This window comes from Ursus americanus, chromosome 29, assembly GCF_024610735.1.
Source record: "Ursus americanus isolate L20-20 chromosome 29, mUrsAme1.1.p, whole genome shotgun sequence".
Classification (NCBI taxonomy): domain Eukaryota; kingdom Metazoa; phylum Chordata; class Mammalia; order Carnivora; family Ursidae; genus Ursus; species Ursus americanus.
Window position 1 is genome coordinate 26571999 of NC_142155.1, and position 72089 is coordinate 26644087.

Below are 72089 nucleotides of genomic sequence, written 5' to 3' on the forward strand. Positions count from 1 at the left end.
GGCCAACAGCCTGGATTGTGGAGGAAACAATATGATACTGGAGCTAGTGGTTCAACGAGCCACTTTCTGATCACCCAGGGTTCGGTTAACAGGGAAAGCAGCTGCCTTACTAGGGCCATTCTTCTGTGGTGTTCTGGGAATCATTTCTAAAGACTTGAGACTTCGTCTGGCTTCTTCAGCTCCTCCAATGATTTTGTAAGCACCCTGCACTAAAAGCCTTTCTGCTTAAGCTGTCTAGAGCAGTTTCTGTTGTCTGCGTCTGAATCAGTGCCCTGCTATATTCTAAGTGCCTAGAACAATAACTGGCATGTTGTATATAAACAAAAATTATTCATTACCTGGCTGATATTTCCCCCAGATACGTCTACCCCCAAATTTCTTGTTTTTTATTGAGTGAAATTAGTCCCGATAAGATACCAGTTATAGACTGATTAGGACCAGGGTGTTGGGCTACACTGAACAATGGAATTGAGGGTGGAGTATAGTAAATCATATGGCTGAAACTGAAGGAACAAAAATTCCCTAAAACAATCTAGTTATTTTTGGAGAGCAGGAAATAGCACCTGGGGAGGAAAACAATGAATATGTAGTAGAGAGGCCTACTTTTAAAGAATTATGTGCATTCTGGAATATGATGCTTATTTATTGCAGCTAATTTTTTAAAAAAGATTTTATTCATTTGAGAGAGAGACAAAGACAGAGACAGCACAAGCAGGGGGAGAGGCAGAGGGAGAGGGAGAAGCAGACTCCCCTCTGAGCTGGGAACCCAACATGGGGCTTGATCCCAGTACTTGGAGATCATGACCTGAGCCATAGACAGATGCTCAACCATCTGAGCCACCCAGGTGCCCCTATTGCAGCTAATTTTATCTGTGGAACAAAGATACCACATATGGGATACTGGGAGCAAGAGTAAAAAGGAAATGTTTGAGACAATGCTATATATACCCTCTCTTTTCCCATTAGCCACTTGCCCCTTCCTCGGTAGTATCAGAATCTCAATTTTTAGTCTGGGGATATTGCTGTCCAAGTTAAAGATATATTTTCTAACTCTCTAGCAGCTAGGTATAAATAGGTGACTAAGTTATAGCCAATGAAGTATAAGCAAGTCTTGTGTGTGACTTCTAAGAGAGTTCCTTACCAGGAAAGAGGCAAATATCATTCTGGCCCTTCCACTTTTTCACTTTGCTGGCCTATAACACAGATGTGATGGTTGGAGTTCTGGCAGCTACTTTGGACCATGAGGTGACCTTGATGGTGTAATGAAAGAAGAGGGTCTTGATCTCATTATAACTAATGAGCCAGCATAGCAATTTTGGGTAGCTGATTTCCAAAATCATTTTGTGAGGGATAGGAAAACTATTTTGTTGAAACCAGTGCTGTTTTAAAGGCTTTCTGTCTTACACAGATGAATCTAATCATATCTAATACAGATATAGTCAAGTCGTAAGGGATAGGGATGTGACTTTAAATTCTGTAAGACATGGCACCTTATAGACTTATTAAAGAAAATAGAAAAGGAAAAATTGGACAAAATCAGACAATAAGAGGCAAAGAATGCAGGGCAGTTTTATCACAGTGTCAAACATTAATATCATCTTGTTGCTAATATTTATCTTCAAAACATTCTATACAGCATCTGAATATTCTTCCATTTTGTGAATGTAATATATTGTGATCTAGGCTACTAGAACAATCAGACCACTCAGTAATCAGACCACTCACTTTGGATCTTAAATCAAAAGCAAATGATGCCAAGCAGGGAGAGCAGTAGAAACTCCTGGAATGGGGGGCTCCGGGTGGCTCAGTTGTTTAAGCGCCTACCTTCAGCTCCAGTCATAAGCCTCTACCTTCAGCTGTGGTTATGATCTTGGAATCCTGGAATCGAGCCCTATGTGGGGCTCCTTGCTCGTCTGCGAGTGTGCTTCTCCCTCTCCCTCTGCCCCTCTTTCCTCCTTGTGTGAGCACGCATGCTCTCTCTTTCTCAAATAAATAAAATCTTAAACAAAAACAAAAACAAAACCCCTCCTTGGATGTGTGAGTGAAAAGTGGTGTCACACAGCATCCAGTGTCTACAATGTGGGAGAGTGAAATGTGGGACTGAGAAATTAGTGGTGGCAGCAACAGTGTTCCTTTTTTGCAGAAGTTCTCTGGTTGGGTTTTGGCTGTAGCTCTGCGAACATGAACAAAAAGAAACCTCATTTAAAATGCAGTTGGGAGGTCAGCAGGGGGCGCTCTCGTGCCCCACCACTTTGTGGTCAATTGCAGATGCGACAGAAAGAGACCATACCTTGCTAGTTGAGAATACTTCAGCTACCACTTTACTTTTCCAGCAGGAGGAAGAAGTTTTCTCTTTCCCTGGCAACAGCCCAGCCAGTAAGAAACTATCGCAACTCAGCAAAAAACCAGTTTACTCCAACGGACTTTTTGTTTTAACAGCTTCCCCACTCTCCGCCCCTTTCCTCTTTAGAAGAGCCTTCCTCTCCTTTGTTCTCTGAACTTGCCTGTTGGTCTGCCTTAGCTTGGTTTTCCCATGCTGCAATTCTTTGGTCTTCCCACTAAACCCATTTTTTTGCTGGTAATTTAGCTGGGGGTTTTACTTTTCAGATTAACAGTTCTGGCTATGTTGTTGGTACTTGATTCTTTGTCTTCTCCAGTCTTCCCTGCAGTTTGGCTTTCCATGGTTTCCGTTACCTGCAGTCAAGTGCAGGCTGGAAGCAGATGAAGGTCAGTTGTAGTCTAATGCTGTGTCACAATGCCTAGGTCACTCACCTCACTTCATCTCATCATGTGGGGATTTTATTTGTTTATTTAATTTTGTTTTTTAAAGATTTTATTTATTCATTAGAGAGAGAGAGCGGGGAGAGGGACAGAGGGACAAGCCAACTCCCGGCTGGGCAGGGAGCCTGATGCGAGGCTCAATCCCAGGACCCCCTGATCATGACTTGAGCCAAAGTGAGATGCTCAACTGACTGAGCCACCCAGGCGCCCCTCATATGGGCATTTTATCATCTCACATCAACATAAGAAGAAGGGTGAGTACAGTCCAATAAGATATTTTCAGAGACAGAGACTGCATTCTCATAACTTTTACTGATTATATGTAACCGTTGTCCTATTTTATTATTCATTATTGTCATTGATCTCTTCATTAATCTCTTACTGTGTCTAATTTATAAGTTAAACTTTATCATAGGCATGTATGTGTAGGAAAACACAGTATATACAGAGTCCAGTACTATCTGCAGTTTCAGGCATCCACTGGGGGTCTGGGACGTATCCCCCATGGATAAGGGGAGACTATTGTAATTCAAATCTGGGAGCTCCCCAACATTGTTTTAAAAATCCTTTTATTTGCTTACATTAGCCCGAGTCACTTTGTGTTGATTGCTAAAGTGAACTCCATCTGATACTCATCTTCTAATAATCATGCAGTGTGTAATATTGCAAAGACAAGCTTTGATTTAAATAAGAAATTTCAACCTGTCTTTTTTCTGAATTGATTTTAAATAACATCCATATGTTTCTCCAGGGGCGAGAAGTCTTAGGAGCCTCTTTGATTAGTCTTTTTGCCTTTCTAAATTCATGTTTCAAAACCAATTCATTTAAACTTGAAAAAGATGAATTTGGATTGAAATAATGAACCCATATGTTTCAAATGGATTTTGAATTTACCAAGAATACGACTCCTTAAACCCACACTTGATAAATACTCATCTGAACCTGTTACAAATGTGATTTTATTTAATGCGTGTTAAAGTAACGCAGAATGAATGGGACATAGTTTCTGTGTTCAGTGAGGTCAATCTTTCCAAGATTTTGTCCGTTTTTCAAGGAAGCTTCTATTAAGTGCCTGGCTCTTAGTAGGTCCTTAATAAACATATTAATAATTGAATTTGGTAAGAATAGGTTGACTTTCATGGGATTCTGTTTATGTAAGATTCTTGCACCTTAGAAAGATAGAAATAATTTAGCAGCAGGAGGGTTGATAGTAGTGGAAAATGATATATGAGCTTTATAATTTTATTATGCTGATTCAATGAGGGCTAGTAGATACTTTAAACAAAGCACAATTCTGCTTTCTATTTGCACTTTATTTAACTTCTCAGTGTTCGTTTCCAAGCACACCACAGTTTCTTTTCACTGCTGTAATCAATGAGCATTTTCTTTTTCTTTTTTTTTTTTTTTAAAGATTTTATTTATTTATTCGACAGAGATAGAGACAGCCAGCGAGAGAGGGAACACAAGCAGGGGGAGTGGGAGAGGAAGAAGCAGGCTCACAGCGGAGGAGCCTGATGTGGGGCTCGATCCCACAACGCCGGGATCACGCCCTGAGCCAAAGGCAGACGCCTAACCGCCGTGCCACCCAGGTGCCCCCAATGAGCATTTTCTAAATAGGCATATGGACAAATTACCTTCTCAGATGTGCATTCAAAATTAGTACCAAACATACTGTATTTCATCCCTTGAAGTACAATGCTTCCTGACAGGGTAACAGAGGAGATATCATTATTTATTGAATTTTATGCTTAATATCCCTCTGCCACTGATGGTTTGCTCTGTGGATTAAAATTTGTCTTTCTTTTCTTTGAGAGATGCAGGTTGTCCATGGGTATAATAAAATGTCCTAAGATATAACAAAATAAAATTGGGGAATTACTGGCTTCAGAGTTTTGTTACTGAGCAATCACCTTCTTTTTACATGTTTTTGTTTTACCTTTTATTCTTTTCAACAAAACTTCCTTCATTCCCTCCTCTCCCCCATTGTCGAGGAAAAATCTGCAGTTTTTGCTGTGTTTACTTGTTTACTTGTCCATGTTAGACTGGGAGCTTCTCAAGGTCAGGGCTGATGGCATTTCTTTCTTTCAGTAACACTATCACCTTGTCTGGGGTATATGTGTAACATAATAGCCACTCAATGAAAGTCTACTGTGAAACTATAACAGACGGAGATGGACTTGAAGTTTTTTACTTCAAGTGTGAGATAGTGCACTTAAGTGGAAAAAGCACAAACTTTGGGGTCAGAAGCATAGTTTCAAATTATTCCTCTATTCCTTATGCAATAAATTATACTACTTTATCACTTGCGAAATGAGTAATGTTACTGGTTCTTACACTTTCTGTGTCCCCAGAAAGAAAAAGATGGGTTATTGAGAAGATTAAGAGGAGTAATTGTATAACTGATTTCATTCAGTGCCACCTGTATGATAGGGCAGAAGTAATGTTGCCCCCCCTCCCTTTTTTTTTTTTACTGGCATTGATACTAGGGAGTGTAAAGCATATCACTTTACTTTAGTAGTGAAAGCACTGGGTAAATAGTTGTGAAAACTGAGTTCTGGTGTTCATTTTGATTTTGAGGAAGTTTGTATAAGATCCCTAAACTCTCTGGGTCTTAGTTTCTTCCATCTTAAAATGAAAATAACCTCTATCAAAGGATAGAAGGTAATAAACCAGAAAAAAGCCCTTAAAATTTTAAATAAATATACACTCAATGTTGCTACTAGTTTTTGTTTCTTATAATTGTACATAGTACAATATATTGTCATTTGTTACAATTAAAAAAATATATTTGTTATTAGGTACAGGTACCTCTTCTGAGGCTAAGATGATGTTAATAGAATGTCCCCAATGGCTCACAGCAAATGTTGACTTAGACATAACGATTACATTGAAAAGTAATCTGAAGAAAGTACTGTGATTAAAGAAGAAATTTTAAAGATGATTTGAACTAGAAGAATTTGGACAGATTGAAAAGAGAGCGAAGACAGGTGGTGAGGAATGGGTTTTGGAATATCAGATGTGAAATGACAAGGACAGGAACAGAGATTTAACTGTTGGGGGAAAAAGTACTAGAAACATATAACTAATTTTCCAAAGGAAAACTGTTCAACTCGTCTTTGTGTGCAGAATTTTGCAATATGGTCTTTTATACTCAGCTAACCCCTGACTAATAAAGCAGGGAGCAACTTGTTTATTATTTTTTCTTCATCTGGTAAGAAACCTGCTGTCTTATTTTGCTCCATTGCAGTCAAGCTCTCAAAGTTCTCCCAATTCTTCAGTGCCACTCTGCAAGAAATTTTTTTTACTTGTGTTTTTTATTTGTGTTTCAAACAAGAAAAAAATACGTAAATGTTTGAAGAGGAATTTTATCTGCAAGAAGATTATTAGCAACCCTTCGTTAGATTTTACATTTAGAAATAAAATTTCAGGCAGAGAAACATTCAAGGCTAACTACAAGTTCCAATTTGTGGGGTCTACACCCTCAGCACATAAAAATCTGCCATCCGCATTGCCTTTTTTTTTTAGAGGAAAATGCAGGCTATTAGGATTTTTAGTAAGCATTCTCGTTAAATCATGTGGATCATTTTGAAAAATGGACGGTAGCTTCTTGGTTTCTACACTGGGAACTCCTTCTGCCCACCTCTTCCTGGTTGGACTTGTCAGGGGTTTTTCTAAAACCCTGAATTTCCTGGTCATGATCTCTCTGAGACATACTGGCCATTCTTACTCCCCTAAGCTTTACTGAAGACTGCCAAAACATTGATGTGAATCTGAACTTTTACAGTTTCATCTCCTATTCATCTGCCAGCTAGATATCTCTACCTGGATGCCTATGGGCACGTCAATCTCAGCATTCCTAAGTTGTTTCCCCTTAAAACCTTTCCGTCCACCTATAGGCTATCTTATTTGATAGTATTACTTTCTATCCACCAGCCAAACAGGAAATCAGGAAGATGCTACAGATCCCACCCTTCTTATATACCATACCATAGGTGTCATGAAATCTTACCAGTTTCCCCATCTGAACAGCTCTGGATAGGTTCTCTTCTCTTAATCTTTATAACGCTCTTTGGGTTAACCCTCCTACTCTCGTCCAATAGATTCCTATCTCATCTGCCCATCTCCAGGCTAATCCTGCTGTGATTAATTCTTCATCCTGCCACCAGAGTGATCTCTTCAAAACTCCAATTTGACTGTGTCACCTACTAGTATATAACCCTTCAAAGGAGTCCCAACTCTTACCGGGTAAAATATCAAACTCTTTAATGTAGCATGTAAGCAACTCTGTAATTTCGCACCTGCCAACTTCACCCCCCATCTTTCTCCTATTGTCCCTTGTCTGGAATGCAATTACTACCCTCTTTTTTTAATGAATTATGTATATTTTTATTTTATTACTTATCTACACATTAGCAGCCAATCAACAGAATATCCAACTACTACCCTCTTACCCCACCTGCCTTTGAGGAATTCCTGCTAATGATAGGAGAGTCAGTTCAGGTCCCCTTCTTTAGGAAGTCTTTCTGGACTCTCCTACTTGCTCTCATTGTGATCCTCAGAGAGTGCCTTGCTCTGAGCTTTTGACATAGTTTTGTGTCTGTCCGTCGTTGTCCTTACTGTGTTGCATTTTGTTTTTGTTTTTTTAAAAGATTTTATTTATTTATTTGACAGGGAGAGAGACAGCCAGAGAGAGAGGGAACACAAGCAGGGGGAATGGGAGAAGAAGAAGCAGGCTCCTAGCGGAGAAGCCTGATGTGGGGCTCTATCCCAGGGTCCTGGGATCACGCCCTGACCCGAAGGCAGACCCTTAATGACTGCGCCACCCAGGCGCCCCACTGTGTTGCATTTTGATTCTCTCTCTGTAACAGCTTCTAGGCTATATTGTGGGTGACTTGAGGACAGGAACCATGGCTTTTTCTTCTTTGTATTCAACATGCTTAACACAGAGAGTTTGTACAGAATAGTAACAAAAAATATTTTTTTGATGAATGAATGAATGGATATATAGAAGTGCAATGACATTATAAAAAGAGGAATAGCATCTTTAAAAAAGATTTCATCTACATTTTACTATTTGTTCTTCCTCAGTTTTACTATTATTGTGACTGATAAATCACGGAACAAAATTATGGGCTAAAAGGGAAAGGAAAGCTACTGGGCCTTCTAAGTTGAAGAGTCATTTCCTCCCTTCCTTCATTTCTCTCTATTTCTAGATCTAAGATCCAGTTAGATCTCTAAAATTTAAGCCTAAATCAGAATAATTTGAAAGATAATGTATGTTTTTCTTAACTTTCCATTTTAATAATTTTACTACTATTTATTTTATTTTTTTAAGGATTTTATTTATTTATATGAGAGAGAGAGAGAGCACAAGCAGGGAGAGCAGTGGAGAGGGAGAAGAAGGCTCCCTGCTGAGCAGGGAGCCCTACTCTGGACTTGATCCCAGGACCCCAGGATCATGACCCCAGCTGAAGGCAGCTGTTTAACCGACTGAGACCCCTGGAGCCCCATTTTACTACCATTTAAACATTCGAAATCACTGTAAAAATCTATATGAAAATATTTAGGTCATAATCATTTGAAGACCATTCTGATCTACTCTGTGGGTGTGAGGATGGATGGCCTTAGCCTTTCCATATTTTTTGCTTTGGTTTATTTATTTTTTTCCTCCAGAGAGTTAATTTGTTGTAATTAATCCCATGCTTAATAATAAAACTAAGTTTAAGTCCTCTAAGCATAATATATATATTTTTAAAGATTATTTATTTATTTATTTGACAGAGACAGCCAGCGAGAGAGGGAACACAAGCAGGGGAGTGGGAGAGGAAGAAGCAGGCTCCCATCAGAGGAGCCCGATGTGGGGCTCGATCCCAGAACGCTGGGATCACGCCCTGAGCCGAAGGCAGACGCTTAACGACTGCGCCACTCAGGCGCCCCTAAGCATAATATATTTTAATGAAATAAACTCAAATATGAAAATAAGTAGTCAGATGCCACCTTCTGGCTCTTGAAGAAAAGGAAAAAGAAAATGAATAGTTGTACACAAATTGGTATATTGAAGGTGACTGTCCGTTGCTTCAGGTTGCTTTGTTTCCCGCCCTTAAACACATATGGTGTATCAGGCTCTATCTTCGGGCTGTGTCGGCCACACAGAGTATAGCGATGGTAAGGAAGAAACACAAAATGCATGACTTTGATCTTCAAAGGTACCTAATTTCCCTTTGCTCAAAAGCAGTTGTTAGAGCTACAGAGTTAAAAAGTCTTCTAAAGAAATGTAAATGGCCGTCTGTGCAACTTCAGACTCAGGCACAAATCTAGAGACCCAGGAAATATTGTCGCCATAAATCCAAGTAGCAACAAAGTCCGCCGAGAGAGGAGAGAATCCTGTTCTTTTGGTGACTACCAATTAAGCTGGTGGATTCCCCCAACTTCCGAGGGGTGGAAAGACTCTTTTACTTTCCTTCTGCTTTTCTAACTCTGGGTTCCACAAGCCCCTAGCTTCCGGAGGGTGACCAAAAGTGAATCTATAAGGCAATAGAAGAGTTCCTCTTTTAAACTGTGCTTTATGTATTCTCATCAGATTGATAATATGGCTGAACCATTAATAGACTTTGTTAGTAAAATGGGTTTTTGATGATTGGGGAACAACTGTGATATCAGGGTTTTGTGTTTGTGTGTGTGTGTGTGTGTGTGTGTGTGTGTGTGTGTGTGTTTTATTGCCTGTGTCTGCAGTTGTTGTAAGTTGATTTTCTGGAAAAATAAAATAAAACTCAGGACACATAGGATCTTGCTAGAGACAGCTGGCGGGAACCTTCCTAAGAATTTGGAAACCGATTTCAAATAGCCCTCAGGTGCTAACTATTGAATGGTGGAAATATAAAGTCAACATCTCTTTGTTTAGCAAATCATCTTCATGAATTTCTGAGTATGCAGACCTGAGCCCAAACATTTTTTGGGGTGGGGGATGGAGAGCTGAACCGCTCTTCACAAGCACTGAACAGTGAGTTGGAGGCTATCTTGTAGAAATAGGAGAAGGACATAGAAAGTTACGTCCAAAGTGGGCCATGATCAGTGAGAAATTATTCATGGTAGCAAATGCCCAGTAGAGTGTAGAATTGTATCTGATAACTAATGTTAAGATTTTTAAAATATTGGGGCGCCTGGGTAGCGCAGTCGTTAGGCGTCTGCCTTTGGCTCAGGGCGTGATCCCGGCGTTATGGGATCGAGCCCCACATCAGGCTCCCCCACCAGGAGCCTGCTTCTTTCTCTCCCACTCCCCCTGCTTGTGTTCCCTCTCTGGCTGTCTGTCTCTCTGTCAAATAAATAAATAAAATCTTTTAAAAAAAAAGATTTTAAAAATATTGTTTCTGCAATTTTCACCTTAGTTGCCAAAAACCGTCACTAAATTAGGCTCTACAGGCACAGTCTTGTATTAGGCATACTTGAGAAAAATGAAAGAAACCAGGAGAATGTATGTGATTTGAAGTAATGCAGAAGAGTAAAGTGAAACTAAACTTCTGACTGACACAAGAAAAAGAAGCCAGTGGTAGCTAGAAAAAGGGAAATCAAGAATGCCCTTAGAAATTAGCAGGTTGGGTTAAAGTCTCTCTCTCTCTCTCTTTTTTTTTTAATTTAAGATTTTATTCATTTGTTTGACAGAGAGAGAAAGTCGAGCAGGGGGAGCGGCAGGCAGAGGGAGAGAGAGAAGAAGACTCACTGCTAAGCTGAGAGCCCAATGATCAGTGTGGGGCTTGATGCGGGACTCCATCCCAGGACCCTGGGATCATGACCTGAGCCAAAGGCAGACGCTTAACCTACTGAGCCACCCAGGCGTCCCTGGGTTAAAGTCTTTTTATTGAAAAGTTAAATGACAGGTTAAGCTCAGAAGGTGGGAGAACTTTCAGTTTTGGTTAACTTTATGTAAGCCTATTGTTTAAACAAATCCTTAAAAACATTTCATGTAATGAGTGAATTCTATGGCATTCGTAATAGTAACATTGATTGAAGCCTAGACAAATGAAAAATATTATCCACTTTGTAGTTTCTTCTGTGTAGTATAAATTCTTTGAGCATAATTATTTTACTTTTAAATTTTAAAATCCTGCATTTTTGTTTCTGACATTACTTTTGAATGGAATATAATGGGGTTATGCATCGATGCAAATCAACGGCTTACAAACATTTTCATTTGCAGAATTAGTTTTCTCACAGAACCTTAAAGGGAAAAAATAAGTTAAAAAATAAGATAAGCAAATAGAAATACAGGGGCGTCTGGGTGGCTCAGTCGTTAAGCATCTGCCTTTGGCTCAGGGCGTGATCCCGGCGTTCTGGGATCGAGCCCCACATCAGGCTCCTCCGCTATGAGCCTGCTTCTTCCTCTCCCATTCCCCCCGCTTGTGTTCCCTCTCTCGCTGGCTGTCTCAATCTCTGTCGAATAAATAAATAAAATCTTTTAAAAAATAAGATAAGCAAATAGAAATACGATAGCTGAAGTAAAGGGTAGGTGTCCAGTTATGGGTGAAATTGCATCAAGTAGTCCTGCAGGGTGAGAGGAAAGAATTACTGGTAACTTCTGGTGTGTCCTGGTCCTCTCCAAGCCCACGTTGTCATCCTATGGTTTTAAATGTGCTCAGGATAATAACCTCATCAGACAACTTTTGACATAATTAGCCATGATCTTGTATCTCTTTCACATTTGCTTTCTGGAATGTTAAATTATTTTGCCACTTGTTTGTCTTTCTCTTAACAGAATTTCTTTACTCAATTTACTTTGTACCCTTGGTCTTTATTGCTCCTGTCAGGGAGGAAGACCTTCTCCTGCCCTTCCAGGTCCTTCTAGCTGGGCTTAGAATCAAATTGTCATGAGACAGCTTAACAGGAGAAAATAAAATTTAATAGTGTATATATGGGGAATCCACACAGACATGAAAATTTAGACAATGAGGCAACATGAAGCTTATATGAGCTAAGGAGAGGAGGCGGGTCTAAGGATACAAAGGGGAGGAAGGCCATTGGTAGAAGGGGAAAGGAGATGTTTTGAAAAACAAAGGCTGCCCTATTGTGCAGTTAAATTTCTTAGTCAAAGGGAGTCTCTGTTAATAGCCCTCTTCCTGATACAGGCTCTCCTTTCCAATGGAAATTTAGGCAGTCGAGGACTGGGATGAGAGCTTTTCCTGCATCTGCTGGGTTCTGATTACTTTTAACTCAAAATAACATTCACGCCCAAGTAGCCCATCTTGCGGCAGCCTGCTCTTGGCCCCATACCTTCCACCCAACCTTTAATGGTTCCCAAGCTGTAACTGAACCAGCATTGTCTGTCTTCCCCTATTCTCTTTTGAATCTTCCCCTTGTTTCTTTCTGTATGTTCTTCAGTTTGTCTGTGCCATGTCCCCCATTCTCATTTTACTCTGCTTCCTCAATTCCTAGAACTTACTCAAAATTCCTTTGCCATTTGCTTCTCCTATAATGACAAACTAACCTCCCATCGCTGCTCCATGAAGGAACTTATTCATTTAATGAGCACTTTTGAAGAGCTTCTTAGGTGCTCAATCCAGTTTCAAGCAATGCAGAAGTTACCTGAAAAATCACGTCATGGAAATAAATGACATGAGTTAAATCTAAATATAGAAAAAGAAAATCAGAGTTACGTTTCCAACATAGAACCCTTCACTGAAGCCTATAGGTTGCAGAAATTCAAGGTAAACTACATGCCAGAGCAGACCAGAGTTAGATTAGGAAGGAATCACAGAGTTAGAAAGAAGAGTACTTGCCCAAGAATCAGCGTAATTTACCGCGAGCAAAATGTGGTAGTCGATCTCACTACAAGTTTTTGTCAGGGTTCTGGAATGAGGAGTCTAAAAAATAATGGAGGCATAGTTTACTTGGAATTTTGAAAGTATTTTATAAAATACCTGACAATTTTCGTATAGATTAGATAAAATATAAAATGTATATGATTACAACTAGGTGGACTTATTGAATGACAGAAGCCAAGGGATATGGATAATGGGTTTATATAACACAAAGGGAAAATTCCACGGCTAGACCCTAACATTCTCCCCTCTTCTCTTTTGTATTTAGCATTTTAGTTATTGACTCAGATGGACATATGTAAAGCAAGCTTATTAGATATGAAGATAATACAAAGCTAGGAAGGTCTCTCTACCCCAAAGGTATGAAAATCCTGGAGTAATGGGTCAGATGCAAAAAAAAAAAAGAAAAAAGAAAAAAAAAGAATATTGATTATTATAGTGGTCTACACTATTAACTTGAGGGCCACTGCCCAAATAAAGGATGAGAGTGAGGGGCTCAGCGGCAGCAAAGTGTAAAAAGACATGGGGCTTCCACATTCCTTTGAGTTCAGGATGAGTCAGCAGTGTAATGGGGCTGCCAAAACATAGTTAATTCTGCTTATTGCTATGGACTGAGTTGTGTCCCCTAAAATTCATATGATGAAACCCTAACTTCCAGTGTGATGATATTTGGAGATGTGACCTTTGGGAAATTAGGTTCAGATGAGGTCATGAGGGTGGGGCTCTCATGATAGGGTTAGTACCCTTATAAGAAGAGATACCAGAATGCTTGCTCTTTCTTTCTGCCTGCCACCTGAGGACAGAGAGAAGTGCCATCTGCAAGGCAGGAAGATAGCACTCACCAGAACCCGACTATTGTTGGCACCCTGATCTTGGCTTTCCAGCCTCCAGAACTATGAGAAAGTGAACTTCTGTTATTTCAGCCACCAGTCTGTGTTTTTTTTTTTTTTTTTTCATGGCACTCTGAACTGATAAATACATGTATCTTGCATGAATAGGATTCCTTGATCTTTTAAAAAATATATTTTCTGAAAGCCTCTGATTACATTCAATCCATTCATTTTATTTTAAATATAATTTCAGTTGTTCTTGGCACATAATGTCCTTTTGAGATTGAGCCCCTCAGAAGACTATAAGTGGTTACTAATTCTATGGCAAGCTTGCCCTCAAACTTACTCTTCAGAGAGGAGAACATATATTTTGAGGAGAACGTATATTTTTAAAGGGCCACAAGTCAAATCAAAAAAATTTGATCTATATAGACAGGTCTAATATGTCCTGGAAAACACAATTATGCTATTTATAATGAAACTTGTATTCTAAACCATGAAAATGAACATAGACATAATTTAAGAGCCACAATAAAATAGGTATTGGGAGCCGGAAGTTGAGGATAGAGTTGCATATGGAAACATTAGGGAGGTTTCCATGGATACAGAGTCAATAATGTGGTTCGAGTTTGGGACCTACATGTTAAAAATTCAAATTTTTTGTTTGATATACACACTTGGACTATGACTAATTTATAACACCCAGTGAACTAAATAAGTTGAAGAACTTCGTCTGAAATCTATTATCATATTCATTTCTTTAACACTTGTGAAAATGTCGCTGATGGCACTCCATGAATTTCTGTGAATTCCCTTTTTTAGTACTTTAGTAAGGAAGTGTGAAAGAAACCATGATCAAATTAACGCTAAAACATTTCCATAGGCTAGAAAAAAATCTGCCTAGAAACCAGGCCTGGAGGAGGAACAAGTAGTCCAATGTGAACTTTTGGTTACTGTTGAGTGTTTTTGTTTTTCTGAATGTGGGCCTGTGAAGGAGAGGTGAGAAACAGTGCTGAGCCGTGGTCTCTCAGGAAATCCTATGCCTCCCGCTATCTTGGAGCCGGAGTGTGGTAAATTGCTAGAGGTGATGTACAACATATGGAAGAGGAATGGATGTGATGAGACAGACATAATTTATCTGTCTTTCTCATTTCTCTGCTATTTTCCCACTCCTTCCTATTTATAAATATTGTCAAATTTCATCGACTTCCCTCTCTTTCCTTCTGTATTTGATAACATTGACTTCTAATCTTTATTAATTCTGATTTGATTTTCAAACTTAGTTTGCTTTTGTGGAAAGAGGAAAGGAAACCAACTGGCTCACTAAAACCCATGAAAATGGTATAAAGAGGAATGCAATGGACTGGTAGGATTTAGACGGCGCTTGAGTAAGCTGAAGAGAGCAACGGATAAATGGAAAGGAAAGGAAAAGCATCAAGGTGGTGGGCTTTCTCATCAGACTTAATCTCCAGCTGTGTTTTGCAGTTCCCATTCAAGATTCTAAAAGTAAATGTATAAGTGGGCATTTTATGGTATGTGAAGACATGCACAAAAAGGTATCTTTTGGCACATTCTCTGAAACCTCTATTTCACCATAGGGAATTTGATCCGAAGAGCATCTGACCCAAAGGATAGGGGACCTATCGGGATTTCTGCAAAGAATCAAGTAGAGAGTGGAGGTTAATATCCCCAGTACTTTAGAGAAACTCTGGTCATTGACCACATAAAACCAATAGTTTAGGCAATGTTGGATCTCCTTACCCTAAATTCAAAATATTTCTGTGCCTTACTCATTTTATACTTAAAAAACATGTGCCATATATTCTTTAAGGAAAGCCAAGAAATGAAAAACATTTAGTTTTTATGTAATAGGTACATGGGGCTAAATTCCTAAAGGATAGTTTTAGACTTGCAGAAAAATTGCAAAGAATTCCTAAATATGCTTTACTGAGATTTCCCAAATGAAAAAATTTTACCAGACATTTTACCACATTTGCTTATTTTCTTTCTCCCTACACACATGCGTGCATGCGCACAAACACACACACACACACACACACACACACACACACACACACACACACACCTTCCCTCAAGTGTTTAAGAGTATTTTTCAGACAGCTTACTGTCTGCAATGTGGGAGCCTCTTTACTTATTAGGATGTAACTTTTGCTCAGGTTTATTCACATGACAAGGTTATTTAACGTACATTGACAAATTGACAAATGGAAATTATAAGCAATTATTTTGTAAATAAGCTTTCAGGAACATTTCTATTGTGAAGTCCAAGTGTACTTTATGTTACGGTTTTATTCTAAATAAGCAAATACATCTAACTATGTTTGCATAGCAACTACGTGAAGAAATTTAGAAGGTATGAAATGTGATTTAATACCATTTCTTGAATGCTTAGCTAAGTGAGGCACTTTACAAGTGGTGCGTGTGTGTATCAACAATGTGTCTCGACAGTAAATGTCTTTTTTTTCTTAATGACAATGCCTTAAGGAAGGTATTATTATCCTCATTTTGCTTTTAAAGAAACTGTACCTCGAAAAAATTAAGTAACTTGCACATAGTTACACAATGAGTAAATGCTGGGACTGTAATTTCCAGAAACCATCCTTTTTCAATAAAGTAAATTTTTTAAAAAACAAAGCTAGTTTATTGTTAATCTTCATCTCCCAAAAAATGAAGCCAGCCAATAGCAAAATTCAACACAAGTCTCTTCTTGAAGATGGCTTGGGATGAACTTTAATTTCCATCAGTAATTCATTACTAAGTTATATCAACTGATGCTTGGAGAAGTTAAGTAAATGTCTCAAGGTCACACACTATCTGGGTGCTGGAGTTGGTAGAATATTCTGGAGAAATGGTCTTGGCTCATCATGTTTCTGGAGCAGTTAAAAAAATGGCTTTCTCATTTTGCATAATAAATGTGTATTCATGATTTTGAAATCACATTTTTTAAAATGATTTAATTTATTTGAGAGAGAGCCGAGAGCACGTGCATGCACAGAAAAGAAGAGGGAGGAGGTAGGAGGAGGGATGAAGGAGGAAGGAGGGAGGAGGGGCAGAGGGAGAGGGAAAAGCAGACTCCCTGCTAAGCAGGGAGCCTGACACAGGGCTCGATCCCAGGACCCTGAGATCATGACCTGAGCCAAAGACAGACACTTAGCCGATTGAACCACCCAGGCGCCCCATTAAAATCACATTTTGAGTCAGCTTTGAAAATTTGTATTTTTTTTTCTGGAAAATTTAACTGCGATTTTGGTTTTTTAAATTTCATTTAGCTTAATAGTTTTATATTTTATTAGAACAATTAGAGAAATTTAAATTATTTCTCTGGGTGTGTTGTATATTCTTTTCCTTCATTCCTTTTGTTTATGAACTTAGATCTTTTACTTTAAAAACAATCTATGTTGTTGGTCTTTTCTAAGAAACATCTCTTGAATTTATTTATCACTCTACATTTTTTCTTTTCCTAATTAATTTTTTTTCTGCTTTTATTTTTATAGCTTCTTGAATCGAACCTCACCAATTAGGTTTTAACTGCCAAAACTAATGTGTTTTCCTTAGTTCCCATGCTACTTGATCTCTCTGTAGTATTTAATGTTTTCGGACAGAACTTTCCTCTTGAAGTAATCTTCTCCCATAGATTTTTAAAAACTCCATGGTTCTTTTTTTCCCCTTAACTTCTCAGTCTACTTTTTATTTTCATCGTTAGCTCATCTTCTTCTTATTTTTCAAATGAAAATCCCTCCAAACGTAGATCTTGGTTCTGGACTCTTACCTCTGCTCTTGAGATTACAACAACTTCTTGGACTTCAACCACCATTTTCAAGAAAATGTTGTTTTTTTTTTTTTTTCAAGAAAATGATTGCTAACAATTTTATTGAAATATAATTTACACATCCTAAGATTCATTCATTGTCAATGTCCAATTCAGTGATTTTTAGTAAATTGATTGAATTGTGCAACCATGGCCACAGTCAGATTTAGAACATGTCCATCACCCCAGAGATGCTCTCTTGCCCACCCGGGGTTAATTCCTGCTCCCACCCACAGTTCAAGGCAAAAACTGACCTGTTTTCTATTTCTATAAACTTACCTTTTTTGGACATTTCATGTAAATGGAATCAGGCAATCAGGTAGTCTGCTGTGTTTGGCTTCATTCACTCAGCGTAATGTTTTCAAGGTTCGTCCATGTATGATAGTTTATTCTTTTTTCTTACTGAGTAATACTACATTATGTAGGTACCCCATATTTTGTTTATCCACTAATAGTTGATGGACATTGCGATTTTTCCAATTTTGGCTTATTGTGAATAAAGCAGCTATGAACATTCAAATCTTTCTGTGGGGGTACGTTTTCATTTTTCTTGGAATGCTTTCTAAGTGCGGAATGGTAAGTTTTTGCTGTGCTTTCAAAGAAACCTCCGAACTGTTCCCCAGAGTGGCTGTTCCACTCTACATTCCCACCAGCAGCGTAGGGGACATCCAGTTCGTCCACAGCTTTGCCGATACAGAGTTTTTTATGTCTTTTTTATTGTAGTCATCCCAGTGGGTGTGAAGTATCTTATTTTGCTCTTATGTATATAATCTCTTAACTTAGTACCCTCCGTCCTGGCCTGCTCTTAATAGTCTAGGTACATATTTCCAACAACTTTCTGCTATTTCCATTTGGATATTTCAGTCACATTCATGTTAACATGGGAGAAACCAAACCTGTCTTCCCTCCTCATATTGGTTTACTTTTAGAGGTTCCTATTCTTTAAAAATAGTAGCATTGTTTTCTTGCCCAGTGGTAAACATTTCAAATCATCCTCTATGGTTCTTCTCTTAAGCTCTTCATATTTAATCAGCCAGCAAATTCTACAGATTATATCTTTTCTTTTTTTTTTTTTGAGAGAAAGTGAGAGAGCCGGGGGCCGGTGGGGATGGGTGGGGGGTGCGAAGATCTTAGCTGGCTCTATGCCCAGCGCAGAGCCCGATGTAGGACTTCATCTCACCACCCTGAGATCATGACCTGAGCTGAAATCAAAAGTCAGATGCTTAACTGACTGAGCCACCCGGGCACCCCTACAAATTATTTGTTAATATCATATAACATTTTCTCTTTATTTTCATTACCTTAATTCCAGTCTAAACTATTTCTAAATAGTTATGTAAAATATTTTGCTCATTGTATGTCCACTGCTATTTTGGAACTATCAAGATATAGTAGTTTTTATTTTATTGTATTTTTTGGTCACATCCCCTTAGGTACTCAAAATTATGTAATGTCCTTGTACTCTCTTTTGTAGTGTGTTACTTCTTTTTTTTTTTTTTTAAGATTTTATTTATTTTTTTGACACAGAGAGAGACAGCCAGCGAGAGAGGGAACACAAACAGGGGGAGTGGGAGAGGAAGAGCAGGCTCCCAGCAGAGCAGGGAGCCCGATGTGGGGCTCGATCCCACCTGGGATCACGCCCTGAGCCGAAGGCAGACGCTTAATGACTGAGCCACCCAGGCACCCGGTAGTGTGTTACTTCTTAGTGTTAACTACTTAGGGCTCCAACCCAGCTTTTTCATCCGAAGAAATTCCTCAGCTCCAGTTATACGGAGCCTCCTCTGAATATGCCTGTGCATTTCAACCTGGACGTTTAGTAACAACTGCATCCCACCCATCTCACTTGTAATTACCTTCTTTTGCCTGTCTGCCTTTTTACCAATCCTTAGCAACTAAATTGAAGTCTCGTTTTCTGACTGAAGGGCTTACCAACTGCCTGTGCTAAAATAAGCTAATTCACTATAGTCTTCCATTTATTTATTTATTTTTTGAATACTTCGAGAACTTACTGGGAGCCAGGCTTTGTGCTACGTGCTGAAATGCAAAGTGGATATATTACTTTTTCTCAAGGAGATTAATTCAGTGTGGTGAGGCAGTATATAAAGAGGGAATTACAAGTAATACGTTGCTATAGCAATTGAGCTGTGGACAGGATATTTTAATCAAAAACAAGGAGAGGCACAAAGCCCGTCTTAAGTTAGGCTGAGTGTGGGTGAGAGTTGAACTGAATCTTGAATGATGATGAAGGTGATGAGGACGGGGGCAAGAAATTCTAGAAATGGAGGCAAAGGCATAGAGGTGAGAAGTAGCTCAGGGTGGTTGGAAGTTACCAGCAGAAAGGGTCTACGGACACATGTGGCATCAGGCACAGATCAGTGAGCGTGAATCTAGAGAAGAATTCAGAGAGCAAGCGTGAAAGGTCTTTTTTCTTGTACCTGCAATTCAGACTCTATGCTGTGGATAGTGTGACCCCACAGGGCTTTAATTTTTTTTTTTTTTTTAAGATTTTTAAAATTTATGTATTTGCCAGAGAGAGAACAAGCAGGGGGAGCTGCAGAGGGAGAGGGAGAAGCAGGCTTCCTGCTGAGCAGAGAGTCCATTTGGAGGCTCGATCTCAGGAAGCTGAGATCATGACCTGAGCTGAAGGCAGGTGCTTAACTGACTGAGCCACTCAGGCGCCCCTTCCCCACAGGGCTTTAAATAGGGCAGTGAAATGGTTGGTCTTGTATTGTATGCAGTTCATTTTGACGACTATGTGAGGGACGACTTTGATCAGGACCAGACTGTTGGAAGGGGACTAGATGGGTGTCATTTCAGTGATGAGATAGTGAATACTTAAGCCAATAGCCAAGGGAGGTACTGGTTATAAAGAGAATGGGATGACTGTGATAAAGATTTTGTAGATATAATTGGCTTTATGTAATAGATGTATGAATGTGGCAGGGAGAGTGATTGAGAGAAAGAGTTAAGAATAACTCCCAGATTTCTGGCTTTGGTTACTAGATGTACCAGTTATGACATCAAATGAGTCTAGTTTGGATACCACTCATGAGTCACTTAATACTTGGTAGTGCACCTTTTTAATGGATATGATGGTTATCTTCCTATACCACTGACCAAAATATTTGAGGAGAGAATCTAGCTTCTGTATATTTTGCAGAAATGAAAATGACAATGGCTTTATTATTTTTTTCTCTGTAAAAAATAGTGCCTGCTAGTGTTAAAAAGCTAATTAATTGGGGGAAAAGTAAAAAAAAAAAATTTCGGGGCGCTTAGATGACTCAGTTGGTTAAGCGTCTGCCTTCGGCTCAGATCACGATCCCAGGGTCCTGGGATCGAGCCCCACATCGGGCTCTCTGCTCAACAGGGAGTCTGCCTCTCCCACTCCCCCTGCTTGTGTGTGCTCTCTCTCTCTGTCAAATAAAAAAAAAAAAAAACAACTTTTCAGTATCACCTCAAAAATATTACTACCTAACACTAGAAATAGAACTAAGATTCAGTGTAAAATGTGTTAAAACTTTCTCTTTTAACTCATCATATTATCATATACATATTTGTATGCTTGATTTATATAATGAATTTTAATTTTGCCTGTAGCATGTTATTATACAGATGAACTATATAATTGAATCAATGTTATCTTGGGGAATAAGTAGGATGTTTCCAACTTCTCAATAGTGCTGAAAAAAGCCTTCCATGTACATTTAGGCTTCATGGTTAGTCTCATTTCTCCATTCCTTAAGGATAAAGTCCCCAAATACTGCATAGCATAAGGATTCTTTCTGATCTGAACTCTTGACTCTCTCTCCAGTGTTGTCTTCAGCATGGTTTCCAGCTAGTTCTCAAGGTGCATTACTTTGTGGCAATACCAACCTGTTCGCAACTCAAAATAAACCGTCTCATGATTTTAAGCCTTTAAGACATCTTCTCTCTGCTAGGAACACTCTCACTCTATTGAATTTCTTCTCGGTCTAAAGAGCAGCTCAAGGTTATCTTTCCTTAATTCTCTTACAGGGAGTTGACCATCTTCTGATTTCTGCTGTGCACATTCCTGTCAAATTTCCTACCACCCTGTATTGTAAATTTTGGTTTGCATGTCTGTGTTCCACACTAGAATATAAACTTTTTGCATTTAGGGACTATATTTCAATTAGTTTCTAATCCTGGATTTTGGCACTGTTTTAGCACATAGTTAAGGCTCACTTTATGATTATTTCATTCAATTGACATTGAGACATTTTCAGTGCTCTAGTAGCTTAGATGACCAAACCTAATTTAAAGATTGAGGAATTTAGAAAGCCTCCTGAAAGCAATAGTGCCCCCTCCAAAAACCTTAGTTTTATTCACATTGTTTGAATTTTTTAGAAAGATTTTTAATTTATTCATTTGAGAGAGAGAGAGAGTGAGTGTGAGAGCATGAGCAGAGGGTAGGGTCAGAAGGACTGGGAGAAACAGACTCCCCGCTGAGCAGGGAGCCTAACTTGGGCTCTGTCTCAGAACCCTGGGATTATGACCTGAGCGGAAGGCAGGCGCTTAACTGACTGAGCCACCCAGGCACCCCTGTTGGAATTTTCTGATATGGAGCACAGTTTAACTCTATAGACTTTATTATAATCTAAATTAAGATCAGATGTAACCTAAGAGAGTTTTGAAAAATCTCTTGATGTTCTTCACGTTTAGTTTGAAGGAAAAGAAAAATAAAAGCACTCCAGTGCCTCCTTGCTAATCATCTCAAGAAGGAGCAAGCAAATCACCACAGAAGTGGGGAGCATTTTTTTCCCCATTTTGGCAGCAAAGTATGGATGAGTGAGAAGCAGGAGTCAGAAGTCAGTTATATAAATAATTAAAGAACAATGTTGTATGCACCCACAATTGCATTTTCAAAATTTTGCCTGTGTGTGTGTGTGTGTGTGTGTGTGTGTGTGTGTGTGTGTGTGTATTCCTTAATTATCTCGGAAGCAATGAAAAATTCTTCCAGGTCTTTTTAATACAAATTAAAACTTCTGTTTCTTTCTAAAATGTGTGCCATTTTTCTATAACAATCTCCAACACAGGAATCTCTATACAAGTAAAAATTTCTCTTAAACTAATGTCATAGCCAGTGCCTTCTAAGAGAGGTCTGTAGCTCACAGAGATATATTTAGTCTGTAATTCCTTTTTTTTTTTTTTTAAGATTTTTATTTATTTATTTGACAGAGATAGAGACAGCCGGCGAGAGAGGGAACACAAGCAGGGGGAGTGGGAGAGGAAGAAGCAGGCTCATAGCGGAAGAGCCTGATGTGGGGCTCGATCCCGTAACGCCGGGATCACGCCCTGAGCCAAAGGCAGACGCTTAACCGCTGTGCCACCCAGACGCCCCTAGTCTGTAATTCCTAATTAATGAGACACGGATACTTGAGATGGTATCTTAAAGTCTTGATTTGTAATGTTCTTCAGTCCCTAGAAAAGTCCTTGGAAGAGAATTAACTGTAATCCAACTAGTTCTGTGTGTTTTAGTCAGGACACTTTTTGACGGCAGGTTACAGTGAGCAAATTTTTGGCTCACATAACTGAAAAATCCAGGGGTGCAGCTGGAATCAGCTCTGTGTAGATCAAGCTATTCGGAGGATGTCTTCAAAGCTCACACTGTGTCTTTCTTTCGTATAAATCCTCTTTGCAAGTGAGCCAATGGCCACTATCTTTGGCAAACATATAAAGAAGATTTCACTGGGCTTAGTTTGGCTCACTGTGTTTGGCCAACTGGGTTATTGTGATGGGTCGGAATGGAGTTATCCCCGCACCTGAAGTGGGAGAAGGATCAGGCTTGGCTGAGCCATGTGGAGTGGGCTTTCTGCGGACAAAAAGTTCTCTAATAACAGACAAAGTGGGGGAGGTATCCTGGAGAGACAAAATCAAGAGGTGACCACTATGATGATTTTTGCCACTATAGGAAGTTGAAGTATAAAATGAATGCCATTTTTTTTTCTGGCAAATGAAATATTGGTAATTTATAACATAACGTATCCATCTATTTGGCCTTACTTTTTAGTACCCAGGATGTGGAATTTAGGGCAACACAGTTGAGTCTGAACTCCTAGATTTACTCTTATATTTGCCGTATTCACTTCTATATTTGCCAAATTACACATCCAGGAAGATTCTAAGACCTGACCCTGACACATATTCCCAGAGAATCCACATTAACATGCTTTTCAAATACAGGGTTCTCAGAAAGTGAACAGAGTATCTTTTAATGGGCCATCTGTAAAACCATTTCTGAATACAGAAGAAACTTTGCAAAACATAAAGATTTTCTATAAATTTTATCAGAATGAAAAGTATAATGTGTTCCCTGACCAACCTCCTGGTAATATAAATGTGATAATAAATAGGAGCATGAATTTGTTGGGCTTGAGCTCTATAAAATAACTTTTATAATATCAACCTACAATGGTATAATTTAAAAATTATCTGTTTTTTGTTGACCTCTTTACTGTATTCTACTTTATTCATAGTCTCCCAATTTTTCACTTCCCTGAAGCTAAACAACTGGTAAAATAAATCTAATTAGTATTTATTGCTCTTTGTCTAGTATAAAAAACATCTATTCCCTAAGTTTTGAGGGATAATCCAAATGACAATGGAATATGGTGACAATCATTAGAAATGAAAGATACCACTTTAAAAATTTTAGTTTTTTCTTAGAGCTCACTTTAATTACCATATTTCTGATATATTAAACTAGGTATTTTGTTTTCAGAATAAAATTTTACAACACTATGTTTACAAGTATATCTTATATCAGCATATCATCATCATCAGTATCAACCACATTTGTTTTGCACACCGAATATTTAAAATATGCATATTTTATGATGATTTCTGTAGAGCAGGCAATATCTGTAATGGTTATGAACACAGTCTAGAGCCAAAGACCCTGGTTTTGATTCCAGATCCACCACTTAATAAAGCTTAAATTCTTAAATTCTCTATAACACAGTTTTCACATCTATTTTAGTAATAGTATCTACCTTCTATGGTTATGAGTTAATGCCTGTCAAGCACATGGAATATTCTCTGTATTACTAACCTTCTAAATGTCTTGGATCTATTCACTTAACTTCCTGAGAGCCACAACCTCGTCTTGACTATCTTCATCTCCCGTAATCCCCACTCCATTCTTGTAATTGCCTCCAAAATGGTCATTGTGACTCCAGGCTTATTCCTCCCTAATGTATTATCCACAGCTTTTTTTTTTTTAATTGTCTTCCTAATGACCAAATTTGATTAGACCATGCCCCCGTAGGAGGGTATTCAATGGCCTCCTATTGCCAGCAAAATCCAAAATATTACAGGCTCCCTGATTTCATCTTCAGTCTCATTTTATATTACTTCCACTATCTTGCCCTGTTTTTAGCCACTAAACCCCGTTTTGCCCTCTAGGCTTCTATGTGTCTTGTTTTCTCTCTAGATTATTTTTCTTCCCTTCCTTGGTTAAATCATTCTTTCTTTGACCCTCTCTAATCCTTTGTTTCCATTTCACTAAAAACACACTGGATTTTCCACATGCTTCTGGTATCAATTCATTTATGTCTCCTTCAAGAGCTCTTTGTCTTGTAACCAAACACTTTGTTGTCCTGTCCTAAAATAATCAATGGAGACCTCAGGCTTTCCCAACTAGTGGTCTTCATCATCCTCCCCATTCAACTTTCATCCTCTTTGGTACTCTCCATTTCAAATGATGACCTTTCATCCCCTTAGCTGTCCATGTTAAATTCTGGGAATTAGCCTTGATTCCTTCTTTTCTGTTACACGCATAGTCAATGAATCTCCAGTTTCCCGTTTTACTATCTAAATACTTCTCAGATGTCATCCTGTTCTCCTCCATTGCTGCTCCCACTGTGTTTAGACCCTCATCATTTCTGATAACAATGACAAGAAGAGCTAACATTCATTTTTATGGGATGGTGCTCTTCAGTGTTTTACATGCATTAATTTAGTTAATTTTCACAGAAAATTTCTTTGAAATAGAGACTACTATTTTTGTCTTTATGTAGATCAGAAACTTCAGGGTGGGAGAAGTTTGGCAACTTGTCTAAAGTCACACAGCTACTCAGGTTCATGCATTCTTAGAGGGGCTCTAAAATACAATAACGAAGAGTCCTTTGTTTTGTAATGGTTACTCTGAAAGTCATACTTGTACTTAAAATCGTCCTTAAACTTTTGTCAGAATATGTCACATGGCCTACTTAAACTCCTGTGTTCTAGATTGAATCATTAAAAACTTTTTCAGTGACTCCTGCTGACATTGACGTTGCCTTTCAAAGTAAATTTGGGTCAAAAGAGCAGTAATCAGACATAGTTAGTAAAGGCAGAACCCTGTCTTGTCTCTCTTCCCTTTCTACAGTGGCGTGAGCTTCCTTAGAGCTCTGAATCCCCGAACTCTGCAAGGGTTTCAGCAGGCTTAATGTTTTGTTTTTCAGGCCACCTAAAGGAAAACTCAAACAGTGCCTCCACCACATAACCACTCTCTCATTTTCTACCTTATCCTCGCTAGCTCATTAGATGTCCACTGCTCGCCTCCCAAGCAGCTTTCCTAATTATGTCGGTGGCGCACAGCTTGTCTTCTTAAAGACTGTGTTTTTCACTCTGTTCGTGCCATTTCACTGGAGAGGAAATCTGCATCTGTGCTCCTATGGAAGCCATAAGGTCACCACGTGAAAACTTGGAGGGCAAAAAAATGTTGTCAGTAATGAGATCTCAGGCATTTGGAAAGTTCACAGGGTCCTTTGTACAACACTGAAGAATCCCTCTGTTTCCTCTGGTGCTGTTTCATGCTAATTTCAGAACACCAGCCAGTATAAGGCATCTCAACTCAAACTTCATTTCACAGTGGAGCCCCTTTCATCCTTTTTTGCAGCAAGGCAGTTAGATTTATCTTGTTGATCTGCAGAAAAAAAAAGGAATAAAGAAGCACAGTCACATGAATGTAACAGATGGAACAAATTGAAGGGTTTGCTCCTACCACTTTTCTCCTTATTAAAAGGAGAAGGGAAAATTGTTTTTCAATGGGGCACCGATTATTATGATTATTTAATATTTGAAAATTATGTGACATTCTAGAAACTCTAAGATGCTGATATAGGCTGAATAGCAGTAATATCAGATTAATTCTATCACAGTTACAGGGTTTATGTCACCACTTCGCCATTGATTTTTGACTCTTGACTCCTCTGGTTATGTCCAGGGAAGGAGCAGAAAGCCAATTTCACCCATTCCCCTCTTTGTGACTTGTTTGATTCTGCTACACAGAGAAAGTCCCAGGGATGGCATAAAGGGAATAATTGACTCTCTGACCTCCTGCTGTGTGCTGTGGTGCCACTGCATCTTATTTAAACTGTGACATTGGATTAGTGTATTGATATGCTCCGGAAATTGTGGGCTTGCACTCCCATAGAGTCACTTCATTGTACTCCCCACTGTCCTAGTTTTCCAACACTGTGCGATTCTACCTCTAGGAACGTGCCTTCACCGTACAGGAAAGAGAGAACGCTAGTAAATGATAGACTGGATTCTAACCCCCCAGCTCTAAGTGTTTGAATTGTAGAATCAAAGAAATTCTAGCAAAATTATCTAGTCAAATCCCCCTACTTCAGGCTGTGGAGTAGCTAAGAGTCTTGCTCTTACTCTTACTTCATTAGCTTTTTTTTTTTTTTTAAGTGTTTTTGTATTGAGAAGTGAGTCATAGCCTTAAATTTGCTAGTCTTACAAGTAGGAAATGAACATTAATACTCTTATGTTCCCTAGGCTGTCACGTAAGGTGGTCAGCGAAAGGTCCTTTGTGGCTTGAGAAGTTGTTTTGTAGAGCACAAACCACCAAGTACACTGTGCTGTTATTTTTATTTATTTATTTTTTCTAGAGAGGGAGAGAGAGAGACAGGGGTGGGGCGGGGGAAGGGCAGAGGGAGAATCTTAGGCAAGCTCCACACCCAGCCTGAAGCCCACTGAGGAGTTCCATCTCACTACTCTGAGATCATGACCTGAGCCAAGGTCGAGAGTTGGATGCCCAACCAACTGAGCCACCCAGGCACCCCCTGTGCTGTGTTACGATTTTGCAGTCACGTTGGTTTAAAGCACCAGATCATCTATTTTTCAACTTGTTGGTGTCATCCTACAGAAAAGGCCCTACTATAAAACCATTTGTGGAATTTTAGCATATAAAGGGTATGTTAAATAATAGCTTGAGTTAATGGTGATTTTTTACTTAATGATTATGATTTTGTCTAGTTTTTCATTTAATTATGATTTCAAGGGGTGCCTGGTTGGCTCAGCCAGTTAAGCACTGAACTCCTGATTTTGGCTTAGGTCATGATCTTAGGGTGGTGAGATCGACCCCATGTTGGGCTCCATGCTCAACAGACAATCTGCTTGGGATTCTCTCCCTCTGCCCTTTCCCCCGCTTGTGTCTCTCTCCCTCTAAAATAAACAAATCTTTAAAAAATTGTCATTTCACACTATTGCAAGGCTAAATGATACAGGTCTCACTTTCTCCTCCTTGTACCTAACTACCTACCTGACTTCTCACATTTTAGGTGCAACATTACACCTAAGTGTAATTATATACAGACTTGCAGTTTTACTGTCTGTCAGTAATTTAGTGTCACTCCCAGGAAACCATGGGCATAACCAGAGTGAAGGTATGTGTATCTTTTTGATAGTGTGGCACAAACGATATGTACATATAAACACTAACGGAAGTTATATGATTTCCAATTTATAAATGATTATACTTAACATTTGACCCACTGCTTGCTTTCTTTATTTTTTTTGAAAGACTTTATTTATTTGTCAGAGAGAGAGACAGAGATAGAGAGACAACACCAGCAAGGGGAGTGGTAGGCAGAGGGAGAAGCAGGCTCCCTGCTGAGCAAGGAGAGCGATGCTGGACTCGATCCCAGGACCCTGAAATCATGACCTGAGCCAAAGGCAGACACTTAACTAACTGAGCCACCAGGTATCTCTGACCCAATGCTTCAATCATAATTTGTAACAAGAAATTCTTTCACTCAATTCTAAAAATTTGGAGGGATAATGACAAAGGCTCCCTTAGGGAAGACTAGCAAGGGGGTGCCTGGGTGGCTTAGCGGGTTAAGCATCTCCTTCAGTTTAGGTCGTGATCCCAGGATCCTGGGATTGAGTCCAGCATCGGGCTCTACAAAGGAACAAGAAACAAAAATGATATTAACAACTGATTTATTAATGGACACCTGAGATACTAGAAATAGATGGCACAATATTTTCCTCAAATTTTTATTTAAATAGTACAATATTTTGAAAGTTCTACAGGAAAAATATTTTAAACCTAGAATCCTATACCCAGCTAAAATTGCATTCAATTGTAAGAATTAAAAAAAAAAGACATTTTTGGTTATTGATGAATTCAGGAAGTTTATTATTTGCAGATTTTTTTCTACAAAGATTACTGAAGGATATACTTTACTAATCCCAAATAACTATATACACACATACACACACAGAGTATGCCTTTCCCCTATACCAACACATTCATCTCCAAATCAAAAGTTAAAACAGAAAATAAAATCCAAGATCTATATCTGGAAGGTGTTTGAGGCAGACACGGGCAGCTATTGACGTACTTGGGGAGTGGGGAGAGGTATTACCTTGATGTCGGTGATATTTTAATGAATTTGTTCAAAATGAAGTGGTAACCATTATAACTTATAAAGGAGGAGAATTTCTCTACCAATTACTTGTAACCATGAAAAGAAAGAGTGGGGGGAAAACAATAGAAAAACATTGGGTAAAAGGTGTCAAGGTAAGTTCAAATATATTGGTAATTAAACTATTGAAAAGAAGACACAGAGGAGAGGGTGGATCTTGTTTTCCTATATTGACATCCTTCTTTAACGGTGGAGGAACCAGTTTTGAGTTGACTTAAGCATGTTTGAATTTTTCCTTTCACCACTTCTTCTCCCTTCCTAAAAGGCTAGCCTATTATTCTAATTTTAAAAAATCGATGGCATCAAAACTGAGGCTTTTGAATAACAAATCACCCTCTCTGATCATGAGTTAGTCCTTCCTTTAGAAAGGTGTGGGCAGCCTTTTTTGTGTTTTTTTTTTTTTCCTAGATAGTCACATGTAACATTTTTTTTTTTTTTAAGAGAGGGAGAGTGTGCTGCACAAGTGTGGTGGGGAGGGGCAGAGGGAGAGGGAGAGGGAGAGAGAGAATCTTAAGCAGGAGCAGGCTCCATGTTCAGCACTGAGCCCAGTGTGGGGCTGGATCTCACAACCCTGAGATCATGACCTGAGCTGAAATCAGAGTTGCATGCTTAACCAGCTGAGCCACCCAGGTGCCCCATGTAACCAATAATAACAGTGAGTCATTAATATACCATATAGATCATTTAGGATGAAAGACTCCATTGTTGAATAGTACTAAGGATAATTAAGGATGTTGATTACCACCCATGTCAGTAGATTACAGTTAAAAAAAAATGAGCCACAGAATTCCGAAACACTGACTATCCACAAATGAATGAAAGATTTCAGAAGTGGAAAGTATTAAGATTGGAGTTATGACAGAGATAAATGATCCTGAGAGCAATACTTTGGAAGATTTTAAATTGAAAAGATGCAATTAAAGAATGGCTAGGAAGTCTGTATTTGAGATTATTTAACACTAAGTGAAAGCGTTAATAAAATAATTTTTTGAGCCTGAGTTTCCAGATGATTTCAGAATTTAGTTTTTGAGTTTCTGAGAAGTAAAGACATACTCTTTCTATACCATTTCTTCCTCATTTGACCTTCTGATCCATACAGGACACACACAAACTACTAAAAACATGAAATTAAAAAAATATGAGATATTTCTACAACTTTAAAAAAATATAAATTAGAAAATTCTTCTCTCCAATTCCTTTTGCCTTTGCATTACATGGTGAAGTGTTCAGATTTTGCTAAATTCGTCAGCTGAAACAGGAATGCTGATTTATTTGAATGGACATGTGACAATATTGTTTTGTAAAAGGTGGTATATGTGATAGTTAAAAAAAAAAAAAAAAGAAAGTTCTAGAGAGCTTTACATCTCCAAATGGAATGAAGTACAAAACTTAGTCAACTTTGGGATGATTTGAATAATATTCACACGCCCCGTGTTCTGCATGTTTTGTGGTGTTATCTGCTACCTTTCTGTAAAAAAGGAGAAGGGAAGGTTCAGTGTTGTTCTTGGTATATTTGAACTGGTTTCCTCTCTCAAATAAACCCAGCAGGTAACAGTTGATACAGATGGAGAACCAAGTTTTAATTACTGTCAATAGCATCGCCTTCTCCACTCTGCCAAATGCTGCGTGTTTCTGGCAGGCCACTCGGAGATTCTTCTCTTGGAGGCCTGCTTCTGCCTCAGTCAGTGTGCATTGTCTTTGATATTCCCACAGTGTGCACGATAGACCCCGGAACACACACTGCTCAGGGTAATATGTCTCTAATGCGCTGAAATCAATGGGAACACAGCCTTTTTTGCCTGACAGTAGTGTCAGGGTGTATTATCTGGTTTAGGCTGTGGCTTCGGTTCATAGCAGTCGTCAGTTAAATTTCCCTTTCTGAAGCTGAGCAAAGTGTGGTAATGTCACAGCCACAGGCGACTGCCGTTCATAGGACGGTTACCGGAGAAGCATAGCCTCCTGGCTTGTCACACTGTATATATCTCAGGGTCTTCTCTTCCTTCCTAGTCAGAGGTTTCCAAGAATGTTGCCTGGAGCAGTCATGGGATGCAAAAGAGAGAGATTTTTGTTCTGCACTTAGCAACATTACCACACTTCACACTCAGTTTCTGATAAGGGAAAATTTAACTGACTTGCTCTGAACTCCATCTATCAGATAATACACTCTGACAGGGCTGTGGATAAAGGCTAGAAAACCTACTAATTTATATTTCATTATCTCTGCACTTGGCTTAATCTGTTATCTTTTGCTAAGTGTTACAGAGATGACAAGAAGAACTGAACTGAAAGGGGCAAGGGGGACCCTGACCCCACAGGGGATGCGGGAAGGCACACTGGATAACTCAGCCTCCTGTGTTAAGAAGCTGTATGCCAGGGGATAACCTTGGAGTCTGTGTGGACGATTAGAAGAGGCAGGGCAGTCTTGCACAGGTGAAGAGTGGAGGGGCCGTTTCTAGCATCTGCGGCTTCTTGCAGCTTCTTACTGTGCCTCAGAAGACAAAATAAGGCTAACGGGAGTTATCTTGGAGCTCAGACACTTCCTAGCTCTGGTCCCGGGTGGTACACTCAAGAGCTGGAAGAAAATGACCTTGGTGGTACTTTGCCCTTGGTACTGAAAAAGACCCTTTTGAGTGCTGATGTATGTTCATTAGAACCAATGACCTAGTAGGGGTCTATTTAAGGCTTAATTAATTAAGGGAGAACTCTGCTTTCCTCCAGTGTAGAGGATACCTGGTTGTCATGAACACTCCTGGAGGTGGACGAGTGGGCCTCATGTCCAGTGTCTCTGCAGGAATGTAGCGGTTCAATTCGGAAGTTCTTTACAATAAGGATAAACCCACATTGAAATTGTCCTAGCTTTGCAGAGGAATTCGACAGTACAGATATAAAATAGAGATAATAAGTTTAAGGGACTCTCTGGAATTATGCTGAAGGAGGTTGTAGGCACGTGCTAGTATTTATTTGTCAGGAACGGGGTCAAACGTGGGGAATCTGAACATTCGTAAAACTTTCTTGGAGTCTTTCCTTTTCTCTTTAAAAGAGAGCCAGGCAGGCACCTTTGAGAGACAGTCTCCTGATTCTGTTTTTGGTCCATGTTGGTAAGAAGCATACAGAAAGGAGGGTGGGTAAATGCATACAGATTTCAGTTCAAGGTTAGCTCGCTCTGTAAATTATTCTAAGAGGAATTATAGTTCTCTTGGGGACACATGCAATGCAGAGCGTTATGAACTGTATATCTTCGTTCTCAGGATGACCAACCTGCCTTTCTTAGTATGTAGTGGATGATTCCTGTGCTCAGAAATTCTGCTTTCGGGGCGCCTGGGTGGCACACCGGTTAAGCGTCTGCCTTCGGCTCAGGGCGTGATCCCGGCGTCCTGGGATCGAGCCCCACATCAGGCTCTCCCGCTATGAGCCTGCTTCTTCCTCTCCCACTCCCCCTGCTTGTGTTCCCTCTCTCGCTGGCTGTCTCTATCTCTGTCAAATAAATAAATAAAATCATTAAAAAAAAAAAAAAGAAATTCTGCTTTCACGTCTGTAAAGTGGAGCGGTGAGGAGCAGTAAGAAGATACACTCTAACCATCTTTTAGGGATGAAAAGTGCCCAAAAGGAAGTTATAATCACAGAATTTTAGAGCTAGAAGGAACCACAGACATATTTAGAGGAGAAGAACTAAACTAGGAGAGAGAATATATGGATTTAATCTTAGCTCTGCATTGACTCACTGCATGTCACCAGGAGCACACTTTTCTTTCCTCTGTGGTCTCAGGGGCACCTTCTGGAAGATAAGAATATGTCAGTAGTTTATCTCTGAGAGTTCTTTCTGCTTTAATTCCTTACCATGGTATCTACAGAAATGTAACAAGGGTTACACAGGTGGTTGAAGAGGCAACCAGTACCAGAGTCTCTGTTTTCTGACTCTCTTTCCAGTGTTTCCTTCTTTCTCCTTCCTTCCTTCCTTCCTTCCTTCCTTCCTTCCTTCCTTCCTTCCTTCCTTCCTCCCCACTCCCTCTCTCCCTCCCTCCTTCTCTCCCTCCGTCCCTTCCCCCCTTCTTCTTTGTGGTCTGTTTTTATTTTCTTAAGTTCATTCAAATTCTCAAAAAGAGTACATTAAAGATTCAACATTGGGTTAGTAGTCACATAAATAAATACTAGTTATTATAGAGCAGCTTCTGATGGACTCTTTATTTAACTTTAAGGCTGTGAAGCAGCTGCTGGAACAACCTATATACATCTCCGATTATGGTACTGAAGTGCTTATTTAGAATCCAAGAATCACTGCATGTTGTCTTTAAAATATGTCTTTCCCTAATGATGCACTCCGAATGACCATGGCAGCTCCCAAGTTTTTCTGTTCTCTGAGATGTGGTAGCCTGATTTTAGGGCTTGCTGTGAAGGCCCTGGATGAGCTCTCACAACCTTTCCACACTGCTTCTGACACAAGCCAGCTGAGACTCACTCACTTGTTTTGGCACCTTCTCCAGGAAACTTCTGTAGTCCCCCAAGGGAGGTGGTGATGCGGACTTTATCATTTTGATTTTTCTCCACCTCTTACACACAGACAATTTTGGTTCCAGGGTTGTGTATGTGTGTGTGTGTGTGTGTGTGTGTGTGTGTGTGTGTGTGTGTATGTGTGTGTGTCCTTGAATGCAGACTAGGAAATGGCTTTCCTGCTGTTTTATAGTTGATAGTTGCCTATTAAATACTGCTGTTTTGCTGTATGCAACTTTCTCTTCCTCTGGGGAGCTCTCATCTCAGCCTTAGCAAATAAAGTAGATCATGCAATTTATCATTTAACTTCCAAGTCCACACACAATTTTGAGGTACTGATGAAAGCTGTGGAATATTATTTGGGAACTCTTCTCCGTTTCTGATGTGTTTCTTTTCTCTGAAGGGCGCTCTGTAACACCAAGTCTCTCTCCAACTCACTATTTCATCGTTGGGGAGATGAAGAGGATTGTTTGGCGAATAGTATTGGGAGTAATAGCTGGGCATGTGTGGCTGAGCCCCACCTTTCCTTTCTTTTTCCCTCTGTTTCTCTAGTATCTCTGTCAACTAGAGTTGGGAGTGGGAGTACACAGTCAGCTTGTGCCCAAGCTTGCCTATGCCCTAGGATGAGCAATTCTGCCTAATTCTAGGATTCAGTTATGAGATCTTTGGGATTTCACATTAAAGGTCATCCTCCAACCTAGTCCTTGTCTGTGATAATGGTGTCCTTCTCTCCATATTGTTCAGATTTGGGTAGCAAAGGGGGGATTTAGTTGTTGAAATCCTCTTGGAGAAACGATCTCCAATACAAAAAAGGATTAAAATGAAGAATTATATTAACTAAGTGAACAAACCCTTAGGGATCATCTACTAAGTGCCTAGACATGTTATTAGTCATTGAGAAAGTAAAAATGAATTAGGCATACATAGTCCCTTTCTTAAAAGATTCCAGAATTTAATGGGGGTAGATTTATAGGGTAAACTAGAGACATCAGAAAGGAGGGGACATATTAAGATACACAGATGTTTATCTCAATCAACAATTCTAAATTATTTAGGAGTGTGGGATACTAGCAGGGAGAGGAAATGATGGCAAAAGATAAAATACCCAATTATAAGTAGATTCCACTGGTAATCCATTTAGCCAACTATTTCACTTTTTTCTGTAGCTATCTTTTAAAAAATTGTTTCAAAAAACATAACTCTTCATAAAAATATAACCTTTTCTGTGTACCAGGAAAGTTGAGTTTAAATATATAGCAAGTACAAAAAAATTAAAAAAAAATAAATGTGTAGCAAGTAGACAAATTAAAATTGAAGAATTAAAAATATAATGTTTAATTACATGTGTCGAATTGAATGTTTTGGTGGCTAATGAATGGGCAAACAAATCGGCCTCGCTTTCCTAATTTGCAAAGTAGGGGTCGCAGCAACCAACTTGTAAGGTTTTTGTAATGATCAGAGTTTAATGAATTAAAGGGCTTGGCATGAAGTCAATGAATAATTAATAAATAGTAAATTATTATTTATATTATGGCAAACATCTGGTTTGGATTTGAGTAATTCCTTGAATCTGAAACTTATAAAAATCTGTGTTTTTTGCATAAGGAAATAATGTATACCTCTTAAGCTGTTTTTGAGTTGCTTTTGGTGTTATGTAATCACAGCTGAAAGTGATCGAAATTCAGATAGGAGTAAAATATATGGGGTTGAGGTCAGAGGATGGAGTAAAGTAAATTGAGGAAAAGGAAGAAAAAAGGAGAATGTTAATTTATAGTTAATAATCAATTTTAAGACTTTTTAAGAGTAGTTTTTTTTAAAAAGAGTGATTCTATTTAGATGAGGGTTTATCATTTAATTGAGTATGTTTGTTGACTTGGAGTGAATTATCTTTGCCTCTGAAATTCTTAGCAAAAATTAATACTTACTTTATTTTTATTTGAAAAATCCTACAAAATACTAGGAGTTACAAAAACAAGCTGTTACCATATATTTTTTTAAGATTTTATTTACTTATTGAGAGAGAGACAGAGAGAGCACAAGCAGGGCAGAGGGAGAGGGAGAAGCAGACTCCCCTAATGAGCAGGGAGCTGGACGTGGGGCTCCATCCCAGGACCCTGCGATCATTACCTGAGCTGAAGGCGGACGCTTAACTGACTGAGCCACCCAGGTGCCCCAACAAGTGTTATTATATTAATTATAATTCCTAGTAGACAAAATTTTCTCTATTCCATGGAGTTCAAGGGAGGATTTGTTCTTTGAGTGACACATTCAATATTAGAAAAAATAAGTGTAAATTGCTAAACCCTAGTTGGAAGATTTTATTCATTGGTCATGATTATGGTAAAGTCATATGCTGTGTTCAGAGGAACACAAAGGGTGATGGAGGAGAGAGTAAAAGTGAGAGAGAGAAAGAGAGCAAGAGAGAGGGAGAGAATATAACATTTACACTCTGAAGGATCTATCAAAATACTATTTCAATCTCTGCTTTCTTCCTTCTCTAACTTGCAAAATTAAGTAGCATTTTACTTTGGATTGCTTCACATTCACTCCTAATTTTTAGATTAGCCCACAAAAAGCAGAAGTTAAATTTTATTTCTGGTTAAGCTGATTATCTGTAGACAAAAGTTCTTGGGGTGCCTGGGTGGCTCAGTCGATTGAGAGTCCAACTCTTGATTTCAGCTCAGATCAGGGTTGTGAGATCAAGCCCCAAGCCTGCTTAAGATTCTCTCTCTCTGGGGCGCCTGGGTAGCACAGTCGTTAAGCGTCTGCCTTTGGCTCAGGGCGTGATCCCGGCATTCCGGGATCGAGCCCCACATCAGGCTCCTCTGCTGGGAGCCTGCTTCTTCCTCTCCCACTCCCCCTGCTTGTGTTCCCTCTCTCGCTGGCTGTCTCTGTCACATAAATAAAATAAAATCTTTTAAAAAAAAAAAAAGATTCTCTCTCTCTCCCCCTCTGCCCTGCCTTGTCCCCACCACTTATGCTCATTCTCGCTCTGTCTCAAAAAAAAAAAAAAAAAAAGTTCTCACCCGTGGACCCTGATGAAATCCTATCCATTGGTCATGCTTCATTGAGGAGATTTGTGAGTACTGCAGTATTTAGTCCTATGTATGATGGTGAGGATCCTTTGAAGCAAGTGTCTGGTTCTAGAGACCAACTCCATGTGCTCATTCAGGGTCAGTGAATTGCATATGATGTGTTGCATTTTTAGTCATGAGCTGTCCCCTTGAATGCCTTCTCTGACTTTCTAGAGAGGATTTAGTTGAGCATATATTGTGCTGGAAGTAGGAGATACCCCTATTCAGTGAAGCCAAAAATATATTCCTTAAGGAGCCTGCTACAGTAAATCTCCTGCAAGTTCATGATTCAAGGAGTGCAGCAATCTATAGAATAAAGATTTATTGAAGTACTAGAAAAGCCGGATGCATTTAATTCAGGTTTTTATGTTCTAGAATATTCGTGTGTGAACATACATGGTAAGTCCTGCCCTGCCACACTTTAGATCTGCAGTTATCCATTCATATGCAGCCCATCTAATCACATTGTAAACATGCATGAGTGCATGTGGGCATGCCCCTCTTCCCCTGCAGAGTCATTCTCCACTCTCCTTTTCCCAGTAGGGAGGGGTCACAATTGCTCCAGCCTCCACAAAGCACTAGCTCTAAATTTTTCTGTTTATCCTACTGTATTTTGGCAAGGCAAGTTTTACAGACAACGTATGTCTACATCGGGAAAACAAACAATCCCCAAATCTTAGTGGCTTAACCAAGAGAAATTTTTTTACTCATGCCCATTATATCTCACTGGGGCATTCTACTCCATTCATACATTCAGGAGACGTATTGATGCACGTAACATCAATTCAACCTGTGGCTTCAGCAGTCACCGTGGAGGGGGAAGAGAGAAGGTAGGTGGAGGTTTCATACGGCTCTTCTATTTCAGCTTCTAAGTGACACCTATCAGAGGTTCCACTCACTACCGTTGGCCAGAACTAGTCATGTGACCCCACCTAACTTCAAGAGGGCTTGGAAGTGTGATCTTCTGTGTAACTAGAAGAAGGAAACCAGATGTTGGTGAGTGCTGGTAGTGTCTACCACACAGGACAAGCCAAATGACTGGCTGTCCTTGGTTGAGCTTCAAAAAAACCAAGCCAGTTTGGTGACATATCCATCATCCTTAAAGTTTTAAAACTTTACTCTTATCAGGACTTCCATGGCTGGTCATATTCAGAAAAACTCACCCACACTGACTAAGGTCAAAAGAGACTACTTATGGTGACTAACATAACATAATAAAAATTTAAAATAAATAAAAGAGACTAAAGTATAAATTATCTTTGTCATCATGATAGCCAAAAAAAAAAAAAAAAGCAAAACCAAAATAAAAATACACTAATATATTTTGGACAGTTGTAACTAAATATTATGGTCTGTCTATACAGTAGATACTAGCATATACAAGATTGGGAACTGTGGCTTAATTAGAATATGCAACTTGCCTAGGTCTTTCTAACTGCCTGGGCCACTTTTTGGGGACCATACCTTTTTTGCCTATCCTTGAAGCAATCCTTTTCCAATATTAGAGTAACCAGAAAGCTAAGTTAGTGAACAGAAGATTACTTCTTTAGTAGAAGTAGAATCCAAGCAAGTGGAGGTGAAAACTCATACATTCCCAGTCCCACTGTGATGAGGTCTGATGAGTCATTCATACCCCACAGCAGAGTATACGTATCTCTCAAATATACTCATAGCTGTTATACAAGCATTCCTCTCTTTCTCCCTCCCTCCCTGCTGCTCTCCTCCCTCAGTATTGAATTACTACAGCCACGTGATCACATTTTTTCCTCTTTGGGCATCTTCCTTTATGTTTCATGCTATTGATATGATAATCCAAGCAGTTGATTAGATTAGGCTTGTTAATTTACCATTACATTCTAGTTCTGTTTTCCTGGACACTTCTATTACAGTTTGGGGTACCCACCTAAGACCTTTAGAGTCTGGGTAAAGATATCCATATATGATGGACTGATAAACATCTATGAATTTCTTATATATGCCTGGGATTATTCTAAGTACTACTCTTATATTAGTGGGAGAAAAAGACAGAGTTCATATTCTAATATGGGAAGAGAGACAAGAAACAAACAAAATAAATCATTGAAAATATTGATAAACAAAGCAGACACTGGAGGGGCAGGTAGTTTGAGAGAAGGCTTCACTTGAGAAGGTGATATTTGACTCCAAATGATGGATGTGAAGAAGCAGATCATGAAAAGGAAAAAGGGAAGAACTTTTTATACAGAGAGAGCAGCAAATGGAGAGGCCTTCAGATAGAAGCAGAACTTGAGAGGGTCACAGAGTAAGTAGTGTCTTCAGCGGAGTTTAAGCTTCAGGTAGACCAGGGCTTCTTAATCTCAGCCCTTATTTACATTTTGAGCTAAATAATTATTTGTTGTGGGAGATGCTACCATTCACCGTAAGATGTTTAGCAATATCCTTGGCCTCTACCCACCAGATGCTAGTAGCATCTATTAAGCTGTGAAAAAAAAAAAAAAAGTCCCCAGACATTGCCAAACATTCCCTGGTGGAGCAAAATTGCTCCTGGCTGAGAAATACTAAGTTAGAATGAAAAAGTAAAGGGTATGCAAAGCTCTATCTATCTATCTATCTATCTATCTATCTATCTATCTATCTATCTATCATCTATCTATCACCTATCTATCTATCTATCTATCTATCTATCTATCTATCTATCTATCATCTATCATCTATCTATTTGTCCATTACCTCTCGCCCTACTACCTAACTTAAAAAAGCAGAAGTGTTGCAGAGTAAAGAAGCTTCCGTGTTGCCCTGTTTCTCACCAGCAGCCATGAGGTAGAGTGGTGAACTGCCTTCCCTCAGATCACTAGTTGCTGGAAATGAGGGGCTTGAGGTACTCAATCAACTCTAGATTGACTTTCCTGTTGTTAGCCTGTTGAGACTTTCCAAGGAAAGATTCAAGACATTTCTCCAACACAAGAACCTCTGGAATGCCCCTTTGGGGCATCTCTGGTAGGTTTTACCTCCAGGTTTTCCAGGCACCAAAGTGGACTGTAGTTCACAGCACAGTCCTTTAGGTCAGATATCCCATCTATTTCAGACATGTTAACTGTCAGAGACTGGCCTTATTTCTTGCATTTCCAACCTCATGATTTTCTCCTTGGATTCCCTACGTTTTATTGCCCAAAGCAATATTGTAGAAAGTTTTCAACTTCCTGGTCTTCACTCATCATTCACCATTTTAACAAGATCATAATATGATCGACTGCTATTGATCTGCCTTTAGATGATGGTGTTCTAAGGAGACAGGCAGATTAGGTGTCCAGAGATTCATTGATTGTCAAATCTCAGGGTTGGTTCTCTGCTTTGGATGTTCTTTGATTCATCTTCCCAGTGTATCAATCCACTGTCCTTCCTGGGAGATTAGCCTCTTTGATTGGGTTTGAATATGGCTTTGTGTTTGATTGGTTTTCATCTTCTTTTCTAAAACTGTTTTCCTTTATTTATTAAAGGAAGATCTCACCAGAAAGACAAAACGAATCGGTGATGCCCTATGGTTTCATCCTCATGTGTGCTTAATGCTCTCTTCATCTGTTCCCATTAAGAAATCATGGAGATTTACAGATTTATTCTTCTGTCAAATACACTTTCAAGTAACATGGACAGAGAGATTAAGTCCTTACTATTTATAGTCATTCAAAAAATGTTTTCATTTTATCTGTCTTCTTGAAGATCTGCACTTAGTTTGTATTTCATTCAAATTATGTTTATAGGTGGGGAAACTTCGTTTGAATCCCAGTTTCTATGAAGCATATTTATTACTGTTTCATCACTTTCTTCTCTGGTAAAAAGTGATTATAGATCTCTACCCATTGTCGTGTAACATGTGTGGGAAGAATATAGGTCTGTGCCTCACTGACTTTGTACTTGGCCATGTGGTATGTAGGTAATATGTTTCACTCAATGGTCAGATCTGAGAAGAAGATTTAGCAGCCATCTGCAGTCTCCCAGATCTTCTGGTTCTTTCTCTTTGACATAAGAATGGACACATCACACTAAGGGGTTGCTGCTTTAGCCTGGAAGCCTAGACTGAAGAATACCCAGAAACAGACCCAAACAGAGCAGAACTGTAGCTGTGGTCTCACATCTACTGACTTGTCACATGAAAAGAATATTGATTTTTGGAAGTCACTTAGCATTATTTGTTGTAGGCATCACCTAATGTGAGTTGAAGAATTCACACTCACTTCTGACAGAATAAAGAAAAGATTTGAAAGTCTTTTTTTTTTTTTTTAAGATTTTATTTATTTGACAGAGCACAAGCAGGGGGGAGCGGTAGGTAGAGGGAGAGGGGAGAAGCAGGCTCCCCACTGAGCAGAGAGCCTGATGCGGGGCTCGATCGCAGGAAGCTGAGATCATGACCTGAGCTGAAGACAGATTTTAATCAACTGAGCCACCTAGGCGCCCAAGACTCAAAAGTCTTAAAAAATAATTTAGAAAGTCTTGTAGTCTGCCTGTGCAATAGACTACATCATAAGCTAGCATGAAATTAAAGCTATGATTAATCAAATGGTTTGACTTTATATCTTAATTGTTGGTAATGATTATTTTCCCTCAGTTATGAATAAATAAAGCACTTGGTCTTGTGTAAGATATCCAGCTATCTTTATATGTTGATTGTATACCATTTGCTGATTGCCTTATATATATGGAAATAAACTTTTTTATGGGTTAAGACTTTAAAAACCCCCAACTCTCTTTGGATGTGAAAATTGCAGATTCAAATGAATGGTCTAGAAAGCGTAGGACAGACCTGGTTTTACTGTTGAATAATGCTTGCTTATTCATTTGTTTGTTTTAATAGATGATCATTCACTGAACACTTAACATTACTTAATGTTACTTAAGTAATTTGTGTTACCTTGTTGGATCTTCATAATCACTGTGGAAGGTGGTTTCTATTATTTCATATATTTTCTAAGAAGAAAACTGGCTTTGTAAGGTCAAGTATCTCACCCAGTTTTGTAAAATCAGTAAGTAGTTAAGAAATGACTCAGGAATTTTCTCAGATTTTGGAGCCCTGATCTCTTAACTGCTGTTGCACTGTCTTGACTGTGAGAGATGGTAGCCAAGCCAAAATCTAGGAGCAGCTTTTGACTTAGGATTTATATTGGATATCAAGAATATTACACTGTACATCTCTATTATATCCTCTGTCTTCTTAAATAACCAAATATATTGAGCACCTAATATGAGGTAGACCTTTTTCCAAGTGCAGAAGATATACCAGGGGACAAGAAAGCTAAAGAAATTGGCTTCGAGGAAGGGATTCTGCTGGATGTTCAATATATATTCAAGAAAAGTTCACAGTGCTTTGAAACGCACTGAATTTATTAAATGAGAAACATCATTTTTCTTATTTGAAATTCTTCTCTCTGTATGTGGGTATCTTCTATTATACATAGCAGGACATTTCACTATGCGATTCAGGTCAAAATGCTGTATTCTGTCTAATACAGGGGAAAATGGAAAGTCATGCTTCTCCCCAGTGACTGAGACAATGCACCTGGCCTTGGCCTGTGTTAGGGAGTCAGGTAGCTTGATTCTACTGTGTTTATGTCCTCTTTCGTCCTGATCTATTCCCAAGTTCATTTAAGAGTAATGGAGCAATCTTACAGCAGATTGGAAGATCTTACTCTTTTACAAGATCTCTTCCCCCATCTTCTTAAATTATGTGATACTAAATTCTTCATTATAATATAAATCTAAGATTCTACATTTGGGGATTTATTGCTTTTCAGGTTTTATCTTTCAATATTAATAGTAACTTTTTGAAAAAGGAAGTATGGTATTCTTCATGCCTAATGTTGAGTCTGTCTGTACCCCTTATAGTAATGCTGACACTTTGCAAATTGCCTAAGAACAAGCCATTTATTCCATTAAACGATATAGTAATACGGAAGCATACAGATAGTATATAGTAAATTGAGAGATTAAGTAGTCTTCAAGATTTTGTTTTTCTAGGACTATTACACTGTTTTCTAGGCCTCCAATAAATATTAAATTTAAACCAAAATCCAAACAAAAACTGAATATTTAAAGGGAAAGACAGATGACTATGTTATTTCTTTTTGATATGCCAAATAACTTGATGAAGCATTGTCAGCAGGTATTTGCTTTGCATTTTTATATTGAAACCATTTGAAGACTTTTTTTTTTTTTTCAAAATAATGAGAGTGACCTGGAAGACCAGAATCTTACTTTAGGATCATAACAGAAACGATAATATCGGATAATTCTTACATGGGTGAAAGGTAACTGTAGGTTTATAAGTTGAGTTAGATCTAATAGACTTTCTGTTTGAGAAATATAGTTTTCTTTGGAATTTTGAGAGACTTTTATCTTTTGATTTTTGCCTGTGTTATGATGTCTTTGCACAAATAAACCAGTTGGATGTTTTTTTTCTGGGTCCAACAACTTCAAAGTTCTCAGATATCTCAGTCTATAGGCAATTGTACTCAACAAATTTTAGTCAGTCCAATGTGTCTTAGTGTACCTATACTCAGAAAACAACCACCACAACCACCTGGAGAGAAATAGAGCTAGACAAAAGTCAGTAAGAATGTATTTATTGAGGATCTTTAAGGAGATTCAGGTAAAACTGCTTATATTCTCATTATGAATTCTTCACCTGCATCTCAGAGATACGGTGGTCCACTAAAATGAAAACAAAAAAGCAAATAAATTCTTTTTGAGAAGCTATTTTTAGATGAGAAGATCCTGTGATAAGTCAAGATCTGTAACAAGCTTTTGGTTTGAGATAATCTAGAAATCATTTATATTTCATAATGGTTGAGGGATGTTTAGTATTTTAACAGGAGCTATGCCTTCTGAATTGTTGGCCTGAGGCAAATATTAATCTTCATTCCCTGACCATCAGCTAACTGATTGCAAGGAGAGTGAGCTAGAAGAGTGTGTAGCTGCTGAAGGATGGGTCACAGATAATCAAGAAGATGCTTAATCCTGAAACATGAATCTAATGAGTTTACCACATGAATGTTACTTGAGATCCTAAAAAGCCAGAACTCTTCTCACAGGATAATAATAAGGGCTCACAAATATAATTCGATGTATGTTTATCTGCCTAGTTTTCAATGAAGACGCCAAACCAAAACATTTCCTCATTCTTAACTAGTTGAGAATCTTACTTTGGGCCCCAAGTGTTGGCACCACAATTTGGGGAGTAAGCCATCTTCCAGTTGTCCTGCAAACTTTGTGTGACAGCCTTTAGCTGATAGGCACATTGTAATTGTTTCTGTTCCAACAAATGGTGACTCCTGTATTTTACTCCAGTCTGCTTTTGGTTTAATAATCCAACAGAAAAATGTTCAAGTTCGATGGCTGGTTTCCAGAAAGAACACCATCTTCCACCTATGGACTCCCTTTTAAGGATAATTCTATGAAGAATGACAAATATCCAGAAGCCAAATGTAGTAGATTGTTATATACTATTGTGAAGATTGGAAACACAATTTAATTTTATCTAAGTGTTTATCATGTTCCAGAAAAACATTAATGAATGCGATAGAAAACCAACATTATTTAATTATATTCATTTATCATTGAATTGTTAAGTCCTGAACATGAATCTGTAGTGTCTTCTTGATAAAAAGCCTCATTGGATTCTCACATCTGTGTCATAATGAGGGCAGTTCTCTGGAGAGTAATTATCAGTGGCGTGGTTGCCATTTAAATATTGAATACATATCTTAATTTTTGCTCAGTCATTGTTTAGCTTCATTCATATTATCCTTTAGAACTTGAGCTTATTGTTCTCCATCTGAATAGCTATAAACAAGAACCTAGCAGATAAATACAAAGCACCATCTGATTGATGTTAGCATAGCCTACAAGGCTTGGATTGATCTGGTTTCTGCCTAATGTTTCAACATCTTGTTATACCACCCTCTCTTAACTCCCTTATTCTTGCTACGCTAGCGTGCTTTCTATTCCTAGGACCAACGCACTTCACTGCTTTAGGTATTTCTCACCAGCTATTCCCTCTAAATGGAAAGACCTTCTCACTGGCTTTTCGCATGTCAGGCTTATTGTCATCCTGGTAGTTTCACTGTCACCTTTGGTGAGAGACCATTCTGCTTACTCTAATTAAAGTAACGATTTCCCTTTGCTTTCCCAGCTGTTAACCTACTTGTGTTCACTTTGATGGGTCTGTAATTACATTCTCGTTTTGTCTGCTCGCTTTCCGTACATCTTCTTGATTAGAAAATGTCAGTATCCAAGAGCTCCAGTAAGGGTGACTAAGCCAGAATGTGATGTTTGGAAGGACACTCGTAGCAGTCACGTATGTTTAGTAATCATGGGTAATGGATTGAATCTGACCATACAGAGCAAAGGATAAATCAGGTGGCAAAGCAGGCAGGGCTACCCAGGGCCCATTTTATGCCTCTTGTAGCAAGGGAGGTGAGAGTTTCACCAGGTCAGAGGAGGGCTGGGCCTCCTCTTTCTGGCTCTTATCCTCTGACAGCCCAGATGGCCTCATCATCAACAACGTATCCTAAAACTTGCACCTTAAGTCTCACATCAAATGGACCCAAATGACTGGATTCCAAAGATTGAATGTCTATACATAGGACCTAAGGTATTCCAATACGAAGCTTATGTGACACGTAATTTTTCAATGGCAGGCCTTTCGTGCATATAAGATCCATGAGAATAAGGACTTTGTCTTTCTTTTCCACTTAATCACCAAAGACCAACACATGCCTGAAATTCAGTAGGTGGACAGGAAAATTAATTGTATGCATGTATAAATGAATGAATGGACAGAATTGATGGAAAAGTGAGAGAGCCACGTAGCATCCTTCTTTGGCTATCATGTAGATATAGCTTTTAGCTTTTAGTATCCAAAAGGCTACATTTTGTTTTTCACCATTAAATAATTCTTTATTTTCCTAACTGTGGAGCCTTTTTCACCTCTTCTTACATTCTCTCCAAGATTTGGGCATATGCTTAGTCAAGAAAAGAACACTTTGCCTCAGTGGGTGGGCTGTGTGCTCTCAAAGCTAAAGCTGATAGTTTACAAGTATTGCAAAAAAAGCAGATTATCAGGGTAACGGGAACAGACTCAAGCAATGCCTTCTGCCAGATTCTCTCCATATCTGGCCCCTAGTAGGAGTATGTGCCTGGGGGTGTGGAAGTGGGGATGTCTTGAATGCAATGGATCTAAAGCAGCCTTTCACACAAGCTCAGTAAGGAAGGGCATTCTTACACTTCTTCTATATCCTTCCCACAAACCCAAAGAGGACTTCCCTCCATGGGTTTAATTAAGTGGAAACACTCTGACCTGTCAGTCAGGGACTGGGTTCATCCTAGGGCACTGACCTCCTTTTCTGAAGTGTCCCAGATGAAGCTGCCAAGTTTCATTCTGCTCTAATTAAAAGTTGTGAGAAGATTTTTTACGTTTATTATTTTTATCTTGAATATATTTGTAATTTTATCTATTTAGGCATATTCTTGAATTGTCTTTGGAAAATGTTTCTTGAGATGGTAACTGTTCATCATGCAGTAAGCTTATTTCTCAGTGCTGGAATATTACAGTAAAAACCATGTTTCAAACCACCAACAACTTAGACTTATAATTCAATATATTTTCTTTACTTTTCCCCACCAAGTAAGCATATAGTTTATCTTCATAGAATGTCAGAGGTAGGGGCACCTGGGTGGCGCAGTCGTTAAGCGTCTGCCTTCAGCTCAGGGCATGATCCCAGCGTTCTGGGATCGAGTCCCACATCGGGCTCCTCCGCTGGGTGCCTGCTTCTTCCTCTCCCACTCCCCCTGCCTGTGTTCCCTCTCGCTGACTGTCTCTCTCTAAAAAAAAAAAAAAAAAAAGAATGTCAGAGGTAATTCTTTAAGTGTTTCTTTCTGCTTAGATCACTGTTTACTTCTGCTTAGATAAATAATGGTTTCTTTCTGCTTAAATCACTATTCTTGCTATTAGTCATCTTAGCTTGTGAATGAAATCTGTCAATACTAAATCGTACTTTCTTAATATATGTCCTCAACTCCTGTCCCAGCCATAATGAAATAAAGCTAGAGAGGAAGTATTTTCCCATGTAACTGCTCTTATGCTGAGAAATGTCATCCTCAAATTATGCTACAATATTAAAAAACACAATATTTAAAAAGGAAATTTTCCATGATGGTTAAAGTTCATATTTTTGGCATCTTTTATTTAGCATCTCAAGAGATAGGAAAACAGATTGTTGACCTTCCAAGATTCTAATTTCAAGCCAGACAGTCACAGTGATTGGTCATAGGTGGTTGTGTAAAAGCTTATGAGCTGCTTCTCACACATAAGACTTTCAGAATAGAAGGATTCTGAAGGACTGATATGATAAAGTGACCGTGACTCATAAGGTAAAATTTAGCGACAGTGTGAAGAGTGTGAAGTTACCTGAACTACTACCAACTTCCTGGCAGTGTCTGTTGGAGTCTATCGGCACAACTTTCACCTTTGTCTGCCTTACTCTGGGGATCAATCAGACCCTAGTTGGACATTTCCAGAATTTTATCTGAATCGACATTGTTTTACATTTTTCAGACTGGGCCCATAATCTCTCAACCAGCAGCTCATGTATATTAGTATTAGAGTTTATGTTTTTCTTAATCTTTGATAATTTTATAGGTAACACAAAACCACACCTATGCATAGAATGAATTTTGTCCACTTATTTTGTACAAGAGCTTTGGATAAGTCTCTGCAGCCTTCCAGACAAAGAACTTAATGGTCTCTAAGACTTTCATCCTTGCATGCACTTCATGTAGATTTTCAGGCTCTTATTGTTTCCCTTGTTTCCAGATTCTTTCATTGACCAAGTTCTAGTATAATTAACTTTTTAGTATCAGGACTTCATGCTTTATCAGCTGAAATAATAAGTAAGATGTATTCATTTCTTAACTGCAGACTCTTACTACCATAAAACACTACCAAGTCTCTCGTTCTTTCTTATTTTCCCAACAGTTAATGCATTGCGTATAATGATCACACTGAATAGAGATAAATGTCATAATTAGAGATGTTTAAATTACATGGTAAATAAGTATTCTGATAGATAAACATTTTGAGATTTAGAATTGTTCAAACAAACAAAAAACTTGCCCAATCTTACAAAGAACTAGAGAAAGGAAAAAAAGTCTAATTAAAAATATTGGTGAGATAATTAGTCCACTATGTGATGATAATAACCCCCATCTCCACTTTGGAGTGTCTCTTTATACAGTGCATCAAAAACAAATTCCAGAATTAAAAAATTTAACATAGCGTTATCCACATTATAAATAATATCCTGAAAATAGGTAAGGAAAAAATAAAAAAAATCCAATATTAAAGAGTATGGTAAAATTTATTGGGTAGAGATGCTAAATAAGTACAGTCCTAGGAAATTTAAATGGCTAAAAATTAATAAAGAAATGAGTCCAATTACTCGAGGAGTCTGGTAACTAAAAATTACCCCAGTAATGAGATATGTTTTTTTCTTTATCACATTGGTAAAATTTTAATAAGAGCTATCACATCTCTTGGTAAGAATACGGAAGAAAAGGCTGTATTAACCAACATCCTTAGTTGCAAGCATCTCAGTGATTTATCACAAAAACCAATTTACTGGAAAATTATTAGGGAGTTCGTAAAGCATCCAAGAAGGCTGAAAAACCAAGCTCATATAATTAGCAAAACAAGAGAAACTAAGCAGCAGACCTAATCACAGATAAAATCACAGGAGAGGTCCTGTCTGGTGAGGCTATTACCTACCCTACAGGCTTACTGACCATCTCTGAACCCTAGGTATAGCTCGTGGCCTCAAGAGTGGTTCTGCAGTGTGTCCTCACTTGTGCTGTGAGGCTCCAGGTCCAAAGTCCAAGGTGAGTCCATGTGATTGATTAAGTGTAGTCATATCTCCCTGCAGGAGAGGCTTGAGAAAATAGTTCTGGTTTGTTGGTGTATTATATTGAAGACGAGCTTTGTCTATCACGAGGATCCATTTGGGGGAGAAATCTCCAAACAAATGGAACGTTTCAGATGCTGCAAATTAAAAAAATAAAAATTACTACAGTGGCCTCTCATACTCTGTATTTGGGAACTGCGATTTGCTACAACCCCTTTTTATTCCCTTATAAACATAAAGCTGGAAAATAATTTAGATGCATAAGGATTAATCTGATGTTCCAAGTTCAAAGGACATGGGGTATTTCTTGAAGCTGTGTTGTTTCTTCTTTATCCAAATCAGTAATATTAATTGTTTGTCAAGTTCCTTGTCGTGGGATACTTAGATATGACCCTGACCCTGAAAGAGGTTAAAATCTTTTTCTAATTCATTCTCCCAAAGGGCTGGTCTCTATCGAAATTGTTGTCTCAGAAGAGGCACGTTTTTCCTTTTTCTAGTTTGCACAAAGGGACATACAGGCTAGGCAACAGCCATTGCAAGTACAAAGAGATGGGAAAACACAAGATATATTTAGAGATTCGTAAACAAACCCTTTACAGCCTGGGTTGGCAAATAACAGACCGTCGACCAAGTCCAACCCTCCACCTGTTTTTGTAAATTTTTGTTGGAACACTTCACTCGCATGTTTACATACTGTCAGTGGCTACTTTGGCCCTACAACAGAGATGGGATGGCATGCAAAACCTAAAATATTTATTTGACATGTACAGAAAACATTTGCCATCTTTTGCTTTATTGCAAAATATGGAGAAAAATAATAGGTTAGACTAGATGGTCCCTACTGAATCCTAATCTTTAATGAGATAGTAGTTTATATAAAGCTTCTTGGAAATACTGAGGCTGTTTACAGATGTGAGTTGCAGTGTTGATCCTCTGGCTTCCTGCTGAGGGTCAGGAGAAGGAGTCGTTTCTTGATGTTATGATGAAGAAATCAGGGCAGCACGAGTAACAAAAATGAGGTAAATAATTATATATTGATTGCATAACTTCCGATAAGAATAAGGGCATTGCATCTTTCCCTTTGTTCTTTCTAATTTATACTACTGCCTGATTTGGGTTCTGTAGACATGTTTGGAAGAGGGAGAGTTTGGGATATTTAGCTGTTTAATTTGGGGTTCTGACCCACATCAAAGGAAAGTAGAAAACTATCCACCCAAAGGGGGTTTCCACAAAGGACTGTAAGATGAGAAAACTCAAAGGAAAGACTGAGACACAGCAGCTGACTGGTGAACATTCCAATGAGCAGTTCTTTTCTGCTCCGTTATTTATGTATTTATCTCTTTCTACCCAGCCATCCAGTCCATAAGACAGAGAGGAGGAGAGGGCTGAGCTAGGGGGCATTTCAGCAGGTGGTCCATCCGGGGCAGAGTATCTGGATCACAGTGGGAAAAACTGCTCGGATGTGGAACTGAAGAGGCAAGAAGTGACAGGAAAAGAAAAAGAATGAAAGTCAGGAGCAAGCAAAGACAATAGAATGATAATTCCCTGGGGAAAGGTTAGAAGATGTGAACCTAACCGGTTTTAGTCCACCTGTAGATATTGAAAGCCCAGCAGAAGCCTCGGAGACCTGCATGGTTTGAACAGAAATTCTACCCATACGCACCCTTCCTCCAATCCTTGTGCATGAGACACCCAGGCTGTTACATTGCAGGCACTCATTACCTCTTTCCCTTGAGGTCTTTCCAGACTCTTTAGGGCCTCTGGGCACTACTTAAACATGAACCTTGCTTTTGTGCCTCTACTTTCATTGTTTGCCAGCAAGTTCTAATTTATTTAGCATAATGGAATTGAAACTGCTATTATAAACTTAGAGATCCCCTCTAAGTAGAACCATTGCTTTATGTTTTGACATGATGGCAAAATATATATTTTTAAGATTTATTTGTTTATTTGAGAGAAAAAGAGAGAGAGAATGTGGTGGGGAGGGGCAGAGAGGGGAAGAGAGAATCTCCAACAGACTCCTCGCTGAGTGCAAGCCAGACACAGGGCTCTATTCCACGACTCTGAGATCATGACCTAAGCTGAAACCAAGAGCTGGATGTCAACCCACTGAGATTCCCAGGCTCCCCCACAAAATATTTTTCTTTAACAGTTTTCTCTCTTTCCACATCCTGGTTCTGGAAACAGTTTTGGGAAGGGGTTTTTTCCCAAATGGATGCTGTAGCTTTCAGTTGGGTTTGTCCCCAGCAGGGCTTCGGTATGATATCCATGAGAAAAGGTTTGATTGCTTTTCTCTATTCTGACACATGGGGTAAACAATTCTAATCTGAGAAAATAATGCTGAATTATAAATGTGCTGCAATTTAGTTTTTCCTAAAAAACTCCTTGAGAGAGTGGATCAACAAAACACATCTATATTAACAGCACTCTAATTGGCCAAGGTCGATTTAAGGTTATGACTTCTTGCTCCATAGTTCATGTAGTACAGCTGTGTGTGTGTCTCTCTGCGTGTGTATGTTTATAAAGAGCTGAAGGAAAAAAAAGTTACTTTTTAAGATTTCACAAGAGCTGTTCATTCAAACTTAGAAACACTGATTGGTTTGCAAATTATGTAACAGTTTATGAAAGGGAGAGTTTTTAATTATACTTTCCCGATATACTTGGAATTTGTCACCAAAATAGGAAAGACCATACTAGATACAGATATGTTTGCAGGAGGAACTCAAGTGTAGTGGTGAAAATATGGGACTTCATTATAGGAATCTTGAAATCAAATAAAAGTTAAAGCGCCAGAAAGTAAAACCAGCAGCAATTCAATCATCATGTAATTCAAATTCGTAGGTTTCACATTTTTTATATGTCAGACTCCTTATAAAGAATAAGAGATGGATCCTGCTATCTGCAAGCTCCCCTATTTATTAACTCATTCAGTCAAAATTGTGATTTAGTCTGTACAAACCACTCTGCTAAGGGAAGGAAGACAAGTAACTCTAATTCATGACTGATTATAATACCTTTTAAAAGACACTGGCAAAAAAAAAAAAAAAAAAAAAAAAGACCTAGAACGTCAGATCTGTAATGCCATTCAAGAAAAGTGGAATTTCTGCCCAGAGATGAGCTAGAGTTGAAGTGAATCAAATAGAGCACAGAGGGTTTTAATTTGTCAATCATTTTACCTTCATATGTCAGGTTTAAGTATAAGAGTCCAACACTAGTCATTTAAATACAGTCATTTAAACACAGGTTGAATTGAAATGACCCTCAATTATGATGGGCTTGTAGATTCTGGATAGTTTCTCCTTTTATTATCATGACCTTAGAATAGGTCCACCTCTTCCTGTTACACCACACATTGTGTTCTCTGATGATTCCTACTATGCTTTTCCGTATATGTGTTTCTCCATACGACATTAACCTTGACCGTCATTATATATTTTCACAATTTGGAAGAGAAAAGAAAATGCAAGTGAATGAAATCCAAAACTATGCTTAGTTCTGACTTGACTATGGGCTTTAGAATACTTATTTTCTTCTCACTTTGCCACAGATGTCTGTAGGAACTGAAAGTTCTATGATATATTAATATCAAATTAAAAATACTAGCAGGGGTGCCTGGGTGGTGCAAGTCAGTTAAGGGTTGGACTCTTGGTTTCAGTTCAAGTCATGATCTCAGGGTCCTAGGATCGAGCCCTGTGTTGGGCTCCACGTTCAGTGCAGAGTCTGCTTGAGATTCTCTCTCTGCCCCTCCTGCTCATGCTCTCTCTCTCTCAAATAAATAAATAAACCTTAAAAAAATTTAACAACACAAGCTAGCCATTTACTACTGCATACTTATCCATTCTAATTGCTGTGTTTTGTGCATTACATACATTGTTATTTAATCCTATCATAGGCAGTAAGGTAAGGTGGACTATCATTTTCCAGATAAAGAGCCCTAGGACTCTGAGAGAAGTTAGGCAATTTGCCTTAAGTAGCATAAATAATAATTAGTGGAAATTGGAAGTAATATTCACATCCAAGTTTTATGCCTTCCATGCCTAGAATTTACCTCTATTTCTGACCCAGTCCTCCTTATTTTTACCAGTTCAGCATTCTTAATAAGCTAATGCCACCACCAGAAGTAACTGAGAGCTTCACACCAAAGTCTCGGTAAGTCCGTTTGTGGTCTGCCCACTCCCTTCCTTCAGGTCCCATTCCCATGGTCAGATAATCCTTGTTTCTGCCTTGTTTTGTAGCTCTCTTCCATCTTTCTCCTTTGCATCTTGATGCTTCAAATGGACTCTGATCGGATGTATTATGGCTCTCTTCCAAGGCTCTTTATCTTGCAAGGTGCTTGGCTCTATCCTGGCTTCAGTCCAGTGGCAGTTCTGACTCTCTGCCCTCATCCTGAGTTCTTGTAGCCCCCCCCCCAATCCTTTTATTTCATCTTTGCTTTATTTCCTTCTTGTTGGCTTCTTCTCGATCCAAGTCCAAGGAGAAACTCAGTTCTACAGGGAATACTTTTTAGGCAAAGATTCAAACAGAAATGTTATCTGAGTAAGGGCCTAAAAAATAGGCCAGAAGAAATGCATAACAATTCATATTCTTGGGTTTAAAATTGATGCCAATATTATGCATAAATTATGTCAATAAAAGCCAACAAATTAATGGGCTTAGATTCTTAATATTTATCTACTCTTTGGGAAAAGAACTCCAATAGCTGCATTGCTAGTTATCTTTATCGGCTGAAAGTTGTGGCCCCTATATTAAGAGCAGTTTTCCTGGCATAGAGCTGGGTTCCAAGTAGAGAGTCACAAAGTTTTCTTTAATTAAAGGATGAATGAATGCACATGTGCTACAGAGCTCATTTGATGGGCGTCCCTGTCTTATAGATGGTATAGTATGGGTTATGGCATTAGAATTTGGAGAGAGATTTAAAAGGGTAAAAAACACCAATAAATGCATCATTTCTTATCCGGTAAGCTCTGTATGCAATAAGCATTCTTCACTTTCCACTACTGAAATAAAAAGTTGTGCTATAGAAAAGATAACCTTATTTAACTTAGATATGACCAATATTTACTAAGTTGTCTGTATTTCTGTATATTCTTTTATTAATTGCAGTGTCCTCAGTCTGTCTCTTTCAGAGTGAAAGCACCAAGTCGGTGATCATATTTAATTTCTTAATTTAACCAGTGGAGTGTTTTGTACATAGAAGAGCTTGATGTATTATTTTGCATACTGGTGATTCCCCTTTGCAAAGAGATCTTTTTTTGGTGTGAGTGATGAACTTTGGAAGGTTGGCTATGAAAAAAATAACTAGGAAGATACTAAGTGGCATTGCTATACGTAGACTCATTAATTAATTTCGATGACTTCCCATTCTTTCTGTTGAGAACAGTGCCCCCTCTGAGTCTCCCCCTCCCTCATAACTGTGTCTTTATTACAATCTAGTAACTGCAGGGAAACTGCCTTCTCTAAAATGCCTTTCCCTGTGGCTTAAAGTAAAGATTTTTTTAAATAAATAAATACAGTTTATGTTGGGCATCTACTACTTGAAGGGCTAATGATTATTGACTAGCCTCCAGCAGGCATCAGGGAGTCTTGCCTCAGGCCCTTCCAACTAGCCCCCAAACATGCCGAATGTTAACACATGTTTCTGGGTTCTGGCTGGGATTGGACACAAACAAGGCAGTCAGAATGGACCATTTAGTGTACAAGTCAAGATGACAGATCTCTGCTTAATACAAGGAAGAGAAAAATTCGCATCTTATTGAAAACGGCAGAAGAGCCCCGGGTGCTTTCACTTTGTGATTCTGCAGCAAAAAAGTGGGTTGTGTCAATATAAGTCTATGTCACCAGCTCACAGCTGCCACACTGAATTGACCCTGTTCACAGCAGACATAAAGGCCTTCCATTTCCAAATTCCCTCTAATGCTCATCTGTGAATGGGAGCAGAATGTGGAAAAAAGCCAACAAGTCTCCTTAACTATAGTAGAAGAGAGACAGAATTGCCTTAATGCAGCACAGCATCTGTGGTGTGATTTCCACCATTGGGCAGCCAAACCAGGAGTATGCTATCATTTGAAGTCTTGAAGGAGAATGCTCTGACAACACAAGCTTATGCAAATCATGAGCCAGAAATTCTTCATACCCCTCTAGATTCTTCTAGACTGCATAGGGCTAGATTGAATAGTGCCATGCATTTCAGAAATGGATGCTTGGCGGCCTTTCTCAAAGTAGATGCTACAGAATGTTTGTGAAATGCTAATAGGAATTCCTTGCAAAAGAGTTTCCAGGATCAAAATAATTTTTTTGGGTGGGGGGAAGCTTTGATAAAACAGTTAAACTGATTTCTTCATTTTAGGATATTTCGGTAACATTTTGGACCGAAACTATGAATAGCAAAGAAAGATACTTAAATTTCATAGTTTATTTGAATGCAGAACCTTTTTTTTTTTTTTTTTTTAGGAATAGATATAAAGTGTTCTGTGAAATACTCTAAGGGATGCTGGACTGTGAGGAGAAGCAGCATTGAATTTCCATCATCTAATATTTTAGTGTTTCCAAGTTAAAACATACTTCTCATCCCAATATTTTAAGCTAATATGTTCATTTCAGCAAAAATGAATTACATACCAACTATATTATGGAATTGTGTGAAAAATTGTGGCACAGGTTCAAAGAAAATAACATGGCATATATTTTGCCGTGTGGAGTTAATGATCTGATGAAACGTTGAGTACTTTTGGAGTAAAACAAATATCCTCCAGATTATATAAAGGTTTTACTGCTTCTTATTATCATTTTAGAATAACGGAACCATAAAGGAATTGAAAGGGGAAGTTTTATCCCTATAAATTGTAGAGGACTCTTACTCTGTCACCCTTCTTGCAGACAGGGCTATACATAAACCATTCCAAATATCTGCTGCTTCTAAAACTCATTGAACTTGCTCTTTTCCCTAGGAAATCTAAAATTCAACTTCTCTTACATATGCATCTTTAATCACTTGTCCTGTGTTTTGTTTGGTAAAGAGCAAGGAAGAAAAACACGTGACCAAAATTGACTCTTATGAATCATGTTAATGGTTTAGCTTGTAATAATATCTTCTCTAGCTGTACATAAAGCTATATAAAGAAGTGTTTGTCTCAATTTCAGTTGAATCATATATACACAGTTCCCACTTGTAAACCCATGTATTCACAGAACCTGATCAACTGTGGTGTCCAATCCTGACTTCATACGAAGTGTGACTTAATACATATGCCTTATTACTTAAATTGGCTCAGATATTGGCAGATAACATTGAAAAATAGACAAAAGATTAAGTTTTTTAAAGATTTTATTTATTTATTTGAGAGAGAGAGAGAAGTGCAAGCAGAGGGAGGGGCAGGAAGAGAGGGAGAGAGAATCAGAAGCAGACTCCCTGCTGAGGGTGGAGCCCAACATGGGGCTCGATCTCATGACCCTGAGATCATGACCTGAAGTGAAATCAAGAGTGGGAAGCTTAACTGACTGAGTCACCCGGCGCCCCACAAAGGAATAAATTTTTAAGTAGTATCATTAAAATAACAAATCAAAGTACAAAATAGGCAACAACAGAAATATACTATTTGTAAATGTTTCTAATGGAACTAATATGTTATGACTAAAGAAATACTGTGCCTGGCAAATTAGTTAAAAAAAAGATTTTGGAATTGGCATAAAAATCAATCTCTTTATTATTCCTCATTCTTGTGGTTAAAAATGGCTTTAATAAGCTTGGTTACTAATATTATGCACCAAACTTACCTCACTATTTTTGGCTATTTTCAAAAAAGGAGAAGCCATCATCAAAAAACCAAACATTTGCTATTATTAAAGACACTTATTAGAGCCATAAATCAAAAGAGGTAAGCCAAAAATGTTTCTTTGTTTATTTAGTCATTTAACAGTTATTGATAGACCTGCTATATACCAGGTACTTCATTATGTACCCACAGGAAAAAGAAAACAAAAACAACTTGATTTTAGATTTTTTTTTAAATTTTCAAATTTTATTTTCTATGTGTCAACAAACTTTAATCTGATAATCAAACTATTGATTATTTCCATTTGTAACTGGTTAAATCAGAGAAAAAAATTAAATTAATTTCGAATATATGCCACCAAAAATAAATATTCACTTAATGCAGTCTTATCTATTTTATATCAAAAGATTTTTCCTCCCCAAATAAAGATTCTAAAATAAATTCAAGATTCCTTTGAATGAAAAAGAAATACACCTTCTAACACAGTGAGCTTACAAAACAATGCAGGGTTTTGCTAGGCACACTTACTGTAAGAGGAAAGTATGTCTAATGAAAAGGAAATTTAAAACATGACCTTGAGTTTTTTTGAAAAAATTTAACAAGGTCTTTACTTCATTTACTTTTAGCTACAGCATAAATACCGGAAGAGAAATTGGACTGTCTGTAACGGAAAAAAATTCTTTTATCATAAAGCAAAATTACGAATCTTTCCCTTTGGCTCCTTATTCTAATCCTCCTTCGCTGTGTTGAAGAGCTGTTGAGTTCTTCCAGATTTTTGGTTAGGCAGGTGGTTTCCAAGCTGACTGGCCTTTCGAGGTAGGTAGTTCCTGCACAGAGTGTTCCGATCACTGGATCACTTTGAAAGTGATCTGGGCCAGTTAATGTTCCACTGTTCGTGGAACAGGTAGAGATTTGAGAAGCACAATATCTCCAACTATGAACTGCTGAAGAGCATCATGAACAAAGTAGGTTTTTTGCTTATTAAAATATTTTAATAAATAGGGATCCAAAACAAGCCTGGTCACTCTCACTTACGCTGTTTTTTGCAATGCTATTCCAATCACCTTCCCCGGGATCCCTTTGGCATGGACGGATGAACGAACTATTGACATTATGTGGCTTTGGTCATAGGAGTGCTTTGAGGGTTTAACCCAGAAGGCACTCAATAGTGTTAAATGTGGGTCTTTACTGGCATCCCTTATTTCTTTTTTTCCACTGCGCTTGCCTATGTGCCTGTCCTGCAAATGCAGGGCTCGACTGGCGCTCACCTCTTGGCTCTACGTTCCTGGTGCGTGTCCTACGGAGGGCCGGCTAGAGCCGGCCGGTCGATTTCAGATTGTTCACAAATATTAGAATAGTGGTAACCTTGTTAGATTAAATGTAGAACTTTACAACCTGGCTACTGTGAAAGCGTTAAACTTAATCAGATGTGAAAACTATACTTCAATAAAAAAATAAATAATGCTTAGATATTAAAAAATAAAATTAATCAGATGGGTAAGTTTTCAGTGGTAGTATAATAATCATCAGTATCTGAGATCTTCTTGAATAAATTCACTTTTATATAAATATGAATGTTAAATGTGCTTGGTTAGGGATCTTGATATAAATAAAATAATATCCATCCTCAAGGAGCAGAAGAACTGAAATGTGTATACCAACATCCTCATAATATATTATTTAACTGTGACATGCAAATGATACAAACAAATATGATGAGGGTTGAGAGACAGAAATCGATTCCAGTTAATAGAATGAGGAGCAGCTCCATCCATTTGAGAATGTTCTTGAATGATAGAGAAAATTTCACTAGGCAAGAGATAAGGAGCAAGTATCTAGATGGAAGTGACAATGTATACATAGGTGTGCAAGTGGAACAATCCTTTGATACATAATGGAATGTTGATAGAGAAATATCTGTTTTGGACTAGAAGGTAAGGGTAGCTTGAAGTCCAGAATCTGAACTTATCCCTTGCTTCATCCCTCTCTTCCTTCCTTTTCTTTCTCTCTCTGTCTCTTTCTTTCCTTAGGTTTTGGGGCAGGGACTGCAGGGAGGGTCATAATCCAACTGTATTTAAGGAAGAATATACTGTCAATATTATGTAAAATAGTGATGGAGACTAAAAGCAGGAGACAATTCAGGGTATTATTTATAGGTGTAAGAGAAAATGATAAAGAATTACATATGACAGATGTTGGAGAGGTAGACTCAAAGGGACTTGTCAGCTGATGGTGTGCAAGCTTAAAAGAGAAATGAGTCAAGGAAATGATTCAAGGATAACTGACACTTCAAACCTGGAACCACAGCAGTAAATGAAAACACCAACAGAGTATGTAGACAAAAGTCAGAAGTTCCAAGGAAAGATAAAGAAAAATATATGGGAAAGCTTTAATGTGATGGAAGGAAATGAGGAACCATCAAAGAGTCAATCAAGGAGTGATCAGTGAGGCTAGAACAAGAAGTATAACAGAATCCTAGGGAAAGAGACAGTAAAAGAGAGCCATTTTTGTATCAGAGCAAACAACAAGCCCCAGAGGGAGAAAAATATTATCTACAAATGGCATCTACAATGTATGATCTAAAATGTCCAGTTTTCAACAACATCAAAAATGAGATATACAAATAAACAGGAAAGTGTGACCCATTCAAAGGAAAAATAAATCAGGCAATATAAATTGCCTTTTAGAGAACCAGATGTTGGACTTACCAGACAAAGACTTCAAAGCAGCTTCTAAATATGCTCAATTTACAAAGGATTATAGGAACTTGATGACAATACCTTATCTAAGAAAATATCAATAAAGAGAAAACATTTTTAAAAAGAGAAATTCTGGAGTTGAGAAGTCTGATAACTGAAATGAAAAATTCACGTCACGGGTGCAAAAGTAGATTTGAGCATGAGAAGAAAGAGTCAATCAATTTGAATGTAGATCAATAGAGATCATACAATGTAAAGAACACAGAGAAGAAATAATTAAGAAATATGTACATGACCTCAGAGAAATGTAATACACCATAAATATACCAACAGGTGTGTACTGAGAATACTAGGAGAGAAGAAAGAGAAAGGAGAAGAAAAAAATTTAAAAAAAATATATCTGAAGACTTCCAAAATTTGATTAAAAGAAGCATTAATCCACACATCCAAAAATTCAGTGAACTCCAATTCAAAAAATTTAGTCCAATTCTGGATAAACACAGAGATCCACACCCAAACCCAGCATAGTCAATATGTTGAAAGAGAAAGAGAAGATTTTGAAAAGAGAAAAAATGACTCATTATATATACTTAAGGGGACTCTCAATAATAGAACAGCTGATTTTCTATCAGAAACAATGGTGGCCAAAGGCAGTGGTAAGACATTTATGAGATTCTGAGGGTGGGGAGTGGGGAACTATCAATCATCTTTCAACAGTCTTTCAAAAATGAAGGTGAAATTCCCATAAAGTAACTAACATTCTCAAATAAACAAAAACAGGGAGAATTTGTTTCTAGTAGACGTGTCTTACAAGAAATATTGAAATTCTTCAGGCTGCAAAGCAAGTGACCAAACAGTACTTCGAATAAATCCACATGAAAAAATGAGGACCTCTGGAAAAATAAGTATGTAGTAATTATAAAAGACAAATTAATTTGATTACTTTTTCTTTTCATTGACTTAAAAAAATACTTTAATGAATTGTGGGGTTTATAATATATAGAAATGTGTTATTTTTGAAAATAGCACGACAAAAGAGGCAGGTGGCAACAAGTTGTAAAGCTCTGTTGTATTAAGAGAATGACACTAGAAAGTATCCATAAGAAACAAAGAGAACTAGAAAGGGTAATTAAGAAAATTAATGTAATAAATTCTATAAATGTATTATTGCTCTGCTTCCTTTTTTTTAGCTTTTTCAAAAGATGATTATATAAAGTAATAATAAAAGTTTGCTTTTGAGTTCTTCATAGATGTAGATGCAATATGTATACACTGATAGCACAAGAAAGGGAAGAGAAACTAGGAGTAAAATTCTAAATCTTTCTGGAATTAGTATAAATATAGTGTGATAAGTAGATGAACTTTTTTAAAAGATTTATTTATTTATTTTAGAGAGAGAGTGAATTCACAAGCAGGGGGAAGTTTTAGTGGGGGAGGTAGAGAGAGAATCTCTAGTAGACTCCCTGCTGAGCAAGGAGCCCAGTGGGGGCAGATCCCAGGACCTGAGATCATGACCTGAGCTGAAATCACCTAGCCGACTGAGCCACCCAGGCACCCCAGTAGATGAGCATTTTAAGCCCTAGAGCAACCACCAAGAAAATAACTGAAAAGGTAAATATAGCTAATAATCATTAACTAAAATTTTATGCTACCAAATATTCACTTAGTGCAAAAGAATGCAGTAAAAGAAAGGCACAGAAACATTTTGATGTCTTTTTAGAGATCAGGCACATGGGAATAGAAGCAAAAAGGCAGTGGTATATACAACTTTATAAATAATAACACTAACTATAAATGGATTAAACAATCCAATTAAAAAAGATTGCAAAAATCAGGATCCAATGTTATGCTGTCTACAAGAGACGCACTTAGATTTAAACATCAAAATAGGTTGAGAGTAAAAGCATGGAAAGAGATATGCCATGCAAATAGTAACCATAAGAGTTGGAGAGCCTAAAATCGTATGAGACAAAACTATTATAAAACAAAAAATGTTCCTAGAGATAAAGAGGGATATTTTACAAGGATAAAAGAGTTGTTTCATCTGGAAACCATTTCAATTATTAACAGATATGTACCTATCATAACAAAATTATTTATAATATTTAAAAATTGCAAACCATTCAAATATCTATCAACTGATGAATGAGTAACGAAAATATGGAACATATATAAAATGAATTTTGGGAAAGGAGAACAATAAAAAGAAGAATGAAGTACTCACGTGGATGAACATTGAAAACATTGAAATGAAAGGAGCAAGACACAAAATACCATATATTTAATGTGCATACTTTTATATAGTTATATACATTTATATAACAAGCAAATATATAGAAACAGGAAATAGATTAGTCACTACCTAGAACTTGGGAAGGAGGGAGTGAGGAAGAGAATGGGGAATGTTAATGAGTTAAACGTTTTCTATAGGTGAGATGAAAATATTCTAAATTTAGATTGTGCTCTTGGTGGCACAACTCTGAATAAACACAAATGGGCAAACTGTATGGTATCTGAAGTATATCTCAAAGTTGTTAAAAAAAAAAAAAGATGAGGCAATGGCCGTGAATTTGCTGGTAACCAATATCTTTAGTAAGACTCAACTTCAAAAAAATTGTGAAGGAGGCAGCTAGCCTTCTCCTTTCTGGGGCACATCCTTAAGAACTATCCAGGGAGCGATTGCTTCTCTGGTCTCTGGTTTACTCAAGGCCCCTGATGGAGTGTCCCACCCCATAATTCAGAAGAACAAGAAATGCAATATATTTAATACGCAGATGCATGTAGCATGAATGGTGCAATTGCCTTACATATATTATTCAATGTTAATCTCAGAAAACCATATGAAGTAGTTATTCTCACTTTGTTTTATTCTTACAGATAAGGAAACTGAATACAAAGATGTGTTAAATAACTTACCCAAGGTTATGGGATAACAAGGCCAGAGTCAGTAATCAAATTCAACTCAAATATGAATGCATCATGTTATACAGCTTTACTGAATGTAGCACAATTTGAAACTTCTTCACCTGTGAAATCAACCTCCTCATCTTTTGTGATAATTGCTTCAATTTACTGAGCATTTACTATGTACTGGGCACTATTCATTCACATATGTCACATATGTTGGTATTCCCAACGACTTTATGAGATAGGCGTTATTATACGCTATTTTCGCAATGAGCAAACTATGGCTCAGAGAGTTTAAGGAACTTACCCAGTGGTAATATACTTGAAATATTAGCACTATTTTTTCCTTGACTTGACACTGGATCATTTTTCTATATGTTACTCAGCGTAGTGTTCTTGGAATAAACTAGAGGGATCAGTGGAGAGGTGGAAAGAATGAATCATGAGAACTGGACTTTTATCTCTTGGGCAGAGTTTCTCTTCAGGGAATCTGGTTACTCCCTTGTGTGGGTGTTAGGCTCAAACAAGCAAATTATATAAAATGTCTTTGAACACCATGAAGTGCTATAAAAATATAAGGCATTATTAATATAAACTAGGTCAAAATCAGTAAATTCATAAAGTTTTATAATACCTTCCTGGCTCATTAAGGTGGCAGTGTGGTTTTAAATCAATAATTTATAGGGTAGTGAGGCGGTGTGGGTCGACGTGGGAGAACAGAGTGTCAGGGTCTGAAAACTCCAATCTGTAACTGCTATCAATGTGCAGAAATAACCTTAGGCAGGTCCCTTATCATCTACATTTGCAAAATTATGAACGTATTATGACCTATTTTATAGAACTTTTATGAAGAGGCTCTGATAAAAAGTGATTATAAAGCACCTTGCAAGTAGAATTGTATATAAAACTGTTCTAGCCTAGTTCATGAGTTTTACTTAAACCTTCATTTCAATAGCTAGAATTTTTTAAATTCCAAAATTTAAATTTGAAAAGATGGAAAAATGATTACTGCAATTAAGAGAGGCTTTGGGCTCATTTTTAGAACGATATTTTTACCTTTTCAATTATCTGGTGCCATGGCTCTAAAAGTAATTTGGTAATAAAGATCTTACAATGAATATATGACCAGATATTTTATGACATTTAAAATAAAATAATAGGGCTATGCATACTTCATAGTGACTCATTTCTACATAGTGGGGTTAAACAAATTACTGTGGTTATAGAACATAATTCTGAAAGAAACTATATTTATTTACAAACCTTTCAGTGAGAGTGGGTAGTAAATTGTACTTTGAAATAACATTTTCTGTTGAGTTCACAATTCAGATGAACTATACTGCTAATTGTTTTGTATAAACAGTGATGATAATAATGGTGGCTCTAATGCGTGGGAACTCTGTGTGCTCCAGCTGAAAGCACCTTCCTTATATTTGATCCCCAGGTTAACGATGAGATAGCCAAGGCATGTGGCAAAATACTCAGATGAATGGGTGTCTTGTGTGAGTATAGACTTTGGTTTTTCTAAAATAAGGCAACACTACCATCCTTTGTCATCCTTCTGTTTCATCATTTAACAGATCCTTCTGGCGATAAGATGAATTTCATCTAATCCTACAATAACAGTTCTCAAAATGTGGACTCTAGACCAGTAACATCAGCATCAATTAGGAATTTGTTAGAAATGCAAAATTTCAGTCCCCACTCTGGACCTACTAATTCAGAAACTGCCTTTTCAGTAATCCCGATGCAAGCTAATGACTGAGAACCACTATCAGAAAAACTGAGGTTCCAGATTTTCACTCCTTCATCAAGTCTTTAAAGCACCTAGTAGATGCCAAGCACATAGTAGTTTGGGGAGAGTGATTTTGGTATTTGTCTGATCTATTCATTGGTCTGGACATAAAGGAAGATTCAAACAAGGGCCTAGGTATGAAGAATTTGAACTTAATGTTTTAAGAACTAATGGTTTACAACGAGACATCAAGAAATAGTCCAAGGCGAACACTAAGGATGGAGTTCCCATTGGCAATCATGTAGCTTCCTGGAAACACTGGTGCCTACTGGGATGAGAGGGGATGAAACTGTAGGGGATGCAGACCCAGAACTCAGAGATAAGAGGTATCATATCAGTAAAATGTCTCCAGTTGTATAAACCAGGCTAGTCTTCTATTTCCTCTTACATTGCTCCCAGATCATACAAGGCCAAAACCATTAAGTTTTCTTTTGGTTCCGGTAGCAGTAATGTATGTGAAAAGTGAGATTAACACTGTCTTCTTCATAGGGTTGTCAAAGTCAGAGAGCAAAGGGCCTGACCTGTAAAGGTGTGGCAGACACTGCTGATTACCGATGGATATTGATTTTCTCTTCTTCTTCTTTTTAAACGGTGGGACTCCTGTGGTTAGAGGGCCACACCTCACCTGGCCTAAAACCACATTATGTCTGCATTGTGGTAGGTGTAACCGTGTTAGTGAAGCTTGGACATAAATTGTGGCACTTGTGGTCATACTACTAAAAGAAAGAAGTGAGCCTGGATTGCTCGTGCCTTTTCTCCTCCCCCTGGATGGAAAATGACAAAAATAGACCCAGAGATGGAAGCTGGATTTTGTGTGCTTCAGAACCTCCTTGCCTCCTGTAGCCCGCTCCCTTCATTGGACTGTTCAGTGAGAGAAGCATGAACTCCTGTGTTAAGCCATTGTGTTTTTAATTTTACTGCAACAATTTAGGGTGTCCCCTAATTCAGCATCATCAGGGACTCCTGTTAATATGTAGTTTGTGGTTCAGTATGTCTGGGGTGCAGCCCAAGATTATGCATTTCTAATAAATTCCCAGGTGGTGCTGATGCTGGTGGTCTGTGGACTATACTTTGAGGAGCATGACCTTGAATAATGCATTTGGCATTTAATTTTTCTTTTTTCTCTGTCTTATTTCAGGCTACTATAATAAAGTACCATAGACAGGGTGGCTTATAAACAACAGAAATTAGTTTCTCATAGTTACAGAGGCTGGAAGTCCCAGACTAAGTTTCTTGCAAGGCTTGGTTCTGGTGAGGGTCTTGTCCCTGGTTGCAGACTGCTGACTTCTCACTGTATCCTCACACGATGGAAAGGAAGTGAGAGCCAGTTCTTTGACCTCTTCTTATAAGAGCACTAATCTTATTCATGAGGGTTACACCCACATGATTTATTACCTCCTAAAGGCCTCACCTCTAAATACCCCATTTTGGGGGTTAGATTTCAACTATGAATAATTGGGGAAGGGGGGGCATTCAGTCCATATCACTGTCCTTTCTGAGGCCTTATCAACTAGGTGGCTCTTTTACATTTCAATTAAATGTCACCAAGTGGTCCTCATAATGTAAAAAGAGATTGACATAAACCAAGAAAGGTTGAATTGCTGGGTCCTTAATTCCTGTAACTAGTTAGTGCTCTGTGCTAGTGAAGACAAACTGGCCTACATAGTAATACACGTTCCATAACTTATTATAAAACTAAAATATAGTTTCATGATAACATTGTACTCAAACTTTGCTTAGCCGGAGCTCAAACGTGTGCTTGAGGTCAAAAGAGGGAATGGTGGATCGTCACTGATCCCCTGCCCCCACCCGTGAGAGCAGCTCATGGCATGCTCTTTGTTGTGTTGGGTCTTTGGCATTATGATTATATGTGAGAAAGCACAAATAGGTGGTCTTATTGGACCCCCTCCCAAGGAAGAAGGATTTCCTTGCTCTTCCTCATGCCTCTCCCCTACTTCAGCCATGTGGCTTGGCTGGGAATGAGTCTTATGTGGAAATGAAGAGTAAATTTAGGGGTGCCTGCCTGGCTCGGTCAGTAGAGCATGCGACTCTTAATCTTAGGGTTGTGAGTTTGAGCCCCACGTTGGGTGGAGAGATTAGTTAAAAATAAAATCTTAAAAAAAGAAAGTCAATTTATCATTTTTATTCCTATGTGCACCTTCTTTTTTATGGTAACTGGAACAGACCTCTTAAAAAATTGCTAGTGTGTTTTCAATCTGCAAAGAAGGAAGGAAGCAGAAAGCTCTTGTTTTCTTCCTGCCCAGCTACTTCTGTGTTCTGTGGAATTTCTCATAGGCAAAATTCAAGTTGGTGTCTATGCAGTATGGTTTCAGGGGCACTTGAAAGCTCTTCTCTCAAAAAATGACCTCATTTGCACAGCGATATTTTCATGCCAAAAGAATGACTTTTTGGGGGGATATGGGTATTGACCTCAGGATCATGGTATTTCTAAGGATTTGTGTATAGGAGTCAGTTTAGGTACAAATTCACTAAAATTATGTGTAATATTTTATGTTTCGGTGTAAACATTCATTTCTCTTAAGAGAAAACTCTTAGTTTTCATTAAGTTCCTAAAGGTGTTTGTGGTTCAAAAAACTCTGAAGAAGCAGAGACATTTTACTGAAGGGGTTGAGCTGTTACCCAACTATACATTGGCAGGAATCAATTTAAGATAATTTATTGATTATAATTTTTGATGAGAAGAGAGCATTAGAATTCTACTTCATGAAGAAACTGACAGGGAAAATACGTGGTAGGAAGAAAAAGACTGAAGCTTTAGTTTTATAATTTTGCCCATGAATGGAAGAGGAAACAAATAGACTGCTCCCTCTATGTCAGAGCCTTACTACTTTAACCTGAACAATTACAACCTAAGCCTAGGTTGTCTACACCTTGATTTTCTTCCATTCATGCTGTCCATTCAAAAATAGCGTATTGGGACTCTTCCTTTAAATACTACTTTCATTGTTTTGTTACTCTGCTCAAAAATTCTTCTGCCATCCTTGTAGCTGCTAAATAAAATCCCGTCACCCCAGCCTGAGATTCAGAATTCTCTGTGATTGTGACCGAACAACACTCACCCTGTTAGCTGTTGCTCCTACCTCCTCCAAATATCTTAAGTTTTAACTAAACTTAACACATGTCATTTTCCAGACAACCTGTGTTTTTCAGTTCCTATACCTTTGCCAATATGAGGATTCTATCACCATGTCTTCTCTTCCTAAATCCCGATTATCCAGATAATCTTTCCTGAGGTGCTACATTGTTCTGTTGCAGTGTTGGTCAGTCTGCATCTATGTGTTTTCTGGGACTCCCTTTCCTGTGAAGTTCTAGGTTAGATTTGGTCAAAGGGATTAGTGAGATTTGAGAGATGAAAGTGAGGCAGCAGCCACTTTGGAGGTCTTTGCAGCAGTCAGAAAAAATTATAGATACAGAATTTCCTGGGAGGAAGGGATAGCCAGATACTTAATGGTGGTTGGAATACTTTGGCCTACTTTCCTCAGATATGGCAGCGCTTTTTTCTTCTTTCTTTCTTTCTTTCTTTCTTTCTTTCTTTCTTTCTTTCTTTCTTTCTTTCTTTCTTTCTTTCTTTCTTTCTTTCTTCCTTCCTTCCTTCCTTCCTTCCTTCCTTCCTTCCTTCCTTCCTTCCTTTTTCTTTCTTTCTTTCTTTCTTTCTTTCTTTCTTTCTTTCTTTCTTTCTTTCTTTCTTTCTTTTTTTCTGAATAAAGATTTTATTTATTTATTTTGAGAGAGAGAGAGCAGGAGGAGGGGCAGGGCATAGGAAGAGGGAGAGAGAGAATCTTAAGTAAACTCCCCACTGATCACGGAGCTCGATCTCACTGACCCTGAGATCATGACCTGAGCTGAAATCAAGAGTGGGGCACTTAACTGACTGAGCCACCCAGGCACCCCAGCAGTGCTTTGATCTTATTTGAACAGACCTTATACTGGTTTTGGATTTGCTGTCCTTGACCACAAGGCTTCTGCCCAAAGCATCATTCAGGAGAGAAAGAATGACTTACTTATTATCATAGATTTCTGTACAATATTGCTCTTGACCAAGAACTGATTTTACAGTCAGTTAGGTCTGCTCATAGAATTCATTGGCCGTGGTAACATGTTTCCCAATACTTTAAAACAAATAGCTTTATAAAATAGTGGAATGGCTTTTATTAAGGCTCAGTCATGGCACCAGCTGGATGAGAACATCTTTTAGGACAGGGAAAATACCCTTCAAAATGAACCAGTAACCAATATTCTACTGTTTCTTTCATTGCTAGAAATCATGGCTTTGAGATACAGGGATGGAAATGGGAATGTCCTCTCTCACTGTTACATTTAATTATCCACTACTAAAAATTTTGGGTTCTTGTTTCATTGTCTGAAATTCCAAGAGAGAACGTAGCAATGGTTCTATTAAATTGGAAGCTAAGACTGCTATCTGAACTCATAGTAGTGACCCAGTATTCAAAGAAGTGGGTTATTTTACTGAATGGCATGATTGGTTGATCTTTGAAGGGGGAAATCAGGTTGCTAGTCCACATCAGGGCAGATAGGAGTATACATAGATTGCATATGTTCCTTTAGGGCACTTCTTAATACTTTCATTATCTGTGATAAAAGGTAATGCATAAATACAATATCGCAATGCAGGTTGAAGTGTTAATGGCCCAAGAATGAAGGTTGGAGTCACCCCAGTTGTCAAGGAACCATGACCAGCTGGCTTGGTTGGAACCAGCGTGAGTCAAGTGAGGCACCCATCTCAGGCGTACAACTTAAGGGAACACCACAAAATTCAGGAATACAGATAAATCATATATTAATCCAATATTTAAAAAAAATCAGAATTACTGCAAGATGTCCATGATGAAAAAAATATCAACATTTTAAATAAAGATAGGATCTGACCCTGAACTCACCTCACTGACAGCACCCTTCCACTTCTCATATAGAGTCGTGCTGGGTTGTTCTGTTGCCAACTTGGTCAAGCTGGGAATTATGCTTTCTGTATCCCCTTCACTGTAAGATGTCAGGTAAGAGTTGGCCAGGGAAGGATTTGATCAAGATTTGGGAGGCCGAAGTGAAGCAGGAGACATTATTCCCGGAAGGTATTTGCTCTCAGGACAGATGACGAAACAGCTGGTGGCTTGTGGCTTGTCTCCTTTTTCTCCTCTGCCAGCAGCTCTTGTTCCTATCTGCAGCCCCAAGTCTCACACCTGACATTCGCCCTTAGACCCACAGAAATCTGTTTCCCCAGAGGCACTTCCTAGAGACCTCTCAGTGAGCTTCCTTTTCTCAAAATGAGCAGAGAGCTTTAGGAGGACTGGTTAGTGCCTTCTTTTCTGAAACTGGAACTCCACCTTCCAGACTCTGGTTTCCCAGCAACACCCCCCATTACATAGGTCTTATTATTTTAATAATTCCCTTATTCCTTTGCATTGAAAGTGACTCTGCTTATCTGTCTAAACACTGACGGATAACTTGATTTTTCTCAGAAGTGCCACAAATCTGAAGTGCATTCTCTGAAAAACTTGGAGCCAGACATGTTTTGGCATTCAGATTAGTTTGCTTTTTAGAAAGACAGTATGGTACATGCATCATGTAATATTTACAGCTTTATAGTGGCATGGAGGACAGTACCTCGAATTTGAACTCAGTCATCTATTATCCTCTCTGTGTCTCAGTTTCTGTATCCGTAAAATTGAGGTGGTAGTACCTTCCCCTGAAGTTTACTATAGGAATCTCTTGCTTATATAATGCTTACAAAGCATTTAGCACGGTCCCTACTTGTATTTAGTACTTAGTAGTCATAGCCGTGATTATTATTTTGCTGTATCCCTATCTAATTAGACCCTTATCGAATGGAGTGCCTACTTTATGGCAAATGCTGAAAGCATTCAGAAGATACCAGCTTTATGTAGCTTGATATTTTAAGAGGAATTTTGATTTGGGGTGTGAAAATCTACAGACATTCATAAATGTCGCAAGAAAAAGTCCTTGTTCTGCTCCTTTTCTGGGTGGGTCCCAGTCTCTTGGACATTTTTAAGGATTAAGAAAACAATCTAAGAATTCCCAGATTGTGCCAACCCAAAGCAAACTTAAATAGACAACCAGGATAGTAAGACTCTGCCTTCCCAAGTATTACTGAGCACCTTCAATGAGAACAGTTTAATTTGTGGATAAACCAATAAATGAGGCAAGGAAAACTTAGTTCCTGTACTGGAAATTTATAGTCTAATACTGACATAACAAGTATGTTGCATCAGAACAAAGTGTCTACTCTAAGTGCTTTATTAAGAAGGCTTCTAAAGCAGAGTCCATAGTCGATAAAAAAAAAATTACGTGATGAATTAGCAATGCCAGCCAAAAATGAACATAGAAATGGGAATGGCAGCAGGCATGACTCATACTTGCTGTTACCCATCTAATCTCTAAGATTCAGTGACATCACTATACATTTCTAAAGATTAGCCACTCCATTCTCTATAATACTGGATTGAGAAAAATAGGATAACAAACATGTTGGCAAGCAAGGCTTTTTTTCCCCTTATAATAATAGTTAAGTACATCAGCTATTGATAAACATATGTTAACATTTACCTATTCATTCTGTTGGAGAAAACTGGATAACTCTTAAGTGTTTTGCCCTCCAGGCTTACATTAAAAGTTAATTATCACCACGTGGGACAGGCCTCCAGCGGCCATGGCATCCTTGAACTAGTATCAGCAAAACGTGCATCTCACATTAGACCCTGGGTTGCTTACCTTTCACAATAGAATGCTTTCTCCTTGAGTGAATGCTTGCGAGTTAAAACCACATCATTTCTGAGTAGTGAGTTGAAGAAGGACAACTTCAAGCTGAAGAAAAGCACTTCATTATGTAGTTAAGGACAAGGGCACCACAAGAGACATTGGGCATCAGATATAAATGTAGAGCTGTCATTAACTATACTGGGTAATCCAAAATCTGGTGTGTGTGCATATGGCTGTGTATCTCTGTCTGTCTGTGTCTGTCTCTCTCTTATAAATATATTTCTTCATCTTGGTTCTCTGTGCAAATGTGCCATGGGTACTTATGGTCTAACAGTAGCCATCAGGAACACAGATAGTTTAAGTAGAGATGCAATAAAAGGTGCTTTAATAGGCCCTGGCTCACTCTTGTCCCTAAATCCCTCTTTGACTTCCTTGCAAAAGACCCTTGATTTTTTCTATCAAATATTAATCTCTCAATCCATGAAATATAAGCAGCCTGTGCATGAACCAATGATGAACATATTTCAAGACCAATTCTAATTTATGCATCTGAGGTCAACAATTAAATTTAAAACAGAAAAGCCTAAAGTTGGGATTGCTTTGGAGCCTACCAAGACCACAACATACCATCCACTGTTACTGTACGTACACATTGGTTCATTGATTCATCATTTATTTAGAGTTCAGGTTATTTTTTTATGTGTTTAGTTTTTTTTAAAATAATTTTTATTTTGTTATATTAGTCACCATACAGTACATCCCAGTTTTTGATGCAATGTTCCGTGATTCATTATTTGCATATAACACCCAGTGCACCATGCCATATGTGCCCTCCTTAATACCCATCACCGGCCTATCCCAATCCTTCAACCCCTCCCCTCTGAAGCCTTCAGTTTCTTTCCCAGAGTCTACAGTCTCTCATGGTTCATTCCCCCTTCTGTTTACCCCCCCCCTTCATTTTTTCCTTCCTTCTCCTACTGATCTCCCTGCTATTCCCTATGTTCCACAAATGAGTGAAACCATATGATAATTGTCTTTCTCTGCTTGACTTATTTCACTTAGCATAATCTCCTCCAGTCCCATCCATGTAGCTGCAAATGTTGGGTAATTGTTCTTTCTGATGGCTGAGTAATATTCCATTGTATATATGGACCACATCTTCTTCATCCAGTCATCTGTTGAAGGGCATCTTGGCTCCTTCCACAATTTAGCTATTGTGGACAATGCTGCTATGAACATTGGGGTGCATATGGCCCTTCTCTTCACTATGTCTGTATCGATGTGTTTAGTTTTTTTTCTTCCCCCAATTTGACTATAAATCCTTTGAGGGCAAGAACTTTTTCTGTACAGTTCTATGGTAGTGCACAGGGTAATATTTTATGTTTGGGATATTGCAGAGAATGTTAAGTGTCCTGTAATCCCTGGAAACTCATTGAGTAGTCTGGAACTTTATGGATTATGCAGTTGCTCTCCTGAGAGTCTGTGTTTGCCTACACTGGCTGCTGGTTGAGATGCTTTGAGATATCAGTGTCTTCTTTGTATGGGCCAATGGTTATAATCTCTTTAAAAATAAAACTACTGATAGAGAACAATCAGATGGTTACCAGAGAGGAGGAAAGTGGGGACATGGGTGCAAGAGGGGAAGGGGATTAAGAATATACTTATCTTGATGAACACTGAGCGATATATGGAACTGTGAAAT